The sequence below is a fragment of the Stomoxys calcitrans genome, chromosome 2 (genome assembly GCF_963082655.1).
Source record: "Stomoxys calcitrans chromosome 2, idStoCalc2.1, whole genome shotgun sequence".
NCBI lineage: Eukaryota > Metazoa > Arthropoda > Insecta > Diptera > Muscidae > Stomoxys > Stomoxys calcitrans.
The window spans coordinates 138,635,046-138,706,630 of record NC_081553.1 but is presented as its reverse complement, the minus strand read 5'-3'; the positions used below and the strand labels follow the sequence as shown (position 1 = coordinate 138,706,630).

Here is a 71,585-nt window from a genome sequence, read left to right as displayed (position 1 = left end):
CGCTAAATCAGACTGGTTCTCAAAGAGATGATAAACTAAAGTGGAACTCTTTCTGACTGCCAGGCACATACGCAGAAGGTTTTCTATAGTCTCTTCTTCTTCGATGTCCTCACAGCTTCTGCAAAAGTCGTTACTGGCAACCTTCAGTTTGTTAGCATGTTTTCCGACAGTGACCTGTCATGACGGACACAATGACTGAGACGTCTGTTCTAGCCAGTGACAGATAAGCGGTAGACTTCAAGTCTAGATTAGGCCATATAGTTTTGGAATGCTAACAGCCCCCTCTTTATGACCATCTATCACTCGTTGTTCTTTGAGCCTGGTCATGAAAACTTAGCTTACATGTCGCTAGAGGCATACACACAGATTCCAGTTTCCCTAGAATGTGTAAGGTAGTTCCTAGTCTCGCAAGCTCGCCAGCTTTACAATTCCCTGGGATACCTCTGTATACCCGGCACACAGAACAGGAGAATTTTAAACTGTTGAGATCATCAACAGTCAAGGGCGGTTTTTGTGTTCACAAATACGTTCTCCAGGGATTTAATGGCTGTCTGAGAAGATATTTATGCCAATCGTCGTTATGACATTATATCTTAGCCATTCTACCACATAATTAATTGCAAGGATCTCCGCTTGATACACACTGTGGTCGGTTAACCTTTTCGATATGACTACTATAGGCAACTTGTTTTTGCTGCTGAAAAGAACTACTTCTATCTTGTACGGATTTACACCTAGTATCTCTAAGAGTGCAGGGAAATTTCCTCTAACCGCAATTCTCACGTTATCAGCATACGCGACTACTTCTTCCAGAGACAATAATATATTTTAATGGCTATATTCCAAAGTAGAGGAGACAGTGCAAAACCTTGAGGTGTTGCCCTGTTGATCCATCTTTTTAGATCCACAGATCCCAAGCCTGTGGTAATGTAACTTTTAGTAGATAAGTCTTTAATAAACTTTCTTAGGGTAAGATTGATGCCTAGAAACTCCAACTCCTTTATGATTGACGTCGGTTTTACATTTTTGAAAGCAACTTCAATGTCAAGCAATGCTACCATTGTATATTTCTTGACAGCGAGAGAGCCCTCTATATAGCCGACTATGTCGTGAAGGGTTGGTTCAGTGGACCTACATTTACAATATGCTTGCTGCTACTGAGACAGGCGATCTCCAGGGATCTTTGCCCGAAGATATGATTCTATCAACCTCTCAAGATTCTACAGCATAAAGGATGACAGACTAATAGAACGAAAATCTTTCTCCTTCGTGTGGTATGGTTTTCCTGCTTTCGGAATGAAAACTACTTCGTGTCCCTGACATGTTGATACAAGCAGAGTATATCACCCTAAGCCAAGGAGCCTGTCTTTCACAGCTTGTAATTCAACCGGGATTTTCGGCTCAGACACAATTTTCTTAATAGCCTCTGACGAATGCATACCAGTGACAACCTCTTCTGGTGCCACGTTATCCGTTGGAGAATTTCCCGGGAAATGTGTATCAATGAGTACATACATACATTCCCTGACTTCTGAATATACCCACCGTAATAGGTCTAGGGGACAGAATCTTCCTTAGCCTAGAGGCCTCAGATGCATGTTCCACGGAGCTGCAGAATTCCACCTAGGATTTGTTCTGAGCCATTCTCAGCTCCCCTTTACATTTTCTTAGCTCAGACTTATAGGCAGCGTTACCATTGGAAATTTTCAAATAGTGGCACAAAAAGTGTTATTTGTAAAAAAAGGGGCATTTTATTTTTTTAAAAGTGGCACATTTTTTTCCTTTTTTATTACAAAAAAAAAAACAAACTAGGAGTAATTAAACAAAAGCATACAATGAAACTTCTGCTTTTTTTATAAAATAAAAAAAATATTTTATGTTAAGTTAGGTTGAAAAGAGGGTGCAGATATTAATCCGACCCATGCCACTAGGGACATACACGTACGGCGCTCCAAGTGGGGGCATACACGTACGGCGCTCCTAGTGGGGGCATCCGTGGGGGGTGCCAGTTCACTGAAGCGACGATTGGCATACTCTCTGAAGCTAGCCACATCGGCCTTCTTTTGATTGATAAACGTCCGGCGCTCCTAGTGGGGGCATCCTCATTCACCGTGCAAAACGTAGAGCCTTCAATCTGCTCTGCCAAAGCCATTTTACGCTGGTCGTTACCTAGGGGAGAATGCCATGAAGTGTGATGCGCATTGAAGTCCCCTAGAACCAGACGATTATGGCCAGATAGTAACCCACTTATGTCGGGGTTGTATGTTTGGCCATTAATCGGGACACAGCTACCAACCGGCGGTATGTACACGTTGTATAGCTCTATATCGGCAGTACCGGACCTAACTGCCATCCCCATGCACTCCATGTAGGAGTCACTAGAGCCAGGCGCAGGCGAGATGGGTCTATATTGCACGGAATGGTGTATCGCGAAGGTCAATCTCCCACCTCCATTTCTAGAGCGGTCCTAACGTAACGCACATTGTATCCGTGACAACTGTCCAAGCTGCAGGTGTTGGTCAACTTTGTCTCATCGCTGCGACCAATATGTTCTTCCGACTCGTAAAATCCACAATCTCATCGAGCCAGGCGCAGGCGAGATGGGTCTATATTGCACGGAATGGTGTATCACGAAGGTCAATCTCCCACCTCCATTTCTTGAGCGGTCCTAACGTAACGTACATTGTATCCGTGACAACTGTCCAAGCTGCAGGTGTTGGTCAACTTTGTCTCATCGCTGCGACCAATATGTTCTTCCGACTCGTAAAATCCACAATCTCATCGATCTTGCCAATGAGACCGTAGCAGTTCAGTTGCAAAGATGGTACACTTCCCGGCACTGACATGGCAATATTGGGGCTGGGATGTTGCTGTTGCGTCACATAGTCCGACGACGAGCGAGCAGAAGGCGACGACGACGACGCTTGCAACCCACTTTTGGCTATGTTCGCGCAGCACCTTGCGACATAACCAGTATGACTGTACTCCCGTGGTGATGTGCGGCCAGAGCAAGATCGGAAATGTACCCACTTCATTCACCGGTTACACCTCACCGACACCGACAGATAATGGAGGCGGTTCTGGCAAACCGTACAGAACCAGGGTCCGAGGTTCTTTTCAGAAGCGCAGACCAGAAGCGTGTGGAGAAATCACTCCGGGATGTGCCTATGTTGCCATAATAAAAAAAATACGAACACGTACTCTGAGGCGGCAGCCCTTGCCGATGAAGGATTCCATCGGGCCAATCCGGTGCGTACAATCGACTGTCATGGGATTGCCCGTATTTGGTATTGTCCATTAGTATCACTTCCTACAATGAGGATTTTCTTCCCTGCAGAAGCGGCTTCAACCAGCAACTTAAGTTTTGAAGGCGGCATCTGTGAATCGTGTGCCATATATAGGGAAGGCAGCCAGTAATGAGACTTATTTATTTTACTGTTCTATGCTAACATTAATACTCAGCCGAGGACCTGTGTTATTTTTTTACCAAAAACAATTTAATTATATATCCGAATCCGATAAGACTCCGTTATAAGTTGAAAACCAATTGGACAAAATTCGGAAGACTACTCGGAAGAAGATAGTGTCCAAGCATAGAAAACTTTAACGACAATGAAAACAGACCTACGACTGCACTACCGGGGTCTTTCGAAAATAGTTGTCCTCTTCGAGAAATGAAATCAGCCGAAGAAAATACCCTGTATGACCGGGGAGATTCGTAATATTGGGAAAGAGGCAAGATAGTTTTGATTGTCCAAGCATAGAAAACACTGGCGACCATGTAAACACACCTACGACTTTACTAGTGGGGTGTTTCGAAGATAGTTGTCCTCTTCGAGAAATGAATTTAGCTGAAGAGATTCGCAATATCATAGCGGCGAAACGCGTCTTCCGAAAGCTTTTTTGCGAACAGTTCGACAGCGTTTATGATTTCACCAAGATGAAAAGGTTTCGCTCAAAAACCCATGTCCAACTGGAACCTTAATAGACGACATGGAAGTGAGAGCAGAGCCAACGGAGGACTTGTTGAGGCTTTTGATAAAGACGCATTTTCCACATAACTCACGGAGACACTGGATTCCTGAAATAATGAGGTCGATCGAAGACTTATCATTACAGAATTAATGGTGAAAGAAGTCTTGAGGAGCTTCAACCACCCGTCACCTGATGGAATATTTCCGGCGACCGACTATCTTGCGACCCATCTGGCCTTTATTTTTACAGCTCCTACATAAAATTGACTTGAATTTACGAAACTCTAGAGGCATTACTTTTTCTCCGATTTGGTTGAAATTTAGTATGTAAAACATATGTAAGCCCATTAACGCCCACAACGAATACCACCTATCAATCCCATGGCAGCCGATTGTACGTACCATATTGACTCGATGGAGTCCTTCATCAGCAAGGGCTGCCGCCTCAGTGTACAACACACTGCTACAACAACTATTTTCACAGCCTGCCTAACACTTGCATATACTCCGAAAGCTTGGCAGGAGGCAAGGGTGGTATTTGTACCCAAGCCCGGCAAAGCAAGTTATGCAACAACAAGGGCCTAAGACCTTTAAACCTTACGCCCTTTCAACTCAAAAAAAGGAACGTATCGTGAATACCATGATAAAGAGAACGACATCAAGCGAACTGCTCAAGTACAAACACCACGCCTATGTCAAGGGAAGATCCTATGGTGAACACCATAAATGACCTATTACGGATGCTGACTGAGGGATTTTAACCAGTCTGCTACGCAAACAATGTTATAATACTTCTAAAAGGAAAGGATCCGAATCAGCTATGTAGAACGGCCGAAAGGATCTGAAGATGGCATAGGACTGAGCTAGACCTATGGGTCTCAATGTTAACCCAGAGAAGACTGAATCTACCTGTTCACGAGGAAGACGAAGGTGGACCAATTTGACGCACCACGTGTCCTCAATAAAACGATTTCAATATCTGACAAGGTCAAATACATAAGAGTGGTCTTGGACAGGAATTTGAATTGGAAGTGTCACATGCAGGAGCGTACCAAGAAGGCTCACAAATGTTGGGCACGACGTAGACGGGCGTAGTCTCCAAACGGGGTTTGAATCCGAGGATAGTTCGCTGGGTCTACAGGAGCGTGATTAGTGGACCACGCCCATTAGAGCACTGGAGACTATTCTATACATCCGACTCATATACATACAGATTAAGTGTGAGGCAGCCACTGTGACTATGACACTTAAGGTGATGGGAGTATCCTCTATCGATTATCGATAGGAGCAGATCAAATCATCGTGGTGTAATCGAGGCAACGATAGGAAACCTGGAAGGAATAGAAGAAGTTTCCGATCGGATACTTGAAACGACACTTGCGGTAAAGAGCGTCGGAATGCTGCCAGAGGCACATTCTTGGGTTGAGGGAATCCTGGTATTGCTATCTGGAAGATCATGTTACACAGATATATCAAAGTTCGAGGACAGAGTGGGCCTGGGGTCTACATCAAGAATCCAGGGACTAAGATTTGTTTTAGAATGCCTGACCATAATACGGTCCTGCAGGCGGAGATCCGGGCGATCACAGAATGCGTGAGGTGGTGTGGTGTTAACGCGAGGACGCCGAGTGTAAACAACTGTACGGACAGTAAACTGGCCATCAGTGCAATAACAACATTAACGGTAAGGTCACGAACAGCCTTGGAGTGTAAGGTGATTCACGCCTTATCTGAGGATGGCACGATCCGCATCGATTGGTTGCCGGCCCATAGAGGAGTATGGGGGAATGCCTATAAAGAGGTTTGACAAATGCAATCCAAGTTCAGCCCTGCTGAACTTGACACGCTTTTACTTGTTTTTGTTCAATTTCGTAACTTTAAGTCATACGACCCATTTATAAAATTTAATAGAACTACAAATGTATTCTAGATGTAAATTAAATGACAAAATCGACATGCATCACTCTTCGGTGGTGGACCAAAACAGTTTTATATCTTTTTTTGCGTATAGAACATTTTGCAGGTATTAGTCGGTTTTGTTAGATTTAGATATTTTACCAAGTTGTGGCATTTGAATTGCTTTGCATTGTAGATAATGTACAAGTAGTACAAGTATGGTTACTTACCATACAAACGTTTGTGTACATTGTCAATTAACATTTTGCAGAACACGAAGGTGTTTACAAATTCATCACAATCTTATCTGCTTGGGGAGTTTTAGCGGGAGGCTATCCCAATCATACCCATTTGGATCCAATCTTAATGCCACCTACATCGGTCGACGATCATCTACCCTTGGCAAACTTGGATGTAGGTTTCGTAAAACATTTCCAAGTACCATTCATTTGGATGCCATGTAAAAATATGCCAAGTAGATTGAAGTTTTTTTTTTAGTTATTTAGTTATTTTTTTAATTTCGCGAATTTTATGGACAATGTTTTGAAGCGAAAAATATTACATCTATACACACATTTGATTAGGCATAGTAATTTAGATTAGCTTTCTTCTTGGCCTGGACTTCCATTATAGCATCCATAAAATCTTCATGCGTAACTTGAGTCGCCGAACGTCGTAATGCAATCATTCCAGCTTCCACGCACACAGCTTTGCATTGAGCGCCATTAAAGTCATCAGTAGAGCGCGACAATTCTTCGAAATTTACATCGCTGCTAACATTCATTTTTCGCGAATGAATTTGCATAATACGTGCACGGGCTTCTTCGTTTGGATGAGGAAATTCTATTTTACGATCTAGACGCCCTGAACGCAGAAGGGCAGGGTCCAGAATGTCTACGCGATTTGTTGCAGCAATAACTTTTATATCAGCGGTAGAACTGAAACCATCCAGCTGATTCAACAACTCTAACATAGTACGCTGAACCTCACGATCGCCGGCTTTCTCCGAGTCAAAACGTTTAGTACCAATAGCATCCAATTCATCGATAAAAATTATGGCTGGAGCTTTTTCCTTTGCCAAGGCAAAAGCATCTCGAACCAATTTGGCGCCGTCACCGATAAACATTTGTACTAACTGTGGGCCTGCTAATTTTAAAAATGTTGATTTTGTTTGAGCAGCACATGCACGTGCCAGAAGAGTTTTACCAGTACCAGGAGGGCCGTATAAAAGAACTCCTTTTGGTGGTTGAATGCCCAAATTTTTGAATTTGTCCTTATGTGTCATGGGCAACACCACAGCTTCTATTAATTCTTGTATCTGTTTATCCAACCCACCTATGTCTGAGTACTGTTCAGTGGGACGTTCGTCGACTTCCATGGCCTTAACGCGCGCATCATATTCAGCAGGAAGCGTCTCCAAAATAAGATAGGAATCCTTGTTAACTCCAACCAAGTCTCCAGGTTTCAATTTTTCTGCATCGACCAGACCAATTACGGGCAAAAAATATGCTTGCCGGGTCGATGTTTTTATAACGGCGCATTTGCCCTTGCGCTGGTTATCTAAAACTTGCACAGCACCATCATCTTCATCTTCTTGGGCTTCCATATCCAACAGCTCTATGACATTGGAAACCAAATACGGAAGAGTTTTGTTAACCTTTATAACGAAAATGATTTTAGAAAAATTATGGAAAGCATAAAACGTACATATTTACCTTAATTTTTTCAGTATTATCCTTTATTTTGTCGTTTTGGGCTTGTATTTCGTGCGTTATTCGCATAACCTCACTCTTCATGATCTTAATTTCATTGTCCATGAGACGAGTCCTGCTTACAATCTCATCTGTGGACATTCGCATAACTTCTTCGCCTAATTCTTCACCATCCTCCCAAATGGATTTATCTTCTAATGTTGCAGCCATTTTACTTTTTATTCAATGTATACACTAAGCTGGAAATATATAATTATAATTGTAAACAAATCTTTTTCAATAAATGTAAATAACCACAATTCCAATAGTATTTTTCATAAATTTTACACTACCGATGACTTGTAAATTCTTGTTTGATTCGTTTGACAGTTCTAGGTTTATGAAAAAAAAAACAAATTGCAAATCATACAGACCACTACTTAAATTATGTCGTAGCGCGTACAACTCAGTATCAGGGATGGAAAATACATAACTTGAAATGGTACCAAAAAAGTACTTTTGCTAAACTACATGGTTCAACACAAGATATATAAATGTTTAGGTACTTGCAGTTAGATTAGGTAAGAGTGGTAGTCCTTTTACAGACTCACTTAGACAATTTTAAGTCCATTGTGATACCACAGTAGCGACAGACCAAGGCCTCTGGCGGGAATCGAACCCATGACCCCTGCACTGGTACCACTGGCACCAAGCACACTACCAACTCGGCGACCATAGCGCCGGTGGCAGATACTCAACAACAAAATATTGAGTTAACTATCTGTCAAAATCAGTGATTAGTGCAACTCTGATTTTGTGTATGTTACTAGTTCCCGCCATTTTCGTTGTTTGTGTGTGTAATGGTTCTTAACTATAATACACACAGAAAAACCAAAACTCGTTGACAGATAGTGCACTTTGTGAGAAAAAATTGTATTCAGCTGTTTACTACCTTTTCGTTATATCATGTATGGACACAAGATATAATCATTTACAGACAGTGGCTGTTGCCCAACAACAAAATATTAAGTGCACAGCTGTCAAATTCAGTGATTGGTGCAACTTTGATTTTGAGTATGTTACTAGTTCGCGCCATTTGTTGTTTGCGTGTGTTATAGTTGTAACTATAATACTCGCACACAAGAAAAACTCGTTGACAGATAGTGCACTTCGTGAGAAAAAGTTGCAGTACTCTACCTGGTAATTATATCATGATTCAACCCATGATAAATTTAACGGGTATTAACAGTTAGCTAACATCAAAAAATTCAGTGCACTATCTGTCAAAATCAGTACTAAGTACAACTCTATTTTGAAGTTTGCTACAAGTAAGCGCCATTTTTTGATGTTTGTATGTGTTTTGCTTCTTAAAGGTGTCATCACACTACATATATTCTCGTCTTATGAAATGTCAAAAATTGCTATTGTTAGAGTTGCACACATAGTGTGATACGGATGAAAAAAAACATGAAAATCACTTTTCAAAATAGCACTGTTATTTTTTCGACTAATGCTGTATTCCTTCTGACAAAAACTTTAATAAAGCGACTACTTTTCTTTTAAGTTGAATGAAAGCAGCCCCAAATTAAATTGTTTTCACATCTTTAACAATTTGTAGCTATAAAAATCAGCTTTTGTTCACATTTTTAAGTTACAAGGTATATTCATTTACAGGTAGTGGCAGTTTCCCAACAACAATATATTGGGTGCGCTATCTGTCAAAATCAGTGATTAGTGCAACTCTGATTTTGAATATGTTATTACTTCGCGACATTTTTCGTTGTTTGTGTGTGTTGTGGTTCTTAACTATAATACACACACACAACCAAAACTCGTTGACAGATAGTGAACTTCGCGGGAAAAATTGTACTCAGCTGTTTACGGTACACTACCTGGCAATTATGTCATGGTTATGTCTTACAAAAACAATATAACATACTAGTGTGATGGCAAAAATGATTAATCGTATGTAAATTGGCAATTTTGACACACATAATAAAATAAAAAGGATACATAAAAAATGACGTGTCATCAGACAAGTGACATAGATCGTTAACTAAATGGACACACACAAAAGAACGTTATTAAAACTCTATTGTGCACTTGAAAGGAAAAATTCACTCAGCTGATTCCAGTACACTACAAGTACACTAATATGTCATGGTTCAACTCTGTCGCGTGCACCTTATTGTCCCCAAAAGCGACACCTAGCGGGCAATTGCCGAACAAAATCAGTTGCTTAGGCATGAACCCCGACCCCTGCCTGATTGACAGTAGGACAGTTGGTGTTGTGTTGTCATTTGGCCCATCAGAGGAAGTTCGGTCTGGGAAGAGCGCCATGATGAACAAAATGACAACATAGGCCACTGTCCTAGGAAAGGAAATCTTTCTTTTTGATTTGGACTGTGCAGCAAGCCGGAGGTGAGCCGAGAAGACAACTGGAAGTGAGCTTAACGAGCAAGAAAAAAAAAAGAATTAAAAAAAAGTGCAGCCGCGGTCGTGTAGTGTTGGTGTTGTTGTGTTGCATTGCTACAAAGACTGCATAGCAAGTGGATGATGACACAAAACCGAACAATCCAAAGAGGGATGAAACCTCTAAAAGCCTAACATTGAAAAAGGCACTTTTATTTTAAATGATGAACAAGAAAATGATCTGAATTCTAAAAGAAAAAAAAAACAGACCAAAGCAAAATCATTCGATTCCTTTATTGCAAAAAAAAAAGAAAAGAGAAAAAAAAAAACAAAAGCTTCTGATAGCTAAACAGAAAAAAAGAAACATCTTACAAACTGAATTAACAAACAACCTTAAAAATTACCTTAAAAACTATCCTTGAAACTACCTTAATACCTAGCTCTAAAGAGTGAAAAAAAAAAAAGAAACTGAATTAAAACCACTTATTGAAAATTAAATTTCCAACTAAAAAAAAAAAGAAACTTAATTATAAACTTAATCAAAAAGAAAACAACTTAATCATTACGCTAAAGCTTAAACTAATTAAAAGTAAAACAAAAAAACGCTGCTCACCAACGGCTCATCTCTGCACCAGCGTGGGACTTCCTTCAAAAGCACTCGCAGACCGCAGTGCTCCAGGTGACGGCTTACAAAGACCCTTAACATAATACTTAAAACTAAACCTTCGGACGGACGGACGTACATATTACCTAAAAATAAAAGAAAAAAAAGGAAATTAGTTTTTTTTTGAAAAGGCAGGCATTTTTTTTCTAGGGTACTCATCTTTGATTATACCGTCAACCGTACTACATGGTATTTACCCTTCCCCAATAGATAGAGCTCTTTCTAGGCAGGTAGGAAGTCTCCATAGGGATCCTTGTTCCAAATTAGTACCTAGAAGAGGCCGTCCTTTCGGGCGTGGTAAAGGCCTAAAAAGAAGAAGAAAAGAAATCAGATATGAGATAAAAAAAATCTAATTCCAAATACCCCTTTTATTTTTATATAATACCCCTTTTACTTACCTTTAACCTTACACTATTCGGACGGACATAGACGGACAGACGGAGTAAGCTGCCATTGTGGGCACAGCCTAACTTGCTCAGCGGCAGAAGCCCCGAAGGAAGAGAAGAGATGCCATTAGATCTGTTCGAAGCTAGCATACCCACCTACATATGATTCTTTTATACTGTCTTTAAATTTATTTTTTTTTTTTTTGCTAAACTAATGTAGAAAAGTTGAGATAAGAAGTTAAAGCCATAATGTTTCGAGTTTTTCCTTTTTTTATTATGAATTTTGGATGATGCCTCTTGTTTTTGTTCTGAATTTTTCATGTGGTCATCATAAATTAACCATCTTTTATAAATAAAGAGACTACCTGGAATGTTTGTAACGTTTACGAAGAGACAATGAATTTTATTGAGATCATGTAGATCTTAGGGAGGAGGAGATAGGAAGGGGGTGATAAGATGAAGAGGTAGGTACGGGGCAACTGACTTGAAAGTTGCTATGGTGGAGCTCCGACTCCAGAGGGAGGGCATTATCCTCGCCAGAACACCAGGCGAGAAGGCTTCCAACAGGTAGGTGTGGTGCTTGCCCTTTTTATTTAGCCATATTAGATTAGTACGTTTCTTTTTCGGGTCAAACATACCTTTTCTTTTACCTTATCAGTCTGGCATGTAAATTTTCTTTTGTTCCTGATACGTTTGATTCGCTTGCGCAAAGAACCACCCCATCCGGCGAGCACTAGCCGCGCATACGCCATCATGCCAGCAGGCGACAAGCGGTCATCGAAAACATTAAAACGATTATTGAACCAGGACAGGACAAAATGGCGCCCAACGTGGGGCCCGAAAAAGAAACATAGGTTTAGTTTAGCAATACGATTTGGATTTTAGGTCACGTAGAGTTAATCTCGAGAGTCCTCTGCGTTTGCCAATACGCTAAATTGTGCCATTAGGGAGGCAAACGAATTCGCATTTAGTCTAGGACCCAATCGGAAGTCGTTAGACAGATTAAGATTGGTAGCCATAGGTTAGATTAGAGTTAGTGTTTGTTACAATTGCAATAGTTTGAATTAATTAGAAATAGTAAGTGTTTGCTAGGAGAATTCCAGGCGAAACATCAGGAATTTTCGGTCCCGGCAAAGGTTCCAAGGAATTGGTCCGCGTAGCCGTCAACTCTCTTGGTATTTGAGCGGGAGGCTCCTAGCTAACATGCCTTTTGTTAGTCTGCCCTAATTTATAGTCTTAGTTTAGTTGGTAGCACACTAGGTAACTAATAGCTTAAATTTAGGGTTAGTTAGCAAAACCATCCATATAGATTTGTTAGCAATAGACCAAGAATAGCTTACCTAGGTCCGACCGAGGGGGTTGTTTGTGATCCTAGTCACCTGTCCCAGACTCCGGCTAGTGTCCACCAGTCATCGCTTCGGTCATGGTCTGCGTGAGATATTCCTTTCCATTAGTTTAGATTTCATCCGAAGCACCCACAAACCTGTAAGGAATCAAGAAAGTTTTAGTAAGGCTGGCATTTGTCAGTTTTATTGGAATATATACCCTACTTTTCATCTTATCGTCCCCTGAAAACCCTATCTCTAAATAGTTACACATTTCAAGGACGTTTTTATATCACGCTTTATACGATACGATTGAGTTCGATTTTAGCGCAATTACTTCTAGGATTAGGTTAATAGTTTGGGACCTGAATTTTGAATTTAGTTTACCGTCTGAATCTCAGGGAGAGAGTTAGGCGACGGGTTTATTATAAATTGGGTTTGAATTTAGTCATTTACATACGCTTGAATTTATTTACCATTTTATTTAGATTTGTTTTTGGAATTTTTATTTTTATTATTTTTTTTATATGGAATTCTATACGCTTTGAATATACCTTGTTTTCACATTGTGTGCGACATATTTTATGGTGAGGGGGGTGTGTGTTAATTTACGCTTTCGTTTAATTTGCTACTTGCATAGGCAATGGTATTGACCAGGCAAGGAAGTAGGCAACAGTCGGAGATGGAGAACGACGTTCCAGTTTCCACATCGGGAGCAGACACTCGTCCGATGGCAGAAAACACCGCTGTGACCGCTTCGACCGCAATCCATAGCAGCGCCGCTCTAACCACCACGACAACATCGTCTATAGCACCACATGTATCAAGTGACGTGTCATTTAATTCTGATGTCCTAAACAATACAGTGATTTCACCCGCCTTCGCTAGCCAGACAGCGCAAGGCATACGCAGAGACTTCCGAAGAGAGAACATGGAGTTCCAGATGGAACCAGGATATGGTGATGGCATACACGAAATGATCGCATCCGTTGGCGTAGCTCAAGCGCAGTTGATGAGGAGCGTGGAGGAAATAATGCAATTGGGGAGTGCATTAAACCAGCGAATGGATAGTGTAAGGCACAGTATTCCGCCCATAGCGGCACTTCAGCCTCCTCCGAGTATGCCTAGACCAGATGTTCACGTCAGAGCAGAGCACCAAGGTATGCCGCCACCACCAAGATTTGACCAAGCTAGGGAGTCCGGCCAGTGGCCAGGTTTCCGCAATCCACCACCTTTGACGGGGCCAGGAACAGCAAATAGGCCAGCACCCAACAACAATGCTTATATACATGAGCGCTTCAATCGCGATGTAACGCAACCACCGGAAGCTTTTTACTGGCAGTCTTCACAAAATACGCCTTATTCATATATACCATCCCCAGGTCCAAGAATGGATTTGCAGAAATGGGGAATAAAGTTTGACGGCAGCGGCAAAACGATGGATGCCGAAGACTTCGTGTTCCGAGTAGAATCAATGAGGCAGGATTATGTATATCCTTTCGAAGCGTTGGTTAAGAATTTTCCACAACTGCTAGGTGGAACCGCTTTAGATTGGTACTGGCAGCAGCGAAGAATTGCGCCTTTCCAAAGCTGGGATGATCTGAAAAATGCCTTTTTGTGCCAATTTAGACGATTCGAGAGCGAATTTCAGATTCAAAAAAGAATTATGGACCGCCGTCAACAACCACAAGAATCTTTTGAAGATTTCTTCAATGCTGTTGTGAAACTTAGGAATCAGCAGAGATTTCCGTATTCTGAACGTGACCTAGTGGAGATAATGAAAGGCAATTTGAAATCTGCCTTGGCAGCTCTGATTTTTCCCATAAAACTCCGTGGCTTGAACCACTTCAGACAGGAAGTAAAGCGTGCAGAAAGCATGTTAGCTAACCAGCGGCAAGCCTACCAACAAAGGTCTTTTCAAGCTCCAAGAGTGCATGAGCTCTACTACGAAGAAGCAAATATGGAGACGGTGCATGAAGCGGTGAACCTAGAGGTGGACGCCTTGAAAGACACTACCAAATACACCTGCTGGAATTGTCGGAAGTCGGGTCACAGCTACATAGAGTGTCCTGTACCCATGGGTCGAGTTTTCTGCTTTCGATGTGGTAAAGAGGGAGTTGTTACACCAAAGTGTCCTAAGTGTCAGGGAAACTTGACACGGAGCGCGCCTCGTACTGCGGAAGCGCGTTCCACACAGACAGAGATCCCGCAGCAGTAAGAGAGGATTCTGAAGAAACACCTGACATTTCCAATACAACTCCAATTACAATTCTGGTTAATCCAGAAGCGAAAACCTTGAAGATAGAGAGCCAGGTTAGAGAGTTGAAACCCTTGCATGTGCGTGTGAAGGAATATGAAGAGGCTAGAGCAAGAATTTTTGGTCAGGTTTCTACAAAAGTTAAAAGAGCGCGAGAACGTTATAAGCGCAGGAAACAGATCCGGCACGCTATTGCTTCTGCGTCTTTGTATGAAGGTGACGATGCGAGGCTTTACACGAAAATTCGAATCCAGGGCGCTGATATAGAGGGTTTGCTTGATAGTGGTGCCACCGTTTGTTGCCTAGGTAAGGACTGCATTGAATTTACAAAGAGAGTTGGCATTGAAGTCCAGAATTTCTATTCTTTCATTAGCACTGCTGATGAGACCCCACACAGGATGGTTGGCAAATTTAGCGTTCCAATTACCTTCAATAACCGAACCCGGGAGATCACTTTCTACCTTGTACCCACTTTGAAGAAAGAACTATTCCTCGGAGTAGATTTCATGAAGGCCTTCGGCTTGTTCGCATCGGTGGAAAGCCTTACTACCAACAGTGTTAGCTTATGTGATGAAGCGGATGGTGGGGCTGATGATGACAAAAAGATGCATAGCCTATCTGATCTACAACGGCAACGTTTGGAGATGATAATGGCCAAATTCCCCTGCTATACCAAGAAGGGCTTGGGTAAAACAAAGTCTGAAGTCCACACCATCGATACCGGCGACGCAGTACCTGTGAAGAGTAAGCATTACCCAGTTTCACCGGCAGTGCAAAAGTTGATGTACGCGGAGCTGGATAGGATGTTGGCCATGGGAGTCATTGAGCCTAGTGAAAGCGCATGGAGTCACCCGGTAACTCTTGTCCGCAAGGGGGAGAAGAACCGGCTATGCTTGGACGCACGGAAGCTCAATGCCCTGACGACCAAAGACGCTTATCCGCTCCCGCACATTGAAGGGTTGCTGAGACGGCTGGGTGATACATACTACATCTCGAGTGTCGACTTGAAGGACGCATTCTGGCAGATACCATTGGATCATTCAAGTAGAGAAAAGACAGCGTTCACCGTGCCGGGGAGACCACTTTACCATTTCACGGTAATGCCTTTTGGGTTGTGCAACGCAGCTCAAAGGTTGTGCCGTTTCATGGATAAAGTGATCCCTTCAGCAATACGTGATCGTGTATTTGTCTACTTGGATGATCTGCTGATTGTTTCGCCAGACTTCGACACCCACATGGTACTGCTCGAGCGCGTAGCAAAGTTATTAGACGAAGCCGGGTTGACAATTAACGTGGCTAAGTCTAAATTTTGCTTTAAGGAGCTTCGTTACCTAGGCTACATTGTTGGTGGAGGAGAGCTCAAACCGGATCCAAGCAAGGTGGATACCATAACTCGGTTCAGTTATCCGAAGACGGCCAAACAGGTCCGTAGCTTTATGGGCGCAACGGGTTGGTATAGACGATTTATACCCAATTATGCCACCATTGCGGCACCAATTTTCGACACTTTAAAGAAGTGCAAACATTTCGTTTTTACCGATGAGGCTAAGTCAGCGTTTGATAATTTGAAAAATGCCCTTGTCACAAGTCCTATTTTGACACATCCCAATTTTGAGAAACATTTCTTTGTACAGTGTGATGCCTCCGACCTTGGAATTGGAGCTGTCCTTTTTCAGAAGGACGAAGAAGGCGCAGAGCATCCAATAGCGTACTTCTCCCAGAAGTTGACGTCTGCTCAGCGGAATTATTCCGTAACGGAAAGAGAATGCTTGGCCGTGGTAATGGCGGTGAAGAAGTTTCGCCCCTATCTCGAATTAATGCCTTTCACCATTATCACGGACCATAGTAGTTTGAAGTGGCTAATGTCGCATAAGGACCTTAGCGGACGCTTAGCTAGGTGGAGTCTGCATCTCCAGTCGTTTTCTTTTAAGGTGGAGCACCGGCAGGGTTCCCAAAATGTAGTGCCAGATACCCTGTCCAGATATGGCATGGAGGAGTTGTCGACTGATCTCGAATCTCTGATAGATTTGTCCGCGGAGGTTTTTAAGTCGGATGATTATAGTGAACTCATTTCCACTGTGTTGAAGAATGCTGACAGTTTGCCAGATATTAAAGTTGTAGACGGGTATGTCTACAAAAGGACCCAGCACTACGATGGCGTGCCTATTCACGAAGATTTTTCGTGGAAGCTATGGGTTCCCCAGGAATTGACCGCCGGTATCATTGAGAAATCTCACTGTCCGCCGCAAGCTTCACATGGCGGCTTTCACAAAACTTTGAGAAGGATAAGGGGGTATTTCTATTGGCCCAACATGACCACACAGGTTAGGGAGTTTGTGCAAGGTTGCGAAATGTGTAAGTCTACAAAACCGGCAAATACTACTCTTCGTCCTCCTATGGGAAAAGAGGCCATAGTTGAGAGACCCTTTCAACGAATATATATAGATTTCTTAGGCCCATACCCTCGCTCGAAGAATGGGAACTCTTTTATTTTTATCGTGTTGGACCATCTAAGCAAATACGTTTTGTTGAAGGCAATGACAAAGGCGAGCTCTAAGAATGTGATAAAGTTCCTGGTTTCTGAGGTCTTCCATAAATTTGGTACGCCCGAGACAATTGTGTCCGATAACGGGCAGCAGTTCGTTAGTAAGGAATTTCAGGAGTTGATGAGGAATTTCGGAATTAACCACCTTAGAACGGCTACGCACTCTCCCCAAGCGAATGCTTCGGAGAGAGTTAATCAGTCCATCTTGGCGGCTATACGGTCGTATTTGAAAGAGAGCCATCAGGATTGGGATAAATATCTGTCCGAAATAGAATGCTCATTGCGTTCCTCTATACATTCGTCCATCGGGGTTACACCTTATTTCGCACTATTTGGAATGAATATGATCAGTCATGGTAGCGTCTACGCCCTAGCCAGGAAGTTGCAGCTCCTGAATGACCCTGAGAGTGAGATAATTCCAAAATCGACTAAACTGGAGATTATACGTAAAGGTGTCAAGGAGAGCCTTCATAAAGCCTATTTGGGCAATGAAAAGAAATACAATATGCGCAGTAGAATTGTCAAGTTCATACCAGGACAGGAAGTATACCGTAGAAGCTTCCAACAAAGTGATTTCAAGAATCAGTTTAACGCGAAATTCGGTTTGAAGTTTCACAAATGCCGGATAGTAAGACCGGTTGGTAACTGTCTCTATGAGGTCGAAGATTTAAAAGGCAAGCCTCTGGGTGTTTATCACATGAAGGACTTGAAGCAATGAGATATCTGTGATAACTCCATTCAGTGTATGATATTTTCTTTATTTTTGTCTCTGGGATTGAACCAGACGACTTCTAATGAGGAGTCAATTTTTTCGGCGGCGATTGAGGAGGAGATATAGTTTCGACTATTGTATCATTGATACGGTGTCGTTTTGGCAGCTAGAATATGGCTGGAAATTTTTATTCTTTCACAGTACGTGGAGTTTCTTTTGCAACAGTGGTTTGAATCGAAAGGCTTCAAACTCTGTTTTTTTTTCGGTGGCGTTTAGAGGGAAGTGGAAAGTACCAGCTCTTTGGTGAGGTCCATAGGATCTTTGCAGTTCGAGTGCAATTGGTTTTTTACTTTATGGGTCAGACGATTCCAGACCCAGATTTTTCGGTGGTGATAGAGAGGAGATACTATATACTCAGATAGTACAGGCAAGACGATCGGTTTATTTTCTTTACAAAGGCCTGAAGACCGTACCAGTTTTGGCTATAGGCCTCAGGGCACGACAAACTACTACGGCAACAACCACAACCTGAGCTGTGGTATTTCACTTAATAGTTGTTTCTTATTGGTTTTTGTTCGAACTCCCCCCCAGGGTGGAAAGAAATATTGTCCTAGTTCCTACGCTATACCTACTGTATACAGGGATGAGACACTTACCGTTTTGGCTGTCTGGGTAGGCTATTCCTTTTTTGATGAGTAACAGAGGATGATGGCATTTGTTGGTGAATGGACTGTCCAAATGCTTTGGAGTTAGCCTGTAATTAGGAAGAGGAAATGCATTAATGGTTGCAAATAGAAGTAGGTGTGGATATATTTAATACCTTACTTTAGGTGAACTTACAGTCGTCTAAGGTCTGATGCTGAAAATATAAGAGACAATGCAAATAGGATATGGTTTGTTTGGTTAGTGGTGAGATATAGAGCTTTACACAGGCGTTTGAATTGCTTATACACAAATGCAAGAGATGTCGGTATGGCGGTTTTTAATGGTGTTATACTTCTATTGCATTACCATCAGATACAAAGGGCCCAGGCCAGCTGGGACGTCTTCCCTCCACATGTAGCTTACAGACCAAAAGGTCGGCGATGAACCATCTACACCAGGCATCGGAGATGAGCGCTAGAGTTCTCGTAACCAGAGTACCGCTAAAGCTTTCCTCAAGTGGGGATTCCAACGTGAGCTAACGTTTCCGGGCGGCCAACTTGTGACATGTCATAGCCCTCCGGAGCCTACCCCCTGTGCCCCACTGAAACTATGACATTAGGCTGCACATCGTAGTAAGAGAGAAAGACGGTGAGGACTATGAGCTGCCAGAGAACAATTACAGCGGTTGGAGTCCCAGTGTGAGGAAAAGCACGAGGCAAATTCACTCAGGTGAATGGACCGAAACCACAGTATCCGGTGACGGTGACTCTAGTACTCAGCCCCAGGCTAGTGGTCAGGAGCACCACGAATGTCTTTGGACGTGTGAACGGTCTGGAGAGGAAGATGGCCTACCTGGATCGATTGGCACGTGCATGCACATTGATGAGCCAGTGTCCCGTGGCTTTCTGGGTCGACATCCTTAGACACGATGGGACAATATGGTGTCATCAACACATTAGGGTTAGCACTCTATTCTGCTAGCGAACTAGCCGCTAACTTTCTAATTGTTCCGCGAGCGGAATTTGACTGTAATCAAATAGTTTTGTTTCCATACCAAAACACCTTTTTTTATTATCTGCACTTATTATTTTTCTATTTAATTTATTTTGCACAACTGAATAATGCAAAACGAGTCATTAAGACCGATGAGGCATAGAAGAATGATGCCGGCAAAGTTTTCAAGTGTTGCTGCTTTAGCTTTTTTTTCGCCACTTTCCGCACCATAAACCGAGTACTACTTTTCGGCCAGTTTTCAGTTTACACTTGGTCGATGTTTTTTTATATGGAGCTTGACAGCTTTCCGCTCGAAAAGCTGAGCAGAATACTCAGCGGTACACGGTGCTGCTCGTGTGAGCTTTGCCCTTTATTACAGCTCTTTTTCTATTTCGCTTACATTTCTCAAGTACGCCACACAAACCAGAATCGGAAGAGGAAATGCACTTACCTTGTTGGTCATAAATGGCTGGCGGGAGATTTGTTGTTGGTACCTGGAAAGACAGGAGGTTATTTCTTTGGAGGACAATACCTTTTTTTACCTACCTCACACACTCTCCATCCATGGAAGTTCCCCTCTTTTGGTGGCACCAGTTGGGTGTATCAATCCACTTGGATTTCGTCTCCCATGGAATCTGAAAAGATAGAAAACGAGAATGGGAAATTACATTGTTTGAAATGAAAGGTACGAAGATCAATAAATGTTATATCAGGGTTTTTTTATACGATTGTAGTTGATTATATACGCGAGAAGGAAAGAGGAAAAGAAAAGATTTTGTGAGATTTCCCACTTCATTTTAATTTTATTCTACAGTGGGATTCTACACGTAAATTTTTTCACTTGAACTTTGCAATTTTGAATTTTTGTTTTTCTCTTTGATGTTATTCAATTTAGCGTTTTTCTATAGTTTGCGTTTCATAATTTTTCAGATTTTTGTTTTTATTTTTCTTGGAATTTTGCAATTTTTTTTAATCGACTTGCGTTCATTTAATTTTTAAAGTGTGAATTATTTTGATTTATTTTTGGGTTTTTATGTAGAGAGAGTGTTTTGGATTTTTATTTTTTCCGTTTTTAGTGTTTTGGTTATACTTTATTTTTGGGGTTTTTATTAGTTTTTCTTGCCAATTTTCTTTTTAGAACTTCATAATTCTTTTATTTTTTTTCTTTTGCACAATTCTCCAATAACTTTAATTTTTTACATTATTTTCACTTTAACTTTCTAACAACACTTTCACCTTTCAGTTCACTGAACTTTAAATTAATTCACAATAGCACACCTTTTCACATTTCGTTTTGTTTGGTTTGGTCTTTTGGATCACCAGGAAGAAGACGATTTTTTTTTTTTATTTTGTCAACTTCTTTTATATGCACTTGGTTCTTCATTTACCTTCAAACTCATGAACACGCAGATAATTGGGCAAATCAATTTTTTTTTGCTTCTGTCTTCACATCACTTTTCATAAAGTACTGTTTTTCTTTGGACACAGAGTTTGGTTTGAGTACCCCCACCTCCATTCATAGCGTGAGTGGGTAGGAGTACCGCAATAACATACTATTACACTACGCACACTTGTTGACACATAGCTACAGCCGCCTACTCACGTGATAGTAACCGGTCTCCATCAAATGGTTTCTACATTTTGGAACTTTGATTTTTTTCACACACCATTACAGAACATATAAGTATGTATGTATATATATGGTGATACATATATGACACGTTTTTTTTGAACCATCATATCGTTGGTTAAATTTTAAGCTGTCTGCATGTACAGTGTTCGCAAGTCATGTTGCGGAATATATATATATTTTTTTTTATGGCTATCATTATCCCAAATGGGGTTCACACATACACACAATATGTTTTTTAATTTTAATCACGCATGTGTTACATTTTTAGGCATTTATTCATATGCCAGAATAATTGAGTGGTCGAAGGCTGTGTTTTTGTGACCGGTTATATGGTACCGGCATTTATTTCAATCGCACGGGAAGACCTTTAATATATTTTTGTATTAATTCAACATGCGTGCTAACCAACAGATTCAATTTTTATCACATAAATATATTTTTTGTTTTTTTTTTGCACGCTTTAGAATGGCGATGTTTTTTTTTCATTCATTTAATGAATCTTCATTTATGCACACACACACACACACACACGCACGTAATTCTTTTGCGAATGGTTTTTTGTCACGGAATTTTCGCGAGATCACTTTAAAAATCACACGGATCGCGGGAACGACACATACACATAATTTTTAATAGATTTGTTTTTTTTATACTTACCAATTAATAAATTTTCAGCATCATGGCCGGTCCGCAATGCTGCTTCTTTTCTTTAATTAACTATGAATGACAGTGTCGGTTCGTTGATTTGAACGGCGTTAAAGCGCACATATGAGGTGCCGAACCTATTTCAGTGATGAAACATGTACGGCTGTCATTTATAATTACCATCCAATTTATCGTTCTTAAGGGACGTACACATTATGAGATGCGTTATTTTGGCAGGAAGGAAAAAAAAGGAGTATGATTAAATCCACTATTAATTTGGGTTTTACATCCCGTGGAAGTTAAGATAATAAATCGCAAGTCAGTTTGTACACCCTTCGCCAGATAGCGAGGGTCTTATATATAATTCAGATGAACGATATGTCGTGCAGATATGCTATTCTCAATGGTATAATAATGTTAGGTAGTGCTCGAATAATGTAGGGATTGCAGTGCAGATAAATTTTAGGAATTGCCGCTCGGATTTTTTCCGATTATGGAACTAAAGATGTCCGAGGAATTTGCACCTTTTTCCCTCCCATCCTTTGACAGTGATGTTCGAAGGATGGTTGGGTTTGTCGCGTGCACCTTATTGTCCCCAAAAGCGACACCTAGCGGGCAATTGCCGAACAAAATCAGTTGCTTAGGCATGAACCCCGACCCCTGCCTGATTGACAGTAGGACAGTTGGTGTTGTGTTGTCATTTGGCCCATCAGAGGAAGTTCGGTCTGGGAAGAGCGCCATGATGAACAAAATGACAACATAGGCCACTGTCCTAGGAAAGGAAATCTTTCTTTTTGATTTGGACTGTGCAGCAAGCCGGAGGTGAGCCGAGAAGACAACTGGAAGTGAGCTTAACGAGCAAGAAAAAAAAAAGAATTAAAAAAAAGTGCAGCCGCGGTCGTGTAGTGTTGGTGTTGTTGTGTTGCATTGCTACAAAGACTGCATAGCAAGTGGATGATGACACAAAACCGAACAATCCAAAGAGGGATGAAACCTCTAAAAGCCTAACATTGAAAAAGGCACTTTTATTTTAAATGATGAACAAGAAAATGATCTGAATTCTAAAAGAAAAAAAAAACAGACCAAAGCAAAATCATTCGATTCCTTTATTGCAAAAAAAAAAGAAAAGAGAAAAAAAAAAACAAAAGCTTCTGATAGCTAAACAGAAAAAAAGAAACATCTTACAAACTGAATTAACAAACAACCTTAAAAATTACCTTAAAAACTATCCTTGAAACTACCTTAATACCTAGCTCTAAAGAGTGAAAAAAAAAAAGAAACTGAATTAAAACCACTTATTGAAAATTAAATTTCCAACTAAAAAAAAAAAAGAAACTTAATTATAAACTTAATCAAAAAGAAAACAACTTAATCATTACGCTAAAGCTTAAACTAATTAAAAGTAAAACAAAAAAACGCTGCTCACCAACGGCTCATCTCTGCACCAGCGTGGGACTTCCTTCAAAAGCACTCGCAGACCGCAGTGCTCCAGGTGACGGCTTACAAAGACCCTTAACATAATACTTAAAACTAAACCTTCGGACGGACGGACGTACATATTACCTAAAAATAAAAGAAAAAAAAGGAAATTAGTTTTTTTTTGAAAAGGCAGGCATTTTTTTTCTAGGGTACTCATCTTTGATTATACCGTCAACCGTACTACATGGTATTTACCCTTCCCCAATAGATAGAGCTCTTTCTAGGCAGGTAGGAAGTCTCCATAGGGATCCTTGTTCCAAATTAGTACCTAGAAGAGGCCGTCCTTTCGGGCGTGGTAAAGGCCTAAAAAGAAGAAGAAAAGAAATCAGATATGAGATAAAAAAAATCTAATTCCAAATACCCCTTTTATTTTTATATAATACCCCTTTTACTTACCTTTAACCTTACACTATTCGGACGGACATAGACGGACAGACGGAGTAAGCTGCCATTGTGGGCACAGCCTAACTTGCTCAGCGGCAGAAGCCCCGAAGGAAGAGAAGAGATGCCATTAGATCTGTTCGAAGCTAGCATACCCACCTACATATGATTCTTTTATACTGTCTTTAAATTTATTTTTTTTTTTTTTGCTAAGCTAATGTAGAAAAGTTGAGATAAGAAGTTAAAGCCATAATGTTTCGAGTTTTTCCTTTTTTTATTATGAATTTTGGATGATGCCTCTTGTTTTTGTTCTGAATTTTTCATGTGGTCATCATAAATTAACCATCTTTTATAAATAAAGAGACTACCTGGAATGTTTGTAACGTTTACGAAGAGACAATGAATTTTATTGAGATCATGTAGATCTTAGGGAGGAGGAGATAGGAAGGGGGTGATAAGATGAAGAGGTAGGTACGGGGCAACTGACTTGAAAGTTGCTATGGTGGAGCTCCGACTCCAGAGGGAGGGCATTATCCTCGCCAGAACACCAGGCGAGAAGGCTTCCAACAGGTAGGTGTGGTGCTTGCCCTTTTTATTTAGCCATATTAGATTAGTACGTTTCTTTTTCGGGTCAAACATACCTTTTCTTTTACCTTATCAGTCTGGCATGTAAATTTTCTTTTGTTCCTGATACGTTTGATTCGCTTGCGCAAAGAACCACCCCATCCGGCGAGCACTAGCCGCGCATACGCCATCATGCCAGCAGGCGACAAGCGGTCATCGAAAACATTAAAACGATTATTGAACCAGGACAGGACAACTCTAGGCACATTTTTAAAATTTAAAATAGTCGAATTAAGAAGGTTAAACCAAACCTAGATTTGCGACGAGATTTCGGAAATCTCGTGTTTTGCAACGAGGTTTCCCATACATTTTCAATGTGAGCAAATCTACTTATTTGAGAAGATTTGCAGCAAATCTCCTTCCAAATTCCAATGCGTTTTCATTGAATAGCGGTTCTTACGGACTTAACGGCTGACAATTTCTTATTCTATTAGGGAATCCTGAACGTCACTGTTGACAAATAAAAACCGCATAAATCGTAGTGGAAACGGGGTTTGGAGATTATCTGTAATCATAGTTAGTGTTTGATGGGTGATTTTAAAATACATTCGGCCAATATACGAGGATTGAGGGCGAATTTCTTTCCGGGGCATGCACATATTCATTTTCATTGTAATAACATTCTAGCCTTTTGTGAGACCCAGGTTCGTGAGGATTCAGATCCAAACGATTTTCACTTCCCTGTGTATCACACTCTGTCTCTTTTTATTTGGCACAGAGGCCTCGTGGTATCTGTATGTAATGATGTAGTTCTCCAAAGACGACAACACCCGGACTCACAGGATAAATTTGGGATTGGATTGGATTGGACATATACTGCACTTTGGATTTCTATTTCTATATAAAAGTCCAAACTCTGAAAGGGAGGCTTCCATGAACGACTTTCTGATACTATTACAAATATTTTGGAGGATTTTCCGGGCAGTGAAATCGTTGTTGCTGGGGATTTCAATGTCCACAACTCCTGATGGCTTTCCCATTCGAGTCATACGACTCCTAAGGAACAATACGTTGAGCTTTTCGCTGCGCATAATGGCGCAACTAGTGAATAAACCGAATCATATCGCATGTGTCCAAGGCCACCAAAATAATACTTTTAACTTTTTTTAACTTTACTTCAGTTAATACTCTTGCACCTCTTGGTAACGCCGATCACTATACTGTTTCAGCATCTTTTTCGTAGTCTGCTCTTCGTACTTCTTCCTCCCCAGTCCCGAAGCCTTCAATATTTTTATACGAAAAAGCATTTTAATTGAAAACTATGTTTTCTAGATGACGGTATAAATGCTACTGCTGAAATAATTGAGAAGATAGTTTTAAATGGAATGAGGACATTTATTCCAGTTAAGACTATAACGGCTAAATCAGACGCCAAAAGTTGGTTTAACCAGACATGCAGAGATGCTGTCAGATCGAAAGAGGTGACATTCAGTAAATAGATACAAATGCCAATAGTGAACTGCTGCGCAAGCAAGATCTTCGTGTGCCAGTATGCTTAGGCGCGAAAAATTTCTTTACGAACAGCATCTGCGTACTAAGGTTCTTGTTTCTACGCGAGGAAGTAAGAGCTTTAGGTCGTTCGTTAAAAAGCTAAAGGGTAGGTCTTCATCTATTACAACTCTTGTTAAAGACGATCAAACTAGGAAGAGTTTCCTAGGCGACCTCATGGCACTTCTGTCGGAACGTTGAAGTCGCCCAATCCAACAGTTTGGTGAGAGTAAGGTTGTGGCTCTGGATATCTAAAAGTCATTTGATAGTGTCTGGCACGGTGCACTACTATCAAAGCTTGTCGCATTGGGTGTCGGCAATGGCTTGATTCGATTTATTTCGAGCTTTCTCAGAGATCGCACTATTCAAGTCGTTTTAGATGGGTTCTCATCCAATGAGCATAAATAGACCGCAGGTGTACCCCAGGGCTCTATTCTTTCTACTTCTCTTTTTCTTATTTTCATCAACGATCTGTTGAGTCAGACATCGAATCCGATCTACTCTTTTGCGGATGACATTATTATCTGTCATTCGTCCTCATTCCCATAGGCCGAGTCTTCGAGTGATTGAGGACAAGAGGCGGGTTATGGACGGTACACTCTGCGAGAATTTGCTGGCCATTTCTGAGTGAGGTCGAATTAATCGAGTAGATTTGAATGCACGGCAGACTCAGTGCTGCTTGTTGTCACACAAACGATTCGCTGACCCATTACGATCATCTCTGTCTATCAACGGTATAGATATTGAGCAATCAGAAGCTCTTGATGGTCTGAGCATGAAAATACAAAGTGATGTTCGTTGGGCTAAACATGTATTTGAAGTGCCGAAAGAAGCATTCGTGTTTAGGCTTCCTTAAACGGTGTAAGAAACACTTCACTCAGTCTGATTTTCTTAACATCTATACCACTTTCTTAAGGCCGAAAATGGAGTACAACGAAAATGTATGGGCTGGACTTTCAAAATCATCCCTGGGGCTACTGGACCGTGTACAGAGGAGAGCGATGGCGTTGTTTGGGGACAGTAGGGTATCCTACTCTATTGCCTCCCTCGTCGAACATCGTCTCAATGTGGGTTGTTTGGCGCTGTTCTATCGATACTTTCATGGTGTGTAATCGTCTGATATTTTTATTCCTGATGTAAAGATGTTTGTCAGGGATACTAGAAATTTCAGGAACACACACCCGTTTGTAATTAATTGGCCAGCGGACCGCACAATGCATTATAGAGGGAATTCTTATTGCGCCCGAACCGTTCGTATTTGGACTTCCGGCTAATGTTTTTCCCACCCACTTTGACATCCAGAGATTTAAGAAATCTACATCCTTTGCGCCCCCTCCAATTCCCAATTTTCTTTCGCCAACGCAATACACAGGATTCACTGAATAAGGTTAAGCCAAGCGATCAGCCGATATACTTTTTTTTTTAATATTTGGTAGTACTTGGCATTGAGGATGTCAACTTGTTCTCTTTTTACATTCATTCTTTGTTTACGTTTTCTCCTATATGATGACATTTTCAATCGTCAGATTTGACATGCTTAATGATGTTTATGGGGCCTATCCACTTTGTGTTTTTGCATGTGACCTAACCTTCTATTAGTGAATCCTGCGCAATACACTGCATTGATAGAAAAAAAAAGAAAAAGTGGATTTTGGCTCCTGGGGGAACATGGTTTTAGTCACTTGCTCAGTGGTCGGAATTTTCCAATTCCCGAGTTGTATCCGAATGTCACTAAAACGTCATTTTATTTATTTGGATTTTAAAATTCTTTTAATTCTTTAATTTATAGTTTGCACGTTTATAATCATAAATATTTTGATTTTGTGGCTACTTCACATGTTAATGCAACTAAAAACTTTAAATTAAAACAATAAAAATGTAAAAAAACTTTGAATTTCACACAAAGCATTTGACGTTCTAGTGAGATTACAATCTGATATAAATCTAAATTGGAAAATTCCATCAGCTAAGCTAGTGACATTACCTTGTATAAATTAGACTAGAATACAACCCTGTGATTATGGTGGTTTAAATTCCCACTAGGCTCGGCAAATTTAAACAAGGTAAAGTCATTAGCCCAGCTGATGGATACATCCAAGTCAGATTTGTATCAAAATCGCACTAGAACGTCAAATGCTTTGTTTGGGTTTTAAAGTTGTTTCATATTTGTATTGTTTTAGTTGATAATGCAAAAGTTTACAACAATAAATTTTTTAATCTTGTCGCAGCCGATTGTACGCACCAGATTGACCCGATGGAACCCTCATCGACTAGGGCTGCCGCCTCAGTGTACGTGTTCGTCGTTTTTCGTCATGGGAGAGGCACATCTCGGAGTGCCTTCTCCGCACGCTTCTGGTCCGTGCCGGTATTGGAAAGAACCTGGGACCCTGTTTCTGTTCGGGTTGCCAGAACCGCCTACATCATCGGTCGATGTCGGTGAGGTGTAACCGGTGCATGGAGTGGGTACATTTCCGATCTTGTGCTCTGGCCTCACTTCACTACGGGAGTATAGGCATATTGGTTATGTCGCAAGGTGCTGTGCGAACATAGCCAGCAGTGGGTCACAAGCGTCGTCGTCGTCGGACTATGTGACCCCACCGACCTCTCCTGTACGGCAATATACACAACGGCAGCATCCCAGCCCAAAATATTGCAACGTACTCCGTGGCAACATCGATGAGATGGTGGATATCATGAGTCGAAAGATATATTGGTCGCAGCGATCGAGGAGACAAAGCTGACCAACACCTGCAGATTGCACAGTTGTCACGGATACAACGTGCTACGTAAGGTTCGCTCTTCGTGATACACCATTCCGTGTAATGTAGATCCATCTCGCCTGCTGCCGGCGCTAGTGACCCCTACATGGAGTGCATAGCGATAGCAGTCAGGTCCGGTACTGCCGAGATAGAGCTATATCGCCGGTTGGTAGCTGTGTCCCGATTAATGGCCAGATTGAAAGGTCCACGTTTTGCACGGTGAATGAGGATGCCCCCACTAGAATTACGAGGATGTGCAGCAGCTCGCCAGACACCTCCATTGCATTCCCTGATCTCCTGAGTGACGTATCCTGGCAAGCCATCATCTCTTTGGGGTCAAACCACCTCCCCATAGATCTCACCATCGACCGACCACCCGACTTCATAAGCTCTGAGCGCCGGAGGTTTATCTATCATAAGAAGGCCCATTGGGCTGGCTTTAGAGGGTATACCAATTGCCGCTTCAGTGAACTGCCACCTCCCTCTAATGTGCTAGTGGCCGAGAGGAAATTCCGAGACATCATTAACGCAGCAGCCGCTCGCTTTATACCAGCCGGTCGAATACCGCAAGTGCGGCCAAATTTTCCGGCGATGGGATTCGTGGTATGAACGCCACTAACCGCAGAAAAAGCGAGCTGAATCTGGAAATAAACAGGGTAGTCAACGAACATAAGCGGAATCTGTGGCTGGAACACTTGGTGCAATGTAACTTGGACGGGATGACAGGCCCTCAGTCACTTTTGGCGAAATAACCGTGACTGATCCGAAGTGATGCGCCTGGTTGTTCAACCGTCAATTTATTGTGCATCCCTAGAGTGACAGGGCAAGAAGAAGAGCCATTCGCCGTATTCGTGGTCTCCAAGTCGATGAACAGCCATCACAATTTACCGTGGGCGAAGTTAATAATATCATCCGTGGCGCCAAATCATCTAAGGCGAGGCCCCGACGGAATCTCTACATTGATGTTGAAGAATCTGGATTCACCTGGAGTTGAGTACCTTACTACTGTCCCCAACCTGTCTTTGAACGCTCTTATAATAGTGGCAAGGACGCTTGAGGCGTTACTCTTCCCGTGCCTCGTAGGAGAATTTCCATTCGCCGAGCATCATGGATGGATGGATTTCGAAGACTTCACAGAACAACAACAGCTTTGCATGCCATCACCGCGCACATTTGCCGTGGCTTCAATCAGCTCAGGCCATGTGATAGGACGGTCGAGATCGAGATCGTATCATATGCGGACGATTGTACGATCATGGCATCAGGCCCCCACCCATTGTTAACATCTGCGATAGGTTTAACGTCCACCTCAACGAACCTCATATTTCGCTGCAAGAAATCTGAAGATATCTGCCACCAAATCTTCAGCCACATTGTTCACTACAAATACGCGTGAGGTGAATACTGTGCTGACTGTGGTGGTCGGTGGAGAAATGATTTCAACCATCAAGTGTCCCAAAAAACTTGGCGTCACATTTGACGGCTCGTACACATTCTCCCCACATGCCACAGCAATTTGCGATAAAGTCAAAAGTAGAAGCAAGGTCCTCAAGTCACTTGCTGCGATCACTTTGGGTGCAGACAAAGAAACCTTTTAGACCACGTACGAAGCAATTGGCCGGTCTGTGGTAAGTTATGCAGCGCCAGTGTGGTCTCGTTAACTTTGTGACACGCAGGGGAATAATATTCAGATCTGTCAGAATGCCGCCCTCCGAACTGCGACGCGCTGTTTCCTCAGTTCTCATGTGGACCACCTCTCTCATGAGACAAAGATCCTACCAGTGCGAAGACAGAAATGAGCCTCATCAACCAGAAATGAGCCTCATCGCTGAACGGTGAATGAACACATTTCGAACCGAACACTGATTTTGGTAATAAAATTCAATGATTTGCAAGCGTTGCTCGTTAGTAAGTCTATTCATGATGAAATGTCAAAGCATACTGAACATCTTTCTCTTTGACACCATGTCTGAAATCCCACGTGATCTGTCAAATACTAATGCATGAAAATCCTAACCTCAAAAAAATCACTCTTTACCATGGGTTGGATTTTAAAATTTTTTCATTTTTTGTTTCTTTTTTTCACATTTTAATTGTTTTAATTTATAATTTGCACGTTTATAATAATAAATCTTTTGGTCTTGAGGCTGCTACACGTGATAGTGCAAATAAAAACTAGAATGTCAATTTGGAAGTGTTCAGAAATTTTGGAGCCTAGTGGGATTTTCAGCTACCATCGCCACAGGGTTGTATCCTTGTTTTTGTTGTTGTTGGGGAAATGAGGCTTCTCAATTCAACCATGTGTGTATCTTTCCTTTTTTATTTCTTTTATTTTTGCTGTAAAATTGTTTTTTTTCTTTCTCGCATATTCCCCGCTCGTGCACGCACACGTATACACACTCGCAAACAAATTTGTTTGCGTGTGTAAGCAAAACGACGATCAGATTGATGGCAAGATCGCGAATTGCACCATATGATTTGTGGTTGTTGAACAAAAAGGCCACCTTTGATTGTTTTGCCATGAGGGTTGGTCATGGTACAATTAAGAGATAGGGTCATTAGCACAACAACAAAAATCTACCCCCAACGAAACTACCTTGAGTAGCAAATGACGCAAATTGAAATGTCAAAGTGGTTCTAAAAATAAACTTCATTTTACAACTTTTCTTCTACAAATGTGTCTTATATTTACATTTTCATCATAAGAACACTGTTTTGTTGCTTATGTGTGGAATATCGGATCGGAGGAATATAGCACAGCTGTGATATCAAGCCTTAAACAATTAGACAATTAAAAAAAAAAAATAAAAAATTTTACTCAGCTGTTCGCATGACCTCATCTTATTAGTGATCCGTTAAAGATAGAAGTTTTCTAGCTAGTTTATAATCTGAGCTGCAAGAGAACATATGGTATCCAAATGAAAAAAATGGGGTCACTCCAGTTGCAGAATGCACCGATGTCCTCAGAGCACACTCTATTTCTGACAGATACAGGTCCCAGTCTCGATGGTCTTCCGACAGATACGTCCTTATTGCCGTAATCACGGACTGATTCACACGTTGTACGGGCGAGTACACCGCCGTCTTCATATGTGTAATTCCATATGCATGAATCATCTCTTGGAAACTTTTGGATGAAAACTGGGCCCCGTTATCGCTGTGGATCACTTCTGGTATACCAAATTGTGTAGCCTCACGCACTGCCTTCAAAAACGTGAACTTAATAAAGTGATCCACAACAATAATTATTGGGTTGCCCAAAAAGTAATTGCGGATTTTTCATATAGTCGGCGTTGACAAATTTTTTCACAGCTTGTGACTCTGTAATTGCATTCTTTCTTCTGTCAGTTATCAGCTGTTACTTTTAGCTTGCTTTAGAAAAAAAGTGTAAAAAAAGTATATTTGATTAAAGTTCATTCTAAGTTTTATTAAAAATGAATTTACTTTCTTTTAAAAAATCCGCAATTACTTTTTGGGCAACCCAATATATAGGAGTTCCCATTCTTAGATCGAGGATATTTTCCCAAGAAATCCATGTATAATTTTTGAAATGGTCTATCCGTCACGTCTTCTTGACCAATTTCTGGCATCATGTTTCGATGGCATGACTTTGATTCCATGCAAACTTGGCAATTCCCTATATATTCCCGCACCTGGACACTCATTTTTGACCAGTAAAAATAATGCTTCACTCTCTCAAGAGTCGTTGCCACTCCACCATGGGCGGATGTAACTGTATCGTGGGCTTTCTCAATCAGTATATATGTAATGGCCGAAGGTACCCACCACTTCCACACAAATTCATCCTAAGACCATCTCGTATTATAAGGTCTGGTAATTTGTCAATATTTGAATTGATGTTCTCCAACAAACTTAAATATTCTTCGCTTTGAAATTCCAATGTTACAAAGTCCAAAAGGTCATCTTTTGGTATCTCTTCAATGTGTAAAGTTCGAGGAGCCCTGGAAAGCATATCGGCTACAACATTTTCTGAGCCCTTAAGGTGCTCAATTTCAAAATCAAACGATTGCAAATGAAGAGACCAATGCGCCAATCTACCACTCAAATCTTTTAATTTCATGAGCCATTCCAGATTTCATTCCATTACAGACCACGCATTCCATGCGTGGTCTGTAATCACTGTGAATGACATCATTTCCACGTATGGCCTAAACTTCTTCACAGCCATAACTGCCGCCAAACACACTTTTTCTGTTACGCTATAATTTCTTTGGCTCGAATTTAATTTTTGGGAGTAGAAAGCCAAGGGGTGCTCATCGTTTTTATTGTTAAACTGATACAATACTGCTATAATCTGATGCGTCGCACTGAATATAAAATCTTCTCGAAAAATCGGCATGTCTCAAAACCGGTGCCGATGTCAGTGCCTTCTTCAATTCATCAAATGATTTTATTGCTGCATCGCTCATTTCAAATTTCTTGGACTTCTTAAGGGTATCTGGGTAACGGGGCTGAAATTGATGCAAAGTCTTTAATAAATCGACAGTACCATCCTGCAGTACCTAAAAAGCTTCTGACTTCTCTGGGACTTTTTGGTATCTTAATTGCCTTGATGGCCTGGACTTTGTCGGGGTTGGTCTTTAATGTCGCATTACCAATGATAAAGCCAAAATACTTTAAGTGTTGAAAACAAAATTGAGACTTTTGCAAGCCTATGGTTAAGCCAGCTTTGCTCAGACAACTAGCAACTTCCTCTAACAATCTCATGTGCTCACTGAAATCACTTACAAATCATCTAGGTAAATGAAAACATTCTCCTTCAGTCTTTGGGGAATCACACGATCCATCAGTCTACATAGTCGTTGAGTTGCGTTACAAAGTCCGAATGGCACAACGCAAAACTGATACAGTGGCCTGCCGAGCACTGTAAACGCTGTATATGGACGGCTCTCTTCATCAAGTTCAACTTGCCAAAACGCATATCTAACGTCTACGCTGCTGATGAAATATGTTTCGTCGATTCTGCTTAGGATGCCATCAATGTTTTTTAACGGGTATGCATCTTTTATTGTTAGCCTTTTTAATTTCCTAGCATCCAAGCAGAATCTATTTTCCCCGGTTTTCTCACAATGGTGGTCCGATTACTCCACGAACTATGACTCTCTTCAATCACATTCAGTTTCAATATATTATCTATCTCCTCATAGACTATCGCCAGAATTGCTGGAGATAAAGGATAATGGCGGTCCTTCACTGATTCTACGCCCTCAACAAGCTTTATTGTATGCTTCTCCAAGCTTGTACGGCCTAATCCCTTTCCTCAAATGTGCCGAATTTCCGAATTACGGCTTCCAATTTAGCTTTTTTGTTCTTCATTTTAAAACACTAATAGATGCTCCGCTATCTCAAAGTCCTTTTAACTGAACTCTTTCGATCTCAACGTCGGCAAAGATTCTTGGATCCTTACGATCACCTGCTCTCTTGACTGAATCTATAACCATTTTCATAGCCATCTTCTTCTCTTTAAATCTTTGCCGCACTTTTGACTCTGTTTTATCAATCTCTCTTTATACTTGGACATCGGACATAATTCGCTGTCCAACTTTTTCATAATTTCGTTTCCTGACCTCAACTGGCAAATAGTGGCGTATTTCCGGTATTATTTTATCTAAATTACTTATTTCTATTTTCTTACTCAAAACTTTATTGTCAATTGATTCATATTCTCTTTAAAATGACTATTATTTTTAATTACGATACTTCGGTGTTCTCGCACGGATGTGTGCCCCCCACATTGTCCACGCCCCTGCCTCGGTTTCCCGATTGACAAACACGACATTTGGGTGTCGTTACACCACCCTTTCCACACTTGTAACATAATAGATTTCTAACAGTACTTTCGCAGTCACGAAAGCCATGACCAGACTTTCGGCAATTCCAGCATAACAAAACATTCGCGTGCCGGTTAATTTGAAAAGCTGATACCTCTTCATATTCTATATCTTCGTTTAATGTCTCATCATACTCCTCATGTGCATTCCTCACTCACCTGGCTAACTGTGCGTGGTGGTGGTAATATATTTCTTACTTCTCGCCTCGGAAAATTTCGTTCAGCCTCGTTACATTCAACGCTCAACTGTTCTACGGACGACACTTGTATTGGATATACGATACGCCCTATTGTCTCTTTGACATTCTTCTTCATTATTTTGATCATATCATATTCTGAAATGGGTTGAACTATTGTAGTTTCGCTCTAAATTGTCCCATGTTATTAACAAATGTATCGATTGACTCGTTGACTTGCTGTTTCCTCTGAGCCATGTCCGCTAAAATTTCAAAGTTTGACCTTGACGATTGATATTGACTGAGGAGACAATGTTTCAATTCTTCCCATTCATGAAAACGATGAGTTTTTTGAAAAAGCCAGCACCAAGATTCGGCTGGACCAGACACAACTAATGGAAAATCACGGATTACTTTCTCGCATGGGATACAATACTGTTTCTGATAATGTTCCAACCTATAAACAAAATCTTCAACTGCCAATCCTCTCGAAGTGTCATCAAATACTAATCCAAGCTTATCTTTTCGCATCCTGTTTCTTTCTCTATCAAGGCATACCAATGGACTACGATTGGATTGAACCGATATATTCCTATCAACATTACCATTCACAATCTGAGGTTCAGTTCCTAACTGATTGGGAACCACTGTCTGTGTACTGGGTGTTGAATGTGCAGCAACTTGATTAGAAGTAATTCTAGTTAAATCTCTCACGGCATTTGACAACTCTAAAATCATTCGTTTCATAGTGATCATTTCGGTGGCTACTGTCCGCACTCTGTTTTCCAGACATCTATTCGCAGCTAAATTTTCCCTTTGCACAGGAATTGCATCACCTGCTCTATTACCGTTGGAACTACTATCACTAACTATCCCATGAGAAAACGCTGGACCTGGTGCCTTCGCGGTCGATGATCCACTATTAATGGTTTGAGACATATCTCTAATCATCTCGGCAGTCGATGAATTCTCCTGGTTCATTTCTGTAGTATTTTCTTGACGAGTTTTCTTTTTCACAGCCTGAATGGATTGATTCAAACCAAATGCTAATGGTCTTTCTCTTTTTCTTTTAGATTGTGACCTAGTTTCAATACTCATAACTTGGTCGAGTCGCTATAGGACTAACGAATTAATACTTTTCTCTTTCTCAATGCGATAAGGATCTAAAAATAATCATTAATATGGTCATATATTCATATAAATTTTTTCTTTTACCAAAAAAAATTCTTTAACTTCTTTCAATATTTTCAGTGTGATAAACGTAAGCTCTGATGTGGTGCGGTTTATTTTATATAACTCTCTTTCGAGCAACTGATCAAACTGTGGGCTAATCGTATCAAAAAACAACAAAAATTATAAAATCATTCGGTTATCTTCTCAAAATGTTATTCCCTTCCAGATACAACAGACCTTTGGACTACGTCCAAGCGGCTACCAGTTTGGCATACAACATTCGGTCACTCCGAACTTTAGCGGAATCTAAATATAAAAACAAAAAAAAAATGTTTTACATTGCATACAACGTATCGTACCCTACAATATGTTGGTCATTGCGAAACTTTTTGAATTGAATCGATAATTCTGTACTTTCATCCTTGGTTCAAAACATTCGGTTCACCACACAACGTTATCTAGCATGTGACGGAACGGTTGTGGTGAATTTGAACTTCTCCTCACTGATTCCCGTTTCGAATTTTGGTCTATTACCTTTTCATCAAATGGGCTATTGTTCTGTGTTTCGTTCAATACTTTACTTTACTTTAATTGGCTATGACAGAATATTTCTTCCACTAGCCGAACGTAGAATAGCATTCAAAGCGCCTCGATCTTCTGCGCTCATTCTAAAATCTCTGACACCAAGTTTCGAGGTGTCTCCCACAACTTGATCTTTCCATCGGGCTTTTGGTCTTCCCGGTTTGCGTGTACCACCGTGTTTGCCTTCAAAAGACTTCTTTGCTGGAGCTTCTTCATCCATTCTGACAACATGACCTAGCCAACGCAGCCGTTGTATTTTGACGCGTGTAACTATGCTATCGTCGTCATACAGCTCATACAGCTCGTGGTTCATACGTCGCCTATATTCTCCGTTAACGCAAACTGGTCCATATATTTTACGAAGAATCTTTCTCTCAAATACTCCAAGCACTGCCTCATCTGCTTTTACAAGTACCCATGCTTCAGAACCATATAACAGCACGGGTAGTATCAGTGTCTTGTAGTCTTGTAGTCGTGTAGTCTTCGTCTGTCGAGAGATGGCCTTGTTTCTAAACTGCTTACTTAGTCAAAAGTAGAATCTGTTTGCCAGTATTATTCTTCGCTTTATCTCAAAACTGGTGTCATTCGTTTCGGTTACGGCGGTGCCGAGGTAGATAAAGTTACTGACTATCTCAAAGTTGTGATTCCCAACTTTCTCCACGTTCTTTATCTGCTCGGTTGTACAAGGCTTTTTGGGAGTGGAGACCATCCATTTCGTCTTATCTCCATTTACTGCCAGACCCATTTTCACTGACTCTCTTTCGATTCTTTCAAAGGCTGCAGTTACTACTTCCGGTGACCGACCTATGATATCGATATCGTCGGCATAGGCAAGTAGCATGTGCTCTCTTGTGATTAGTGTGCCATATCTATTCACTTCTGCATCTCGTATAATCTTCTCCAGCAGGATATTAAAGAGATCACACGATAGGCTGTCTCCTTGTCAGAAACCTCGTTTGGTATGGTTCGGAGAGATTCTTTCCTATTCTTACTGAGGCGTATCAGCAAGTTTTGCAGGGATACCAAACTCAGACATGGCTTGAAATACCTTTGAACGTAAAGGAGTATCGAAGGCGGCTTTGTAGTCAACAAAGAGGTGGTAGGTGTTGATTTGTCCTTCTCGGGTCTTTTCCAGGATTTGGCGCAGTGTGAATATCTGGTCTAGGGTGGATTTACCAGGTCTAAAACCGCATTGATAGGGCCCAATTATCTCATTGACTTTAGGTTTTAATCTTTCAAACAGTACGCTCGAGAGTATCTTGTATGCGATGGGGAGGAGACTTATTCCTCTGTAGTTGGCACATTCCGTCTTGTCTCTTTTCTTGTGAACGGGACATAGTATGCTGAGGTTCCAATCATCGGGTATGCGTTCTTCTAGCCAGATTGCGCAGATAAGCTGATGCATACGCCTTATCAGCGTGTCGCCTCTGGTCTTAAATAGTTCAGCGGGTAACCCGTCGGCTCCTGCTGCCTTGTTGTTCTTTAGTCGGGTTACTGCTACTTGGATCTCATTCTGACTAGGAAGTAAATATTCTATACCATCATCAGGGATTGGTTCTGCGGTATCCTCTTCGCCGCTAACATCGGACACTAGCAGTTGGGTAAAATGTTCTTTCCATATCCTCAGCATGTTGTCTGTGTCAGTTACCAGATTTCCTTCTTTGTCTCTGCAGGAGGATGTGCCTGCACCAAAGCCATCGGTTTGGTGTTTAATTCTTTGGTAGAATTTCCGGACTTCATTCTGACTCCTGTACATCTCAATTCGCTCGCACTCACGTCTTTCTATTTCCTTTTTCTTTCTGCGGAATAGACGTTTCTCCTCTCTCCTTTTCTCCCGGTACCTTCATCTGGCGCGTTGCTACTGATTGCAGGGTTGCTCTATATGCCGCATTCTTGGCTTCAGTATCATCTCGACACTCTTGGTCGAACCATGGGTTTTTTGGAGGAGGCTTTCGGTTGGATTGCTGGACGTTATCTCGTGGAGGCTAAACTTACCGACTGTTGGGCCAAAAATTTCTTCCTTCCCTATTTTTGCATTAAAATCTCCCAGAACGATTTTAATATCATGGGCGGGGCAGCGGTCATATTCTCTCTCTAGGCGCTCCTAAAAAATATCCTTGGTCTGCTCGTCCTTGTCTTCCGTCGGGGCATGGGCACTAATAAGACTGATGTTGAAGAATTTGGCTTTTATGCGGATTGTGTGGATCCATCGGAGTAAAGCTGGAGACTAGGTGTTTCAGTCTTCGACTAACCACAAATCCGCAGCCAAATTCATGCCTCGTGTTATGGCAGCTATAGTATAGTTCGTCACCGTTTGGTGTTGTAGTGACGCCATTCCCAGTCCATCGCACTTCCTGTAAGGCGGTTATGTCTGCCTTGTACTTCTCTAATACATCCGCCAGCGCGTATACTGCACCTTCTGTATAAAGAGTGCGGACATTCCAGGTGCAGATCCGCAAATCATGGTCCTTTTTTCGTTTGCGTGGGTCGTCAACGTTGGGGGGGTCCGTTTTTATTATTCCTTTGTTTTTCATAGTAGTTCTATGTTTTCCGGGGGCGGGTTACTGGCCCAGCGCCCCAACCGCATGGGTTTGTGGGATTGCATGTATCCCTCGTTGTGGCGAGCCGCTTGCTCCAAGATCCGATGCTCGCCGCCAGCCGTCCCAAACCTGGGAACAGACGCTGATGTTGGCCATTGGTTATTTGAAGGCGCCAATAACTCGCCTTGTCATCTTGAGTATCATTGGCACTCAGTATTTAGTTAAGAGCCAGTGCCACCTGACACCTCACTGAGACTCTCCTTTCGAAAATCGTTGACTGCCCGCGGCCGCACTTGCAGCTACTCCGCATAAAAACAGAGCTTTCCACCATCCGCAACCTGTGGACGCGCCCGGTAGCTTTCAGCTAAGCTTCCCGTGATAACGATGGACACCACACAAGTCGGAGCTCAAAGTTCCAGCCTGTGTGGTGCTCATAGTCATCCCGTATCGGCCGGTGGTTCGTTCAATACACATTTTGGTAAACCACGACATTAATATGTCGAGCGACATTCAAATTTGGGCGCCATATTGTTACGGTTCGCCTTTTTGCACCAACTAGCCTTAGTCGCTCTTAGGGGAGGTCCCATCCCGTTGTCCTTTCCCAGGGCCGTACCAATAAAAAAATTTCATTATCTACATCAAAAAATATTCTAACGTCATTGTCCACAATCTGATCTGTTGGGAAGCAGATGGTAACTTCCAGTTGCCCTCCCTACCATGGTCACTTGGTCTCCAAAGCATTGTCTAGTGACCCCACAAACCCGCCAACATCACATCACTTACCTCACGTTTACTTCACCCGCTTAAAAACTTTACCAAGACATCATCATTTCCTTTACATTCATGAATACATGTTTATTATAATATTCAAACCTAACTCTATACCACTATAATACTTTAAATTAATATTCGTTTAATCGTTTTACATAAAATCACACAAAAAAATAAAAAAAGGAAAATTAATACCAAACAAAAATTATTTACTGTCTTTACTTTAAGAATTAGACCCTACAAAGTCATTATTAAAACCAAACGGGTAAATATATTTGATTAAAGTTCATTCTAAGTTTTATTAAAAATGCATTTACTTTTTTTTTAAAAAATCCGCAATTACTTTTTGGGCAACCCAATAATTGGCCATGCCCAGCTGTGGATAAACAATGTTCCACAAGGCAAACAGCAAAGGCATGGGCAATATCAAAATACGTCTCTGCGAAGACTTACGTTCTTACGTCGGATGTTATTATTGGACGTCGGAATTATTTGTGGCCTTTCTTATCTTGCGTTTGATTTTGATAAATAGCAAACTAAATTTTTTGTCCTACCTTGCTCCTCCCAAATATTATATCGTACTTCGTGCGGTACCAGTAATGCGAGATGTTAGTAATCCCGTGTGACATTCTTCGCTGTTATCCGAAGATTTTTAACACAAAAATAAATAGCACCTGACAAAAATTAAATAAAGCCCTGTTATTGTACTTTCTACGGATCATTCACTTTCTGGTTCCTGATAATGTGCAGTAAAAACAAGGAAAAGCGTGCTAAGTTCGGCCGGGCCGAATCTAACATACCCTCCACCATGGATCGCATTTGCCGAGTTCTTCTCCCGGCATCTCTTCTTAGGCAAAAAAGGATATAAGAAAAGATTTACTCTGCTATTATTATATCATTACATGTTGGAGACCTGTGTAAAATGTCAGCCAATTAGAATAACAATTGCGCCCTTTGGGGGCTCAAGAAGTAAAATAGAGAGATCGATTTATATGGGAGCTGTATCGGGCTATAGACCGATTCAGATAATAATAAACACGTATGTTTATGGTCATGAGAGGATCCGTAGTACATAATTTCAGGCAAATCGGATAATAATTGCGACCTCTAGAGGCTCAAGAAGTCAAGATCCCAGATCGGTTTATATGGCAGCTATATCAGGTTATTAACCGATTTGAACCATACTTGGCACAGTTGTTGGATATCATAACAAAACACGTCGTGCACAATTTCATTCCAATCGGATAAGAATTGCGCACTCTAGAGGCTCAAGAAGTCAAGACCCAAGATCGGTTAATATGGCAGCTATATCAGGTTATGAACCGATTTGTACTATACTTTTCACAATTGTTGGATATCATAACAAAACACGTCGTGCAAAATTTCATTCCAATTACGCATTAATGTGTATATAAATAATATCACGGGCAGGATGGCACGGTAGGCAATTGTTTGTTAAAAAGATACTGGATAAAAAAAAATTAAATCAAAATTTGTTTCCAAATTCACACTTTATAATTCTTTTACTAACTTTTTATTTCAAATTTTCAACAGCCGATCATACGATACACATAAAAAACTTTGCACCAAGTATACAAGCACACTGACATGGCTTTTTCTCCCTTAACTAGCATTTATAGGGTCGCTTTGCATGAGACAACCTTCCAACAAACGACATCTTTACTTGAGGTCGCCATTCTAATATCTTTGGTATCATTCACTTCGAATAACTATTTGACCCTTTCTCTAATTTCCCCTCAATTTATCTATATCGTCTATTTGCTCATATTCCTCTCGCATGTTGAAACATCATTATCTGTTGGATCACAAATTTTATTGAATGAAATCGATTCGGTGTTATCCGTTATGAGTAACTAAGCCATACTACGATTCTGTAATAGTAGTAAAAGCAATGTGGTTGGTAACGCACATTTCCGCATTATTTAATCTATTTTAATAATTTCTCCACTTCTTTTCTTTTCAGATCTTCTTCCTCTTGACATATAATAGTGTCCACTGTCGTCTGCATACATGCACAAACTGGACACGCTGGTGAGCCTTGGGCAAGCTCTCAGCGTCATGTGACATCTACAGTTCTCCTTAGGCTCCTCCAGCACGCATACAAACACGGGGCTGGGGATATAAACGTGCTCTGGAGGCCACCCCGTGGGTGGAAAAGGCCTAACACAGGGGAACCTCCACGAAAATTTTTTTTCTGCTCTTAGCGGCTGGACTTTCATGTGCCGCAACACATTTTTTTCGCCTTTGACAATAAAGCAGCAACTTTAGCGCACTCCTATGCGCAAAATATTAAAATATAAATTTGGAAAATATTATTTTAAATCCCCATTAACCTTTGCTGTGCACGATACTCTCTCCACACTTCGGATTTCTGGGTCATTTGCTCGACTTTAGCAACTTGGCAATGGCAAAGCTTCGCTAAGAATGTTGAACTATTTAGAACCTATACGAGAATCATGTTTTTTAAATAAAAACCATTTCAGCTAATGCCTTTCATTGTTCCTCAGAAGAGTTATTTATTATTATAAACATATGTTTATCTGTCATTTACCAATGCTGTCAGGTGCTATTTAAGAAAAAAGCGATTTTAATTGTCAAAATCACTTAAGTTTCCAATACGACATCTCTGTTTTAATAAGTGAAAAAACGTGTTTCCAAATTTTTTTTCACTTAAAAGAACGAAGTACCGCCCTTAGGTTCAATTTGCTTCCAATCGTCTTCGCATATTCGAATATGACTTCGATGTAGCTAGGCAAATGTTTACAAGATAAATTCATTAGCCAACAACATCGACATCAACTATACAATCCTGTGGGAATGGTGGCGCAAGCATCCACCAGGCTGTCAAACTTCTGGACACTTGCCAATTAACATTCTAGTTTCTATTTGCTTTATCGTGTATAGCAGCCACAAGATCAAATGATTTATGATTGTAAACGTATAAATTATAAATTAAAACAATTAAAAGTTGGAAAAAGAAACAAAATGGAAATCCAAACCAAGCATTTGACGTTCTTCTTCATACAACTATGCATTTGACGTTCTAGTGGAATGTGCAAACAACTCTGGAATTAGAAAATTTCATCCGCTGGACTAATGACTTTACCTTGCATAAATTTGCCCAAGGCGGATTTAAAAAGGAGGTCTCACGCGAAGAGCTGTTAAAAGCCAGCAAGGTTTGACGGTATTAAGATGACAGATTTTGTTTGCATTCTCTTTTTTGTTATCTTCTTTCTCACATATTCTCTGCACACAAATTTCTTTGTGTGTATGTTTTCAAAATGTCGATCAGCTTGGTGACAACATGGAGGATTGCACCTTATGATTTGTGGTTGTTGTAAAAATTAGACCACTTTTAATTGATTCGCCATGAAATTTACCTAGCGATGTAGCAAATTTTTGTTGTTGTGCATTAGTGACAGCCTGTCGTCCACAATAAGGGATTTCTGTCGATGTATATGGAGTTGTCGGCACACTAATTGTATTCGTCTTCGTAATAAGAGAATACGCAAGCGCCACTAGGCTGTCAAACTTATGCACACCCCCCAATTGACATTTTAGTTTCTATTTGCATTATCATGTGTGGCAGCCACAAGATCAAATGATTTATGTTTTGATTTAAAATTTGAAAAAAGGAACAAAATGTTAAAATATATTCAAACCCATACCAAGCATTTGACGTTCTAGTGGGATTTGGATACAACTCTAGAGTTGGATAATTCCATCAGCTGGGCAAGTGAGCCAATCTTCTTAATACAACCATGCATTTGACGTTCTAGAGGAATTTGCAAACAACTCTGGAATTAGAAAATTTCATCAGCTGGGCTAATGACTTTACCTTGTATAAATTAGTCCAAGGCGGGCAAATACCGCAAGGTTTGACGGTATTAAGATGACAGACTATGTTAACATTCTCTTTTTTTATCTTCTTACTCGCATATTCCCTGCTCATGTACCCACACGTATACACACACGCACACAAATTTCTTTTGTGTGTTGGCAAAACGTCGATCAGCTTGATGACAAGATGGCGGATTGCACCATATGATTTGTGGTTGTTGTACAAATGAGACCTCTAATTGTTTCGCCATGAACTTTGCCTAACGATGTAGCAAATTTTTGTTCTTGTGCATTGGCGACAGCCTATTGTCCGCAATAAGGGATTTCTGTCGATGTATATGTAGTTGTCGGCGCTCAAATTGTATTCATCTTCGTAATAAGAGAATAGGCAAGCGTCTCGGCGTCAAAACTAGCAGAGACACGTTCGCCGTACACATTGTCATTGTTGCTATAGTCGACTAGCAAAAGTCGTTGTTTTTCGCGTCTGCTTTGCTGCTCCGTCATTTTATCCGCATGCTTAGGTTTAGAACTATCTATGTCTCCTCCTTACGAAACAGCAGTCAAATTTTCAAAACTCTCTACAACAGAATCTATCAGCAGATTGTATTACACCATATGTACACTGTTGTACAAATGAGACCACCTTTAATTGTTTCGCCGTGCAACCGTACTTAGAATTAAGTCATCTAATTCTGTTGTGTCTGTGACGGGGGTGAGACCTCCTTCGGCGCCAAGCTTGGCGAAACAATTAAATGTGGTTCCATTTGTACAATAACCATCATATGGTGCAATTCACCATCTCGCCATCAAGAATGGCTCAAAATTTACATTGTTCCCAACACAACCAAAGAAATTTGCACTCGTGTGTGTATGTGTGGAAGTAAAATGAAAGAAAGAGAACGTGAAAAACATTAGGGTGGTTTGTTGTGAATGTAAACACAGAACTGACATTTTAATACCCATCTTAATACCATCAAACTGGCCAGCTGTTAGCGTGAGATCACCTTTATTAATCCAACTTGGTGAATACCGGTGATAAAATTGTACTCTGTACTATTTGATTTGCTGTACATGCCGAAGCAATTAAAGTTGGTCTCATTTGTACCACAACCACAAATCATATGGTGCAATCGCCATCTCATCATCTAGATGTCATTTCAAAAATGACATTGTTCTCAACACAGACAAAGAAACTTGCGCTCATGTTTGCAGGTAAAATGAGAGAAAGTTTGTACTCGTGATACTCTTTGTTTCATTTTATCTGCACATGAACACAGTGCAGATAAAATGAAACAAAGAGTATCACAAACAAAGAAAACGCGCAAAGAGATGCGGTGGTTTGCTGTGAATGTAAACACTGAACTGACATCTTAATACTAAATACTTAAGCCCAAAACTGAATGAATGAGCGTGTTGAGTTTTGTTTTTGAGCGCCTCGTGGCAAAAATGCAGCACTGCACACAAATTCCCCAGAAGCAAGGCGGAAGAATTAAAAAACTGTTAACTTTGACAAAAAATTTTTTTATCTTATGCGAATTGCTTTTTTAACATTTGTTTGCAGAGTTGGAATTTTCAACGCGACGATGCTCAATGCTCTCATTCTGTTTAGGCCTTTAAAAAACGGACGTCTGTTTTCATTAGTTTGCGTAAGATTACCTTTTTTAGTCGACCTTGTACGCTACAATGGCGAAACAATTAAAGCCATATTGTCATCAGGCGGATCAAGGTTTTGCCAACATGCACAAAGAAATTTGTGTGTATGCGTGTGCGTAGATGAGCAGAGAATATGCGAGAAAAAAGATAACAACAAAGAGAATGCAAAGAAAAATCTGACATCTTAATACCGTCAAACCTGCTCGCTGTTTTCAGCAGTTCGCGTGAGATCACCATTATTTATCCACCTTGTACACTACTTGGGTTTAAATGACTTGTTATATGCCCCTGCAAATTTTTACTGGGAAAGTGCGAACAGACTTATTAATTTGCATGGTTACAGCTGTTAAATTTGATTGGCGCCAAAACGGCGAATAATTCGCAACATACGATAGTTGCAGGTCAGAATAGATTCTTTCTCCGGATTTTATTGTTAGCAATGGAACCAAGTGGAAACAAGCAAAAGGTTTTACAAAACACTGGCAAATTCATTTCAGAGTCAAGAGCGGAAGGGTAAGTGCAAATGTATGTACAAAGACTAAACTGTGCTAAATGATTTTAATTTGTTTTGAATAGCGATGACTTCTTTAATGAAGCAGGATATCGACAATCACGAGAAAATGATAAAATCGATTCGAAATATGGATTTGACCGTGTTAAAGATAGTATGGAAAGAACTGGCTACCTTATAAATATGCACACCGTAAGTGTACAATTCTTATAAGTTGTCTTTTAGATTGTCTTTGAACGTATGTGTGTACTTGCAGACTGAAGTTTTAGATGAAGACCGACGTTTGGTTGCTGCATTAGATTTGTTTTTTATACAAATGGACGGATCACGATTCAAGTGTACAGTGGCCTACAAGCCATATATGCTAATAAAGCCAGACGAAAAACAGGCTTTGGAATTAGCAAGATTTTTGACCCGAAAATATTCCGGACAACTGGCCGGTATAGAACACATATATAAGGAAGATTTAGATTTGCCTAATCATTTGGCTGGTTTCAAACAACAATACCTTAAATTGACATTCCTTAATCAAACAGCAATGACCAAAGTAAGACGGGAAATAATGGCTGCTGTTCGCAAGAATAGTGAACGGGAAAAGTCTAATACTTTTTATTTGCAAATGTTGTCATCGTCTCTGGCAGCCAATTCAACCCATGAGAATGATATCAATAAGAAACAGCTGGATTATATGGATTGCATTAAGGAGGTAAGAGAACATGATGTTCCTTATCATGTTCGAGTTTCTATCGACCTAAAAATATTTTGTGGCCAATGGTATAATATACGATGTAGGAGCGGTGGTATAGAATTGCCAATTATAACATCTCGTCCAGATATCTTGGAACGTCCGGAACCTGTAGTACTTGCTTTTGACATCGAGACAACAAAACTACCTCTAAAATTTCCTGATCCACAAACTGATCAAATAATGATGATATCGTACATGATAGACGGACAAGGATATTTAATTACTAATCGCGAAATTATTTCAACTGACGTTGATGATTTTGAGTATACGCCTAAGCCAGAGTTCGAAGGAAATTTTATTGTCTTCAACGAGGAAAATGAAATGCAGCTAATACAAAAGTTTTTTGATCATATTATGGAAGTACGACCCCATATAGTGGCAACATATAATGGTGATTTTTTTGATTGGCCATTTGTTGAAACTCGTGCGGCTCTATATGATTTGGACATGAAACAGGAAATAGGGTTTTCCAAGTCGAGAGATGGGAATTATTTGTCCAGGCCATCAATTCACATGGATTGTTTATGTTGGGTAAGTATATTTCTGCTTTGGTAAGAAATAGCTGAATAAATTTTATAAAATAGGTAAGGCGTGATTCCTACCTCCCTGTTGGTTCGCAAGGTTTGAAGGCGGTTGCCAAAGCTAAATTGCGTTATGATCCTGTCGAGTTAGATCCAGAAGATATGTGTAAAATGGCCGTGGAACAACCACAAGTTTTATCAAATTATTCTGTGTCGGATGCCGTGGCCACATATTATTTATACATGAAATATGTTCATCCTTTTATATTCGCCCTAAATACTATCATACCTATGGAACCAGATGAAATTTTACGGAAAGGATCCGGAACTCTTTGTGAAACTTTACTCATGGTGCAGGCTTACCATGCGAATATTGTTTATCCAAATAAACAACAAAGTGAACTGAATAAAATGTCAAGCGAAGGACATGTTCTAGATTCGGAAACTTATGTTGGTGGACATGTAGAAGCTTTAGAGTCGGGTGTGTTTCGAGCCGATATACCATGTCGTTTTCGATTGGATCCCAATATGGTGCAAACTCTTATGGACAGTGTTGACCGTGTCTTAAAGCATGCTATTGAAGTGGAAGAGGGCATACCTCTTGAAAAAGTAACAAATTTAGAATCGGTCCACAAAGAAATTTGCCAAGGTCTTCGGGGCCTCCATGATATACCAAACCGTTTGGAGCAACCTGTAATCTATCATTTGGATGTGGGTGCTATGTATCCTAATATTATTTTAACCAATCGTTTACAGCCTTCTGCTATGGTAAATGATACAGATTGTGCCGCATGTGACTTCAATAGACCAGGAGCAAAGTGCAAACGTGTAATGGATTGGTTATGGCGTGGCGAAATGTTGCCGGCCTCACGAAATGAATTCCAACGAATTCAACAGCAATTAGAGACAGAAAAATTTCCGCCGCTTTTTCCGGGCGGTCCAACTCGAGCATTTCACGAGCTGTCAAAAGAGGATCAAGCTGGATATGAGAAAAAGCGGTTGGCCGATTACTGTCGAAAAGCGTACAAAAAAACAAAAATTACAAAATTGGAAACAAGGACGTCAACGATCTGTCAGAAAGAAAACAGTTTCTATGTCGATACGGTCAGAGCATTCCGTGATAGACGTTACGAATATAAAGGTTTAACTAAAGTTGCAAAAGCTGCAGTAAGCGCCGCTATTGCTTCCGGCGATGCGTCAGAAATAAAAGCGGCTAAAGGTCGAGAAGTTCTTTATGATTCGTTACAATTGGCTCACAAATGTATTTTAAACTCATTCTATGGCTACGTAATGAGACGAGGTGCGAGATGGCATTCAATGCCTATGGCGGGCATTGTCTGTTTGACTGGTTCGAATATAATTACTAAAGCGAGAGAAATAATAGAAAGGGTCGGTCGACCTTTGGAGTTAGATACGGATGGTATTTGGTGTATACTACCTGCATCATTTCCCCAGGAATTTACGGTCTTAACAAATCACGAAAAGAAAAAGAAAATCAATATTTCCTATCCAAATGCAGTACTCAATACTATGGTCAAAGATCACTTTACCAATGATCAGTACCATGAGTTAGTGAAAAAAAAAGATGAAGATTCTGCAGAGCCTCCTGATTATACAATCAGAGAAGAAAATTCTATATTTTTCGAAGTTGATGGCCCTTACTTGGCCATGGTTTTGCCAGCCGCTAAAGAGGAAGGTAAAAAACTCAAAAAACGTTACGCGGTATTTAATTTTGATGGATCTCTAGCTGAACTAAAAGGATTTGAGGTCAAAAGACGAGGTGAATTGCAACTTATTAAAAATTTCCAAAGTTCTGTCTTTGAGGCATTCTTGGCAGGCAGCACATTGGAGGAGTGCTATGCCTCTGTGGCTAAGGTTGCTGATTATTGGCTTGACGTACTATACAGCCGTGGATCCAATTTGCCAGATTCAGAACTTTTCGAATTAATTTCAGAAAATAAGTCTATGTCAAAAAAGTTGGAAGAGTATGGTGCACAAAAGAGTACGTCGATATCAACGGCAAAACGTTTAGCGGAATTTTTAGGAGAACAAATGGTTAAAGACGCTGGATTGGCCTGCAAATATATAATTTCGAGAAAACCAGAAGGAGCACCAGTTACAGAAAGAGCAATCCCCCTGGCAATATTTCAGTCAGAACCTAGTGTGCGAAGGCACCATTTACGTCGGTGGTTGAAAGACAATACAATGGGGGATTCTGACATCAGGGACGTTCTTGATTGGAATTACTATATAGAACGTTTAGGAGGTGCTATACAAAAAATTATCACAATACCTGCCGCATTACAAGGTTTATCAAATCCCGTGCCGAGGGTACAACACCCCGATTGGTTGCATAAGAAAATATCTGAAAAGAATGATGTTTTCAAACAACGCAGAATAAATGAAATGTTTACCGCAAGACCAAAGCCTAAACCAGCTCTCCCATCAACAAGTAATGATAGTGATGCGAAAAATATCGACATAGCGGACATTGAAGACCTGGCAGGATGTGATGAAAATGTTGATGGCCGACCAAAAGTCACTAAAAGGAAGAGAAATAGTTCACCTGATGAAGATGTAGAGAACGCACAAGCCGAGGCATCATCTTGGCGCCAGGCTTTAGGTCCTCCACCAGCTATTGGAACAACACGTAACGATATTGTAGAATGGGTAAAATTCCAAAAACGTAAATGGGAATGGCAATTTGAAAGACGGCAGCGCTACAGGCAGCAAAGCAAACGCATACGAAACGACAATTCAAACAATACCAATGATCCCCAAAATGCTGCCAAAGGAGCAACTTCTACAGCAACATTAGGTGGTTTCTTAAGAAGAGCCCAAAGAACATTATTGGACCAAATATGGCAAATACTTCAAATAGTTCCCATTGACGATTTGGGGCATTTTACAGTATGGGCAATGATTGGCGAAGAATTGCACCGAATCAAGCTAACTGTGCCCCGCATATTTTATGTCAATCAAAGAAGCTTAGCTCCTCCGGAAGAAGGTCAAATGTGGAAAAAAGTAAATCGTGTGTTGCCACGATCGCGGCCAGTGTACAACTTGTACCGTTATAGTGTACCAGAACAAGTTTTTAAGGACAATTGTTTAGGAATGTTGGCAGATCTAGCTACACCTGACATCGAAGGAATTTATGAGACCCAGATGTCTTTAGAATTCAGAGCTTTAATGGATATTGGTTGCCTTTGTTCTGTTCAACGTGAAGAATCACGCCGTTTAGCTGCATTGGCCACCAAAGACTTGGAAAGTTTTTCAATAGAACAACTAGAACAAAAATCACAAGCCCACATAAAATATCTTCAAAGTTCGAACGCAAAATTAAGAAAAATTTTTCTTTATCAACACAATATACCTACAGCAAAGAAAGAGATGTGGGCTCTCTTTCTTGTGGCCAGCAAAAAGGCTATAATAATTGCTTTAGATACTGTACGTACTAATCAAATGCCGAATTTAAGAAACCTCTACACGGCTGAACGGTTAGCCCTTGTAAAGAATCTTCAAAATACAAATGACATTGAAAAAGTTCCTTCGGATGAGTTCCATTTTGAGACATTTATAGAAGTGGATGTTAAACAGGTGTATCGTCACATACAGAGAGCATTGTCCGTCTATAAAGAGGAGAAGCGGGGACCATCAATGATTTGCATGCAAACCGCTACAGACGCCCGCAAATTAAGTGCTAACATGCCGGTGTTACTAGATTTTCCTCAAGCTCAAATTCACATATCAGATGATGCCTCCCTGTTATCAGGATTAGACTGGCAAAGGCAAGGTTCTAGAGCTTTAGTAAGACACTTTTTGAATCTTAACAATGTGGTAGAATTGATGCTGGATCAATGTAGATATTTTCACGTACCAATTGGAAATATGCCGCCTGACACAGTACTATTTGGGGCAGATTTGTTTTTTGCGCGTTTACTACAAAAGCATAACTTCATATTATGGTGGTCCGCAACGACAAGACCTGACTTAGGAGGCCGTGAAGCAGATGATAGCAGATTACTTGCCGAATTTGAAGACAGCGTCACAGTGGTACAAAATCAAGCTGGATTTTATCCCGATGTCTGCGTGGAACTAGCTTTAGACAGTTTAGCCGTATCTGCTCTATTGCAATCTACAAAAATTCAAGAAATGGAGGGTGCATCATCGGCCATAACATTTGATGTTATTCCTCAAGCTTCCCTCGAAGAAATGATTGGTACAGTTCCAGCAGCAACGCTTCCTAGTTATGATGAGACAGCTTTATGTTCGGCTGCGTTTAGGGTAATGCGCTCCATGGTAAATGGCTGGCTTAGAGAAGTGTCTATTAACCAAAATATATTCTCGGATTTTCAAATTGTTCATTTCTACAGATGGGTGAGATCTAGCAATGCTTTACTATACGACCCTGCTCTGAGAAGATCCTTGAATAACTTAATGCGTAAGATGTTTCTTCGCATTGTCGCGGAATTTAAACGTTTGGGAGCGATCATCATCTATGCAGATTTCAATCGTATCATTTTGTCCTCGGGCAAAAAAAATGTAGCGGATGCCTTAGCATATGTTGATTATGTGGTGCAGTCGTTGAGAAACAAAGAATTGTTTCATTCGATACAGCTTTCATTTGAACAATGTTGGGAATTTATGCTGTGGCTTGATAACGCTAACTATTCTGGAATTCGTGGGCGTCTGCCTAAAGGCTTAGATGAAACAGCTTTGGGAGATGTTACTGCCACCGCTTTGGCAGTGCAGTCTGAGCATAGAAAGAGGGACATTGATAATCGAGATTCAGAGAACGAAAACGAAGATGATGACAATGATGTGGAAGAAGTTCCTAGAGAAGAGGATGACAACCAAGCTGATGAAGAACAACTTTCGTTGGAACTAAATTGGACAATAAGTGAGCATTTGCCCGAAGAAAACGAATGCAGAGAGAAATTTGAAGCTATAATAACCCTCTTTATGCAATCGCTAGCAGAACGCAAAACAACTAAACAAGCCATCAAGGACATCTCTCATGCCGCTTTTGATTTTATAATAAAGTTACACAAAAACTATGGCAAGGGAAAATGTAGTCCTGGCTTGGATTTAATACGTACAATTATAAAAGTCTTGAGTGTTGATAAGTGCCTAATAGAGGATATCAATGATTTTCGCCGCAACATGTTGCGTTTGGTGGGAGTGGGTGAATTCTCCGACTTGGCGGAATGGAGAGATCCATGCGACAGTTATACTATATCCGAAGTCATTTGTAAAGCTTGTAATCACTGTCGGGATTTGGACCTGTGTAAAGATAAACATAGAGCAATGAAGGATGGAATGTAAGTATGAAAAATAGAAATGAAACAATTCTTTAAAGCCTTTTTTTTTGTATTTTCAGACCAGTTTGGCTGTGCGCTCAATGTTTTGTAGCCTATGACAATGAGGAAATTGAAATGCGTATAATTGATGTTGTTCAACGTAAATTGATGTCGTACGTACTGCAAGATTTGCGCTGTGTGCGTTGTAATGAAATCAAAAGAGAGAACCTGGCGCAATTTTGCACATGTGCCGGCGATTTCGAACCCTTGATATCAGGCAATGAAATCAATCATTTGTTTAAAACGCTTCGCAAAGTTGCCGAATATCATAAAATGGATTTGTTGCATGAAACTCTGCACCAAATTGTAGCCATCAAATAAAATTCAATTTCCACCTTGCTATTTATGTAAATAAATTTGAAGATTGTTTTCGACTTCTTCGAATTCGTACCCATTTATTTTTAATTTTCATGTGTTATTGATGAAATCCGATTCGAAATTTTTAAAAAGGAGGTAACAATTCTGTAGCAGACCTCCGACATCTGGAATTATCACTATTAAAGTTTTCAACGCAAAGTTAGTTACATCCTAGTTGGTTGAGGTGATGGGATCGACTTTAACTTCTGGGAATTTAAATTCGGGAAACTTTGTCATATCGGTTGTACCATCGCTGCCGTATTGCTTTGCAACACGATCCAATTCGTTTTTCATTTCACGTTGAATTTCAGGAGATGGATCAACCATTTTGCCACCACTGGAATAAAATACACATTTTTATAAGCCTGTTCATCAGATTGGTTAACTTCTACTTACGAGCCTTTTTGCTTGTATTCTCGCACTTTGTCTAGAAATAATTGCTGAATTGGGTCCGAAGCTTTGTTCATGGCCGGTGCAACGATACCAATGCTGCGACGAGCTTCTACGCGCAATACTCGAACACCATTCAATATAGTTTGCGACAACATCTTAAAAAAAAGTAAATTATTTGTATTTTTATTGCAATCGTTTTTAATAAATTTGGTAACCTTAAAAGCATTAAAGGTTATGTAATTATCAGTCTCAGAACATCTGACTCGTTTTTACAAATAGAGTGTTTAAAAAATATTTTTCTTTAGATACCAATTAATTGCACGCTTTGTACGTTGTAAATACATATTTTTTACAATTACCTTTATTGAATTAGTTTTTGAAATAAATTTCTACGGAACAAATCGGTTGACCGAAACTCAGCTAGCAAAAGTATATCTTTTTGACAGCTTAATTGTCAAATCCACTTTTTAATAGCAGCTTCAAATTTTTCAATTCTATCTTTTACAGGGTGGTTCACATTTAACGAATCAAGGCGGTTAATTTAATGCGTAACAAGGTGACATAATAGGCATTGCAAAATTTTTTTTTGCAATTGCGAATGAGAATTTATGTTTTGATTATAAATCGATGTTTGTCGCCTTGTAGTCTACACAACTATTTTCCAGTGGAGACATTAATGTCTTGTTAGAGAAGACGATGGCGAATTTTTTCTTGCGACTACGAATGAAAATGGATGTTTTAAAGCTCCATGTTGCATTAAATAAAGTTACAATATTTGTAAATAAAAACGATCAATTACACCACATACTTTATTAGCCAAAAATAATCAAAATTCGGCCAACTATTTTTCAGTGGTATCATAAATGTCTTGGCAGCAACCAAGATATATTCATATACAGGTAGTGGCAGTTGCCCAACAACAAAATATTGAGTGCACTATATGTCAAAATCAGTGATTAGTGCAACTCTAATTTTGAGTATTCCTACTAACTCGCGCCATTTTTCATTGTTTATGTGTATGGTTCTTAACTATAATACACACACAACCAAAACTAGTTGACTGATAGTGCACTTCGAGGGAAAAAATTTTACTCAGCTGTTTACGGTACCCTACCTGGTAATTATGTCATGGCTGCAACCGAAAATTTCGCTAGAGGTGCATACTCAGCTTTAATTAATATTGGTACAATAGAATCATTATCCAAAGAGACCTTTATCTGTTAGCGATGCCCAAGTATTTAATTGTTCTTATTGCAAGTTAACTAAACAATTTTTTTTAAGCAAGTCATGGTCATTAATGGAATGTTCATGGGCAAATTTGCATTTTGCATGGTTAATTTTCAATAATTTTTGACTATTTAAAATAGCTTCGATTGTTTTTGCTTCGACAGAAATGTAAAAAATTGTCGTGGACCCCGGAGGGTCCGAACTGTCTCAGCGGAGAAAGGGGACATAGTGTGCTAGCGAGCGCTGGCTGTTGGCGTTAGAGCTCCGGCTGTGGCTCAGTCTGGGGCGCGGTTCTTGCCAACACACCATGTCCAGAGACAGGTGACCAAAAATTCAAATTTCAAACCAGCTCTGGATGGAAATGAAAAACACAGGGTCCCACTCATGTTAAGGCAGGCATGTCTTTCGCCTTCTTACTCGCACCTTCCGCTATGGATTCGCTCTTCAGGGGGCACTGAGACATCCTACAGTGCCCTGGACGGCCCACCCCAACCATGGTATCCGTTGTCCAACAGTTTTGGATACCCCAGAATCGGTCTCCCTTATCCCCCCTTACAGCTTGGTGCACTACCCCCTTCTTACCTTAAATAACTACTCCTCCATTGTGAAATGAAAACTAGGCAAAGGCGAATTTCATTTCAAACGTTATAAACGGTATGTATTTATTAAGCCAAATCAAAAATTCATTGCCAGACCAAGTTCAATCAAACGAAAAAGCAAAGAAAACAAAACAAGGAATTGCATAGTGGCAATTAAAAAAACTTCAATTATATAGACTCCTCTCCTTCAAAGAGAAAAATGGTAATAAAATTCTCCTTCCTCCACAGGTGTATTGGGTCTTCTCTTGGTGTCTGGCCTTCCTTCAGGGTCGTCTCTCCTAACTGGAGTCAGTGCTGGGGCGGCTGAGCAGTGCCCACGCTTTCCTCTTGTCTGTCCGTCCGTCTGGTTGTGGTAAGTATGTGTATTCCGGCTGTATTGTATTTCCCGTAAATAAAAGCTTTGGCTTTTTTTTTTTAAGTCTTACATGTTTATTCCTTTTTAAAGGCCTAAGTTCGCAAAGCGAACACCAACAGCAGTAAGGGCTCCTTTCCGCCCCAAAGGTCTAGAATCTTTACCCCCTGGCCCTAGGTTGAGCTCGACCTAACAGCTGAGGACAGCGCCTATTTATTCTAGCGCTGTGTTACTTATAGAAAGGTAAGTGTCTGGTGTTTGCCTGCCTAGCCGCTTTATTAACAAATAACCTTCTTTTTATTCGTAGGAAATATGTGTGTCAAGGTCCTGTCCGTCCGTCTAAGTTCACGTATACGTCCCGCAATAGTGTTTGTGAGGAAAAGGGTACCTGCAGCACTGTCGGCTGACCAGTGCTTTTGATATAGAGCTTCCCACGATGGACAGAGGAGGTGGAGGTGTAGCTTTATGTTTTCGCGTTTGGCTTTTTGTTATTTTGTGATCAACTTTAGTGGTGTCTATTGTCTTTGATTTTCAAGTTTAGGATCTTTAACTATTGACTTTGATTTGGTTTTTAGTTTTTTTTTTCTTTTCAGGTCTTTTATTATTACATTGGTATTTTCCTTTTTTTTTCAGGTTCTTTGGCTTTGTTTCGAAACTTTTCCCTTTTCAGGTTCCTTTTTATTTAATTTGATAACATTTCTTTTTTTTTCCCAGAGTTTTCATAGATTTTCTTTTTCAGCTTTTAATAACTTCCAGTTCGATTTATTTTAATCACCTTTTTTTTTATAATCTTCTTTTTCAGCTCTTTAGTTTTTTTTATTTGTATTTATTTTCATTTATTTTGTTACAGCTTTTAAAACTTCTCAATAATTTATAGTTAATTTTTTTTCCTCTTTCAGCAAATGTGCTGAAAGTTCAATAAATCACTTTAAAACTTTGAATTTGGTCTTTTTCTTTGTTGTTGGGTAAAAGCCAGTTCCGCCTCCTTTTCTCTGCCGAATCCAAAACCAAAAAGACTTTCTTTCTTTTTGAAAACACCACTTTCAACACTCTTCTGTACACCACCTCTTACTCCTTGCACGGCTCCATCCAAAAAGCACTAGTCATCTTCCCTTTACTGTCCATCATGGTTCCCCCAAGCCATCATGTCCACCGAGGAACCATCATAAAATTTTGTTTTCCAAAATCGCAAAAACAAATAACATATGGTTTCCTCGATTTTCATTGTAGTAGTTACATTTGTATGTGGAGGTAACATATGCTGGTAACGCAGGGTTGCATTCACCAGCTGCCATAAAAAACACAGACGGTTCAAACCCAGATGTCGCTCTTCTCTAATCAGACATAGGGTGACACGCTACAAACCCAATCATCCTTTAGACGTCACCGTCATAGGATGGGAGGGAAAAACAACCTTTTGTCATGTATATAATAACATAACGTGTGAACGTAGCATTAGTCAAACCTATCTCAGTGGGTGTAGCCCCCTTAAGAAAAAAGTAATTCTTCTCCAATAAATGTACCTTGACCTATAAGTATACCTTGAGTCGAGTAGTACCAACCCGGTACTCGATTAACCAGTTATACCTTCATTAAATATACCTTGATTAAACTAACTGGATATTTATGAAGCGGACGGACGGAATAAAATACGCAAAAAAAAAATATTTAAATAAAAGGTAAGTAAAGTGTAAAAAAAAATTATTGGAAATGAAAAAAAATGAAAGTGCTGTGTGTAATTAAAATTTACAGTGCGTGTAACAAAATCTCTATAAGTTGCGGTCTATTTCGGTGTGTGTGCGTGTGTGTGTGTGTGTGTATAAAAAGAAATGAATGGACAAATTACAATGATAATTAATGTAAAAACCATTTGCCAACAAAACTTAAAAAAAAACAAAAAAATTGCAATGCAAATAATAAAAAATTAACATAAAATTAAGTGTTGGCCCTGCAGAAAATTAAAAATTCCAACGAAAAGTGAACCTTAATATTAAAATTGTTTCATGGTGCTATATGTGTGTGAATGAAACTACAGACACCGGTTAGCAAATAATGCCGGTCAAAGAATTAATAAAAAAGGTGGGAAAAACTGACATTCCGACACAAAAAAGTGAAAATTGGCAGAAAATAAAAATAAATGAAATTAAATAGTCATGTAAAGTGCAATTACGTGCGGTTCTGCAAACCGTAACCTACCAAAAACTCAAACCAACGTGGTTTCAAAAAAAAACGGTTCATTTTGATGTGCAAGTGTTTGTGATTTTAAATGCGTATGCTATCGTATGACTTTACGGTACCCCTACCATAATGTGTAAACCACTCAAATCATGAATGGAGGTGGGGGGTGCTAAAAACAAACTGAGTGCCAATACAAGTTACTCTGCACAAAAAAGTGAAGTAGGAGAAGCTAACATAGGTAATTGCGGAAAATGTGTGCGTGTCATGTGACGAATGTAATGCAAACAGAACAAGTGTTGAAGCTCTCTTCTCCTTGTGGTTCAAAAAAAAGATCGAAAGAACCCAAAATGAAAATGTGAAAACGAAAAAACTGAAATATTGTGAATGATTTATAAGTTCAATGAACGCAAAGTGAAAGTGTTGTGAGAAAGTTAATGTCAAATCAAAATAAGGACTCAACATTGAAGAGAAAAACTAAAATTTATAAAAAAAATTGCGCTAATACCAAAAAAAAATTAAAAGAAATGAAAAAGGAAAATTAAAAGTTCATGAAATAAAAACAATAAAAATAACTATACCAAAGGAAATCGTCGAAACCAACGCTACAATGTTTAAATGAAGTCAATGTGAAATGACTTAGAAAAATTTTAAATAACAAAAAAAAAATCTAAAACAAATTATGAAATTTCCAAAGTTAAAAGAAAAAAAAATTTCTATGCAAAAAAAAAAAAAATTCCCAAAATTAAAAATTTCAAAAATAAAACAAAAAATTTTTGAATAAAATTGAAAATTTCAAACCAAAAGAAAATCTTAAAATAATAACAACTTAAGCAAAAAAAAAAAAACAATGCAATTTGACTAATCAACCTCCTTTTGGTTCTCTTTCCAGGTGCCACAGCGACACCAAACTCACATCGGCCGCCTAGCTTGAGAGCACGGACCATACCAGACGTGGACCAGCGACATAATGTGCCCAGGGCAGATGAACTGGTAAGTGTCAAATAAATAATACGCCACGGCGTATTCTTTATTACTCCTCTCAGCCCCCTACTTGCACTCACCACGGCATCCCTCGCTCCATGTCCAAGATGCCATAGCGATAGAAAGACGGGTCGGCCCGACATACACCGAGGTCGTCAAGAGGCTCTACCGTGGTTGAGTGATCTCCTGGGGCCGGCATCGAAAGATGACAATCTCTCGTCCGGACAAAACGCCTTCCGCCGCAACTCGCGCTCCATGTCCAAGATGCCATAGTGATAGAAAGACGGGTCACCCACTGCGAGGTTGACAGCGAGCTCTCCGGCGGTCGAGGCACCCCAGATAGGCAGAGAGAAATGGCACTACCTCGTTCTAACCCCTGTGCACATTACACTACCGGAACACTCCTGGCGGCCCCGCACTCGCGACTGCGTAAGACCACGAGTTTCGTCGCTCTCAGTCCCCGACGGATAATTCAGGTAAGTATAAGGTAAGTATAAAGTTCCAATTCTCTAGGTCCATTTACTCATCGTACCCACACACACGTCCTTCACCGCCTGTTGACCATGGGATGTAACTTGCAAGGAATTTTATGGAAGCAATTCAAATGACCATCTATAGACGGTTTCGCCTAAACTGCCGCCCAAGGCGAACAAAAAAAGGTCTAAGTTTAATCCAGAAACTGCGTGCCTGCCAAAACTAAAGCTAAGTATCCTTAAATCTAAAATTAAAAGATAATTCAAATTCTAATTCATTTTTCGTTTATCCTATAGCTTCCTACACTAATGGCTTAAACCTATTGACCTTGGACCCATGTGATGGAATCCAACTTATAACTAAAACGGTAAGTCACTGATTTCAATTTTATTAACTTTTTATCGGAGCGCCGCGGCCTACATTTGTAAGGTACTATGCTATGTTAAACTTCTCTTTAAAGGGGTGTCGCACTGCGGCACGCCGTTCAGACTCGACTATACAAAAAAGGCCTCTTATCATCGAGTTTTAAACTTGAAACGGACTACACTCACTGATATGTGAGAAGTCTGCCCCCGTTCCTTAGTGGAATGTCCATGGGTAAAATTTGCAAATTGCTTTCTCGGACACATTTGTAGCTAGAAGATATTTACTGCTTTAGGTCTTTAGCATGGTAGACGCCCAATGATTTCCCTTTTAGGTCTTCAATTTCATATAAGCATTTTCCGACTGCCTTAACAATCCGACACTTAATGTACTTCTTGTTGAGCTTCGCGTTTATATTCTTTCCGAAATCGCTCAATTGATGGTTACGTCGATAGACCTCTTGACCTGGGAAAAACCTGACTCTTCGGGCACGAATGTTGTATTTGCTAGCCCTATCGCGGTAACTCTTCTGTAACCTTTTTCTGACCTCTTCCCTCACTAATTCCAAATGGTTCGACTTTGGTAAAGCATTAAACTCTGGGTCTTTCAAAGAGTCTAATTGTCTAGCTAGCCTATAAACGCTGCCGTGAGTAATCATATTGGTGCCAAAAAGAGCGAAATAAGGTGTCATGCCCACTGAAGAGTGCACCGATGACCGTAATGCGCACTCAATTGCGGACAAATTTTGGTCCCAATCCCTCTGATCCTCCTGTAAATAAGAGCGAATCGCCGCCAATATAGATTGATTAACGCGTTCTGATGCGTTAGCTTGAGGTGAATAGAGTCCCGTTTTCATATGGCTTACGCCGTAAGCCTCCATAAACGCCGCGAAATCTTTCCCAGTAAATTGTTTTCCATTGTCGGATAAAATAGTTTCGGGCACACCAAATTTGTGGAAAACTTCTTGCTCAAGAAATCTAATAACATTTCGAGCGGTTGCCTTTCCCATTGGTTTCAATAACACATATTTGGTCAGGTGGTCTAAGACAATAAAAATGTAGCAGTTTCCTGCCTTAGAGCGTACATAAGGACCTAAAAAATCTATGTATAGCTTTTGAAAAGGACGACTGATTTCTACCATTGACTCCATCGGCTGACGCATTGGCTGATTGTTCGGCTTAGCTTCTTTACAAACTTGGCACTTCTGGACGAAAAGTCTAACCTGTGCACTCATATGAGGCCAGTAATAATATTCCTTTAATCTACGAAGCGTCTTGTGGAAGCCACCATGAGCCGCTGTACTAGGGCAATGCGCTCTTTCTATGGCAGACGCGGTGAGCGATGCCGGTACCCATAACTTCCACACTGAATCCTCGCAAGGCAGATCGACAGTCACTGGTATCGTTCGTTTGTACAGAAAGCCATCTATGACTCTCAAATCTGGCAAATCATTCTGGTTAGCCTCCACGGCTTTGATCTTCTCAAGGTACTCCTCTTCCTTGAACTCAGCCGCATTGAGGTCTACTAAGCTAAAGGATGGCAATTCCAATTCATCAAGGTTATATCGCGAAAGCGCGTCTGGTACCACGTTTTGACTACCCCGGCGGTGTTCTATTTCGAAGTTGTGTCCCTGCAGTAAAAGACTCCATCTTGCCAGACGACCGCTCAGCTCTTTGTTGCCCATCAACCACTTGAGTGATGAATGATCTGTGATGACCGTAAACGGCATCAACTCTATATAAGGGCGAAACTTTTTTATTGCCATCACCACGGCTAGGCATTCCCTTTCGGTGACGGAGTAATTTTTCTGCGCTGGGGACAACTTCTGCGACATGAACGCTATGGGATGCTCGCCTCCTTCGTCGTCTTTTTGAAATAGAACACCCCCAATGCCAACGTCGGATGCATCACCCTGGATGTAAAAATGTTTCCGGAAATCAGGGTGTCTTAAGACTGGACTACGGGTTAATGCCTCCTTTAGCCGTTTGAACCCAATTTTGGCTTCCTCACCAAACTCAAAGCCGCGGCCTTTCTTCAATGTCGCAAAAATAGGTGCCGCGATGGTCGCATAATCGGCAATAAAACGGCGATACCAGCCTGTCATACCTGTGAAACGCCTAACTTGTTTGACATTCTTTGGGTATTCGTATTCCACTATCGCAGAAACTTTGCTAGGATCAGGCTTTACTTTTCCCTCGCCAACTATATACCCGAGGTATCGTAGCTCTTTAAAACAAAACTTTGACTTTGCCACATTAATCGTTAGACCCGCCGCTTTCAAGGCCTTTGCCACTTGTCCCAAAAGGTCGAGATGTGTCTCAAAATCTGGGGCCACTATGAGCAAGTCATCCAAATAAACAAACACTCTTTCACGGAGATGCGCAGGAATCACCTTATCCATTAACCGGCACATTCTTTGGGCTGCGTTGCACAACCCAAAGGGCATTACGGTGAACTGGTATAAGGGTCTTCCTGGTACAGTAAAGGCCGTTTTCTCCCTGCTTTTCATCTCTAGTGGTATCTGCCAGAAAGCATCTTTCAGATCCACACTCGAGATGAAATGCGTATCCCCTAGCCGGCTAAGAAGGCCCTCAATGTTTGGGAGCGGATAAGCATCCTTGACAGTAAGGGCATTGAGCTTTCGAGCATCCAGGCATAACCTATTTTTTGTGCCTTTCCGGACTAATGTCACTGGGTTATTCCAAGGGCTCTCACTGGGCTCAATGACCTTCATGTCAAGCATCCTATCCAGCTCTGCATACATTAGGCTTTGCACTGCTGGGGATACAGGGTAATGTCGTTGCTTTACTGGTATTGCATCTGCCGTGTCAATAGTGTGTGTCTGTAAGGATGTCTTGCCCAATCCCCTTATCTCGAAAGACGGAAATTGAGATATGACCTCGTCTAATCTACCCTTCTGATCACTGTCCAATCGGTGCTGGGATGGGTCAATAGGGTCATCTTCTGCCTCGTCCTCCAACGACAAACTTTCAACACTGGCTAGCAATTTATAACGTTTCATGAAATCGACCCCAAGGTATAGTGCTTTACTTAAAGTGGGGACTAAGAAAAAGGTTACCTCACTTTCTATTTTGCCAAGTTTTACCGGGGCTCGAATACGTCCTACAACCCTGTGAGGTGTCTCGTCCGCTGTGCCGACTTGTGCTGAAAACTTGAAAATCGGTATCTGCGCCCTCTCAACTAACTCTAGACAGCCTCTGCCTAAGACGGTGACTGTTGCGCCACTGTCTAATAACCCCTCGACCTCTTCATTTCCAATTTTCACTCGCAAGTAAAGACGAGTGTCTTCTCCCTCATATAAGGTAGATGAGGCTATCTCCTGCCTGAGTTTCCTTCTCGACTTATACCGCTCTCTAGCTCTCTTGATTCGTAAGTGTCTCTTTGGGTTGTTTAGGGCATGTTCCGATTCCGTAGAGATCAGTGGACTTACCTTACCTATACCTAAAACATTATGTAATACACTTCTATCGTACAATTCATTTTTCCCATTATATTTGTTCAATTCATCTACTTCATTAACTTCATTAAATATTCTAGCTCTAGCTTGATTATACTCCTCCATTCGCATGTGCCAAGGCCTTATCTTTTTTAATTTTATTTCATTCTTTAATTCATTTTCTAATCCATTCCTTAATTCATTACCAAACCTAACCTTATTCTCTAAAATAGTTATTCTAGTGGAATCCTGCTCCACCTGATCGGCCTCTACTGGGGGTGCATTGGTTTCGGGCGCGTTTCCCCCTCTGTCGGGCCCGCTTGTCGGTTTCCCTGACATCGCGGACATTTTGGTTTCACCACGTTCTCCCTTCCGCAGCCATAGCAAAACAGCTTCCTCGTGGTAGATGGGCAGTCCATAAAACCATGGCCTTTTTCGCGACAGTTCCAGCAGACGCAACTGGACTGTCTACTGATGGCTTCTACATCTAGTTCCGGCTCTTCTTGTTCATACTCAAGCTCATTTACCCTAGGAGCAAATTGCTGACGGTGTGCTTGAGCGAACTGCCGTTGGTTAACCAGCAATAACTCGGCTTTCTTGCACTCTTCCCTGAAGTGCTGCAGCCCATACATCTTTATTGGGAAGACTAAGGCTGCCATTGCCTGTTTTAAATTGCCCTTCATCATCTCAACCATCATCTGCTCGTTCATGGGCTCGCGTTGCTGATGCCGAAGGCGCAGCATGGCATTGCAAAAGTCCTCGAATGACTCATGTGACCCTTGTCTTCGGTCCATCATCTTCCTTTGGATGTCGAAGTCACTCTCGAACTTGCGAAACTGGGCCAGGAATGCCTGCTTCAACTCTGGATAGCTGCGCGTGTACCCCAATCTTCTCTGCATCCAATACCACTCCTCCGCCGGTCCCTCTAAGAGCTGTGGGAACTTCACCAGAACTTCATCCCACTCACACTGGTAATCCTCCCGAAGCTGTTCTAAGCGAAAAATGAAGTCTTCGGCGCTTATCGACCTGGATGTGCCATCGAACTTAACCCGCCACTTCTCCACGTCTATCTTCCTCATATACTGGCGATTTGGAGTTAGCCTCGCCTGCGGGTACATTGGCTGATAAGGCGGTGCTGATGCGTTTGTAGCGTTCGGGAGATTGGTGTACTGGTTGCCTAGATGGTGGTACTGTTCCGTCGGTTGGTGAGGGGATGGCAACCCATTCTGTGGTCTCTGCGGTGCTTCTTCGGCTGAAAAGTTTGAGTCCTGATTCATTGCTGGCTCTCGGTATTCGTGGCCTCTCGGATATGGACCAGATGGCGGCATCAGCTGGCTTCCTGCCGTGGGCGGTGGAGCTGGTTGTGTGTTTGCTGTCTCTGGGACTGTTGGGTTCTTTGCAATATTTAAGTTGTTCAAGCTCTGTTGCACAAGCTGGGGTACCAGTTGCCTCAACTTCTCATCGAGCAACCTGATTAGCTCCAACTGTCCCACACCAATCGCCGAATCTATTACCGCATTTAGGGAACCTCCTTCTCGTGGAGCTTGGTAAAGCGCTTGGCGTATATTATTCGCCTCCCGGTTCTCCCTTCGCTCTCTCTGTACCGTCTGAGCTGTCAAACTGCTGAATTCCGGCGTGTCTGGGGTTATACGTACGTCCGACATGTCCGATACGGACAAAGCCGGACTGGAAACCGCCGACGTGACCATCATAGGTGTGACTGTTGCCGTTGTTGTGGCCATAGATATTGCTGTGGTTGCTGTTGTGGTGACGATGGCTGTCGCCAGGCTAGTTACTGTGGTTGTTGTTGTCGTTGCCATAGCCGATGTGGTTGGACCAGAAACTTCACTAGAGTAACTATTTGCCCTTGTATTAACCATTAAATCTAACTATAACCTATAATCCTTACTAATCTATTGAAAATTCAAAAATAAGAAGAACAAAATACTTCAGCCCAACAAATCTTCAAAATATATTAACTCTACGTTTTTTTCTTCTTTCTTGCAGGTATGAAATCCAAAATTCACAAACCAGGTAGAAAGGGTAGTGCATATATCCTAACATAAGGTGGGGAACAAGTGAGAGAAGAGCAAATCCAAGCGGATAAGCGAAGCATTCTAAGTTTCCAAATAGGACTTCTCCAAACGTATCCGGAAACTGCCTTCTCTGCCGTAATGTATTGTATGACCCTGAGATGCTGTAGTATATTGGTATTACGTTTGCTACCTACGGACATAACCACACGGCTGTTGTTGAACACATAAAGATAAACCCAACAACGTCTCATGTGCTTTGGCTCATGGGTATGATTGTATTAAGCGGACGGACAGGTAAGCAAAAGTAATTTGGGCTATTGCAGTTAACTATTGTATATAATGGCATCTCCTTCTCTCCTCAGGCCCGTCGCAAACGAAATGCGGATACCAAAATCCTTAAGCTTCGTGACTTACGGGAGTTAAAGATTAGTAAAACACCGTGCCACATCCTGCATCTAACCAGCTTCCAGTCACCACCAGTTTGGCACGCGATCCAAGCTTTTGAAAACTTACGATCGGGACTCAATCCGGTAACCGAAATCCGATCAGTTGCTGGCTGTGGCGATAAAATGATGCGGTCAACCCGATAACTCGGGCCCCCTGTTGCGGGCGCCATTCTTGTCGTGGACCCCGGAGGGTCCGAACTGTCTCAGCGGAGAAAGGGGACATAGTGTGCTAGCGAGCGCTGGCTGTTGGCGTTAGAGCTCCGGCTGTGGCTCAGTCTGGGGCGCGGTTCTTGCCAACACACCATGTCCAGAGACAGGTGACCAAAAATTCAAATTTCAAACCAGCTCTGGATGGAAATGAAAAACACAGGGTCCCACTCATGTTAAGGCAGGCATGTCTTTCGCCTTCTTACTCGCACCTTCCGCTATGGATTCGCTCTTCAGGGGGCACTGAGACATCCTACAGTGCCCTGGACGGCCCACCCCAACCATGGTATCCGTTGTCCAACAGTTTTGGATACCCCAGAATCGGTCTCCCTTATCCCCCCTTACAGCTTGGTGCACTACCCCCTTCTTACCTTAAATAACTACTCCTCCATTGTGAAATGAAAACTAGGCAAAGGCGAATTTCATTTCAAACGTTATAAACGGTATGTATTTATTAAGCCAAATCAAAAATTCATTGCCAGACCAAGTTCAATCAAACGAAAAAGCAAAGAAAACAAAACAAGGAATTGCATAGTGGCAATTAAAAAAACTTCAATTATATAGACTCCTCTCCTTCAAAGAGAAAAATGGTAATAAAATTCTCCTTCCTCCACAGGTGTATTGGGTCTTCTCTTGGTGTCTGGCCTTCCTTCAGGGTCGTCTCTCCTAACTGGAGTCAGTGCTGGGGCGGCTGAGCAGTGCCCACGCTTTCCTCTTGTCTGTCCGTCCGTCTGGTTGTGGTAAGTATGTGTATTCCGGCTGTATTGTATTTCCCGTAAATAAAAGCTTTGGCTTTTTTTTTTTAAGTCTTACATGTTTATTCCTTTTTAAAGGCCTAAGTTCGCAAAGCGAACACCAACAGCAGTAAGGGCTCCTTTCCGCCCCAAAGGTCTAGAATCTTTACCCCCTGGCCCTAGGTTGAGCTCGACCTAACAGCTGAGGACAGCGCCTATTTATTCTAGCGCTGTGTTACTTATAGAAAGGTAAGTGTCTGGTGTTTGCCTGCCTAGCCGCTTTATTAACAAATAACCTTCTTTTTATTCGTAGGAAATATGTGTGTCAAGGTCCTGTCCGTCCGTCTAAGTTCACGTATACGTCCCGCAATAGTGTTTGTGAGGAAAAGGGTACCTGCAGCACTGTCGGCTGACCAGTGCTTTTGATATAGAGCTTCCCACGATGGACAGAGGAGGTGGAGGTGTAGCTTTATGTTTTCGCGTTTGGCTTTTTGTTATTTTGTGATCAACTTTAGTGGTGTCTATTGTCTTTGATTTTCAAGTTTAGGATCTTTAACTATTGACTTTGATTTGGTTTTTAGTTTTTTTTTTCTTTTCAGGTCTTTTATTATTACATTGGTATTTTCCTTTTTTTTTTTGGGTTCTTTGGCTTTGTTTCGAAACTTTTCCCTTTTCAGGTTCCTTTTTATTTAATTTGATAACATTTCTTTTTTTTTCCCAGAGTTTTCATAGATTTTCTTTTTCAGCTTTTAATAACTTCCAGTTCGATTTATTTTAATCACCTTTTTTTTTATAATCTTCTTTTTCAGCTCTTTAGTTTTTTTTATTTGTATTTATTTTCATTTATTTTGTTACAGCTTTTAAAACTTCTCAATAATTTATAGTTAATTTTTTTTCCTCTTTCAGCAAATGTGCTGAAAGTTCAATAAATCACTTTAAAACTTTGAATTTGGTCTTTTTCTTTGTTGTTGGGTAAAAGCCAGTTCCGCCTCCTTTTCTCTGCCGAATCCAAAACCAAAAAGACTTTCTTTCTTTTTGAAAACACCACTTTCAACACTCTTCTGTACACCACCTCTTACTCCTTGCACGGCTCCATCCAAAAAGCACTAGTCATCTTCCCTTTACTGTCCATCATGGTTCCCCCAAGCCATCATGTCCACCGAGGAACCATCATAAAATTTTGTTTTCCAAAATCGCAAAAACAAATAACATATGGTTTCCTCGATTTTCATTGTAGTAGTTACATTTGTATGTGGAGGTAACATATGCTGGTAACGCAGGGTTGCATTCACCAGCTGCCATAAAAAACACAGACGGTTCAAACCCCGATGTCGCTCTTCTCTAATCAGACATAGGGTGACACGCTACAAAATGTGCATAGCGAGAAAGTTACCGTTTCGGTTTCGCTCAGGATATGTCAATGCATTTCTTATGGCAACGAAATTTTCGCCAGAGATGTTAAAAATAAATGTTGTTTTACAATTATTTTTAAATGTGTTTTACGTTTGTATTTTCATCACTATAACACTGTTTTGTTGCTTATGTGTGGAATATCGGATTAAATAAAACATATTTTTAAGATTTAAGAAAAAAATCACAGCTGTTTTAACAAGCATTTGGCATTTACAAAAATAAAAAAAAATTTCACAGCTGTTCGCATGACCTCACTTTATAAGTGTATCCTGTTAATGAGTATAAGTAAATATTCTGTTCAGTAATCGGAGTTGTTGCGAAATCTATAACGTAATATTATAATTTTTTTATATTTATATACGTGAAATTGTTTCTACTAACTCAATCTTACAATCATAATACACAAGGAGTAATTGTTTTTAAGTGCTCATTTTTAGTCATTAGCTTAAAAAAGGCATTTATGTATTTCACGTGTTTACGTGAAAAACTGAATAGAGTTCAACCTATGGTACAATTAAGAGGTTGCGTTATAAGCACAACAACTGACAACAACAACTACCCTGAGTGGCAAATGCCTTAAATTGAAATGTCAAAGTGGTTTTAGAAATAAACATTGTTTTTATACCCTCCACCATAAGATGGGGGGTATACTAATATCGTCATTCTGTTTGTAACTACTCGAAATATTCGTCTGAGACCCCATAAAGTATATATATTCTTGATCGTCGCGACATTTTATGTCGATCTAGCCATGTCCGTCCGTCTGTCCGTCCGTCCGTCTGTCTGTCGAAAGCACGCTAACTTCCGAAGGAGTAAAGCTAGCCGCTTGAAATTTTGCACAAATACTTCTTAATAGTGTAGGTCGGTTGGTATTGTAAATGGGCCATATCGGTCCATGCTGTTATATAAACCGATCTTGGGTCTTGACTTCTTGAGCCTCTAGAGTGCGCAATTCTTATCCGATTGGAATGAAATTTTGCACGTCGAGTTTTGTTATGATATCCAACAACTGTGCCAAGTATAGTTCAAATCGGTTCATAACCTGATATAGCTGCCATATTAACCGATCTTGGGTCTTGACTTCTTGAGCCTCTAGAGTGCGCAATTCTTATCCGATTGGAATGAAATTTTGCACGTCGAGTTTTGTTATGATATCCAACAACTGTGCCAAGTATAGTTCAAATCGGTTCATAACCTGATATAGCTGCCATATTAACCGATCTTGGGTCTTGACTTCTTGAGCCTCTAGAGTGCGCAATTCTTATCCGATTGGAATGAAATTTTGCACGACGTGTTTTGTTATGCTATCCAACAACTTTGCAAGTATGGTTCACATCGGTTCATAACCTGATATAGCTGCCATATAAACCGATCTTGGGTCTTGACTTCTTGAGCCTCTAGAGTGCGCAATTCTTATCCGATTGGAATGAAATTGTGCACGACGTGTTTTGTTATGATATCCAACAACTGTGCCAAGTATGGTTCAAATCGGTTAATAACCTGATATAGCTGCCATATAAACCGATCTGGGATCTTGACTTCTTGAGCCTCTAGAGGTCGCAATTATTATCCGATTTGCCTGAAATTATGTACTACGGATCCTCTCATGACCATCAACATACGTGTTTATTATGATCTGAATCGGTCTATAGCTCGATACAGCTCCCATATAAATCGATCTCTCTATTTTACTTCTTGAGCCCCCAAAGGGCGCAATTGTTATTCGAATTGGCTGACATTTTACACAGGTCTCCAACATTTAATAATATAATAATAGCAGAGCAAATCTTTTCATATATTCTCTTTTGCCTAAGAAGAGATGCCGGGAGAAGAACTCGGCAAATGCGATCCATGGTGGAGGGTATGTTAGATTCGGCCCGGCCGAACTTAGCACGCTTTTACTTGTTCAACGTATCTTCTTCAAATTTGTTTTATATTTGTATTTTTATAATTAAAACGCTCTTTTGTTATTTATTTATGAAATATCGGATCAAATAGAACGAAAAAGAAAAAAATCATAGCTGTGTTGTCAAGACTTTGACATTTAGCTTCATTGCAATATTAAAACATGAATAAAAAAATTGTTCTCAGTAGTTTGCATAACCTCACCTTGTAGGTGCATCCTGATACCAACCCTATAACAGAGAAATTTAACTTCTATCAAAATTTTATGGCAAATGTCAAGCTTATGCTTGTCGTTACTTATTTAATTTTCTTCTAAGCAATCAGCTCCGTAGAAAAAAATAAAAAATTTAATTTACAGCACATATTGGAATGTAAGACTGCAGAAATCCTATATACGCGCATGCAGCCATAGTTTCCTTCTTGGGAAAGAAAATAAGAGATATTTTGAAAATGCAAACGACTCAAACTTCATAACATTGAGAGCAGAATTCTATTTGCGGCATGTTCTTAATATAGTAAATATGTACTTTAATGGACCTGGACCTTGCATGGACCTATCGAAACATAACCTGTGTGAGGCTACCAACGTTGGTAACTTTCGATGACAATTTTAACGGCAACAGTACAGGGTGACAAAAAAGAGTAAAAGATAATATTCTAAAAATACAATCATTCACAGCGAAAATGCCTATTAAATTATTGCGAAATTCGACCGACTCTTTTCTTTACCAGAACACAAAAGTCAAACAACAACACAACAGAAAAAAACAGTATTGAAGCAGAGTTGATTTGGCCAATTTCGTGAGCATTTAACTACATTTGTAATTAAAATTGTGTAAAATTTATCCTGATGCAGTGACATGTCGCTACTATTTTGCTCATAGAACTCAGACCCACTTTAACGGAATGTGTTCGCATTATCTTAGTCACAATTTTTTAGTGCGTTTTGGAAGTTGTTCGTGTGAAATGTCGAAATCAATACTAGGCTTAACGACGAGAAATAAAAATCGTTATTTCCACTAGCTTTAAAGTATGTTTCTCTTGTTTTTTCTTAAAGCATATCGGATACGTCTACACAATCAATTAATAAGCGTGGTAGAGTGCTTTTCGTAATATGAAAAAATTTTCGCAAAAATTTTATACGGATACGAAATTGATATTGATAACACTTTTCCTAAACAATTGTGTACATTTACTTAGATTCGTATATACAATCATTTCAACTCAAAAAAGAAGAATTTTAGGTTTTGGGAAGAATTATTTATTATTTTTTCCTATTTTGTTAATTAGGATTTAAGGCTAGTACAATATTCGTTTTTCAAAGTTAAAAAAATAATTTAAATCACGGTTACTTTTTTGAAACACAACAACAATCTCAATGAAAACATGATACTTTTTTTAATTTTAATTAATTTATTTTAATTTGCTCATTCATTAGTCAAGTCGTTAGACCATATATGACTAAAACACTACAAAATTAACAATTCATTAAAGTTTTTTTTTTAAATAAATCAGCAATTAAATACTACTCAAAAATAGTTAATCTCATAAATTTAACTAATATTACCAAAAATAATTTATAGTACATAAAATAAAATAAATAAGGAATTAGGAATTCAATACTACTCAAAACAAAAAATACAATACTACTCAAACAAAAAAGAACATTTCTCCATAAGTAAAGGTTGGTACTACTTTTGGTTTTCGCAATGAAACTTCATTAAAAAAAATATTAGTGGAAAATATTGATTAAAAGTTTTCGTTTCGCTATAACTTGTTTTTTCATCAAGGGAAAATTTACATTTCACGACGCCCAAAAAGAGCACAATCACAGTTGCTGCGCAAATAGTCGTTTTCTTGTGTAAAATAAACGCGATCGACAAATTTCTAATTGTAACTACGTGTTTGTTAGTGTTAGTTATCTTGGTCACATGTAATTATTCCGGGTAGAAAACAATTTGTTATATTTGGATGCATAAATAAGAATGAATTTGTATATAACATATATATATTGGGTTGCCCAAAAAGTAATTGCGGATTTTTCATATAGTCGGCGTTGACAAATTTTTTTAACAGCTTGTGACTCTGTAATTGCAATTTTTCTTCTGTCAGTTATCAGCTGTTACTTTTAGCTTGCTTTAGAAAAAAAGTTTAAAAAAAGTATATTTGATTAAAGTTCATTCTAAGTTTTATTAAAAATGCATTTA

At 40.4% G+C, this 71,585-nt stretch overlaps 4 protein-coding genes and 2 long non-coding RNA genes across 9 annotated transcripts; 3 read left to right on the top strand and 3 right to left on the bottom strand.

The window, feature by feature from the left end:
* Positions 1-6,350: 6,350 nt before the first annotated feature.
* On the bottom strand, positions 6,351-8,022 carry LOC106085586 (26S proteasome regulatory subunit 6A-B). 2 transcript variants are annotated; one of them, XM_013249898.2, is made up of 3 exons: positions 7,915-8,022; positions 7,586-7,821; positions 6,351-7,527 (listed from the first exon to the last, which is right to left on the bottom strand). In XM_013249898.2, the coding sequence occupies exons 2-3, from the start codon at positions 7,790-7,792 to the stop codon at positions 6,451-6,453; spliced, it is 1,284 nt and encodes a 427-aa protein (XP_013105352.1). In that variant the 5' UTR covers positions 7,793-7,821; positions 7,915-8,022; the 3' UTR covers positions 6,351-6,450. The 2 variants fall into 2 exon arrangements, with proteins under 2 accessions (XP_013105352.1, XP_013105353.1); XM_013249899.2 differs by having other exon boundaries at positions 7,586-7,853; positions 7,915-7,973.
* Positions 8,023-9,739: 1,717 nt separating this feature from the next.
* LOC131994867 (uncharacterized) lies at positions 9,740-14,765 on the top strand. The gene is made up of 2 exons (XM_059361854.1): positions 9,740-10,652; positions 12,989-14,765. The coding sequence occupies exon 2, from the start codon at positions 12,992-12,994 to the stop codon at positions 14,564-14,566; it is 1,575 nt and encodes a 524-aa protein (XP_059217837.1). The 5' UTR covers positions 9,740-10,652; positions 12,989-12,991; the 3' UTR covers positions 14,567-14,765.
* Positions 10,248-12,815, bottom strand: LOC131994868 (uncharacterized). The gene is made up of 2 exons (XR_009396892.1): positions 12,364-12,815; positions 10,248-10,942 (listed from the first exon to the last, which is right to left on the bottom strand). It is a non-coding gene; the product is annotated as an uncharacterized LOC131994868 (long non-coding RNA).
* Positions 14,766-45,488: 30,723 nt separating the features above from the next.
* LOC106085578 (DNA polymerase epsilon catalytic subunit 1) lies at positions 45,489-52,661 on the top strand. Of its 2 annotated transcripts, XM_013249884.2 has the most exons (5): positions 45,489-45,629; positions 45,693-45,819; positions 45,884-46,906; positions 46,960-52,217; positions 52,277-52,661. In XM_013249884.2, exons 1-5 carry the CDS (start codon positions 45,556-45,558, stop codon positions 52,575-52,577), a joined length of 6,783 nt encoding a protein of 2,260 aa, XP_013105338.2. In that variant the 5' UTR covers positions 45,489-45,555; the 3' UTR covers positions 52,578-52,661. The 2 variants fall into 2 exon arrangements, with proteins under 2 accessions (XP_013105338.2, XP_013105339.2); XM_013249885.2 differs by lacking the exons at positions 45,489-45,629; positions 45,693-45,819 and having other exon boundaries at positions 46,286-46,333; positions 46,420-46,906.
* Positions 52,621-53,475, bottom strand: LOC106085579 (ATP synthase-coupling factor 6, mitochondrial). The gene is made up of 3 exons (XM_013249888.2): positions 53,366-53,475; positions 53,010-53,161; positions 52,621-52,950 (listed from the first exon to the last, which is right to left on the bottom strand). Exons 2-3 carry the CDS (start codon positions 53,159-53,161, stop codon positions 52,785-52,787), a joined length of 318 nt encoding a protein of 105 aa, XP_013105342.1. The 5' UTR covers positions 53,366-53,475; the 3' UTR covers positions 52,621-52,784.
* Positions 53,476-54,458: 983 nt separating this feature from the next.
* LOC131994933 (uncharacterized) lies at positions 54,459-56,125 on the top strand. 2 transcript variants are annotated; one of them, XR_009396973.1, is made up of 4 exons: positions 54,459-54,887; positions 55,061-55,184; positions 55,278-55,427; positions 55,492-56,125. It is a non-coding gene; the product is annotated as an uncharacterized LOC131994933 (long non-coding RNA). The 2 variants fall into 2 exon arrangements; XR_009396972.1 differs by having other exon boundaries at positions 54,461-55,184.
* Positions 56,126-71,585: the final 15,460 nt, after the last annotated feature.

Excerpts from the sequence above, each read along its gene's own strand:
- LOC106085586 (XM_013249898.2), bottom strand. The coding sequence starts at position 7,792 with ATGGCTGCAACATTAGAAGATAAATCCATTTGGGAGGATGGTGAAGAA. Across the intron at positions 7,528-7,585 it reads ATAATACTGAAAAAATTAAG|GTTAACAAAACTCTTCCGTA; the intron begins GTAAATATGTAC and ends TTCGTTATAAAG.
- LOC131994867 (XM_059361854.1), top strand. The coding sequence starts at position 12,992 with ATGGTATTGACCAGGCAAGGAAGTAGGCAACAGTCGGAGATGGAGAAC.
- LOC106085578 (XM_013249884.2), top strand. The coding sequence starts at position 45,556 with ATGGAACCAAGTGGAAACAAGCAAAAGGTTTTACAAAACACTGGCAAA. Across the intron at positions 46,907-46,959 it reads ACATGGATTGTTTATGTTGG|GTAAGGCGTGATTCCTACCT; the intron begins GTAAGTATATTT and ends TTTATAAAATAG. Across the intron at positions 52,218-52,276 it reads AGAGCAATGAAGGATGGAAT|ACCAGTTTGGCTGTGCGCTC; the intron begins GTAAGTATGAAA and ends TTGTATTTTCAG.
- LOC106085579 (XM_013249888.2), bottom strand. The coding sequence starts at position 53,161 with ATGTTGTCGCAAACTATATTGAATGGTGTTCGAGTATTGCGCGTAGAA. Across the intron at positions 52,951-53,009 it reads GAATACAAGCAAAAAGGCTC|TGGTGGCAAAATGGTTGATC; the intron begins GTAAGTAGAAGT and ends ATTTTATTCCAG.